Below are 72,089 nucleotides of genomic sequence, written 5' to 3' on the forward strand. Positions count from 1 at the left end.
CCCGGTCCGAAACCAACCCCCTCTATCCAAGATGCCTATCCATGCCTTCCATTCTAAGCCAATATAAGTGTGCCACGTCACTCGTCACCCTCACTCAGAGAGAAAACACAAATATATTTGGACCGTTAATCCAACTCATCAATGGTCCATGTTTAGTCTCCATTTTCCTCCTTTCTTTAATTTTATTAAGATCTCATCTCAGCCGTCGAATTGAAGGGATCAAACAGTTGTCCCTTTTTATAATTAAAATATTTTAATAATTCCCATCTCCCCTAAATATCAGGTTCATTGATCAAACGATCCAATAGCCCAGATTCTGTCTCACGTTTTAAAGCCAGAGATGACTCTAAACCCTAATCACTTTCCACCAAACGAGCGCCCCTATTTCCCTTTCTTATTTCTTTTCTCTCAACCCCATCAATCTTGAAACCTCGCACAAATTTGTGCAAGGTCACAAATCAAGCCCTGAAACATCCTTCATGGCCCTATTAACCGCGAATCTCGTGGGTTTTCATTCCATTTCATTGTTTTGATTTGAATCTCAAATTCAAAACCCTAGACCTAAACCTATGCAACCTGAAGATCCATCAATCCTTCCTATGTTCTATCGAATTGGAACATTCATGGTTGTTATCTTCAGGTTCATCAGCATTATTCATGGTCCAGGGGTCAAACACAGTGACCTCTGGACATTAGTGTTTGACTGCTAGATCGAAGGCTTCAACGGCCATCCCCTCGTGCCCAGGTAAAGATCTTCGTTGTTTTCCCCTCGTTCCCTTCTAATTTCACTTGCTTACTATCGTCATCTACCATATCATCACTCTCCACTATCTGTTTGAACCGATTGAAACCCTAAGTGGCTTGAATGCCACTCTAAATAGGGCATTCGATGTCTCTACCTAACAGACATCAACGTACCTAACTTCATTGGCAAATACATTAAAAGAAATTGAAGTTTTATGTTGAATATTAAGTCCAAGTAGCTTCTCCCTAATTTTGCTTTTCTCTTTTTTCCTTTCTGCTCAAGTTTGATCTATTTGCGTGATTCGTTTTTCGTGGACTCCTAATTGTCTAAACAAACGACTCTTGCTTGGTTTGCTACTCTGCAGAAGGTCAGTGTACACTGATCCCCTCTCCTTATGTAATGACCTGGTTGGTTATTTTGTGTAATTGTACCTCGTTACCTCTTTTTATGCTTCATACATATGTGTTTATGATTTTATGAGTTGAGGGGTCGGTTAGTTTCATTCCGGGAAGCTTTCGGGTTGATTTGGACCCTTGATTCTTGACTTAGAAGTTTAAATTAGAAAATATTGACTAAACTTTATCTTTTGTGAAAACGACCCCGAAACTGCGTTATTATGGCTCTGATAGCTTTCTATCGTGATTTTAGACCTAGGCGTATGCCCGAAATTGATATTGGAAGTCCGTAGGTTGATTTGTGTTGATTTGCCGAAATTTGGCAATTTGAAGTTAAAATGTTTGACCGTAGGTTGACATTTAGCTATTTAGCTCGGAATTAGATTTTGGGACTCGGAATAGGTCTGTTTTAGTATTTACAACTTGCCTGTAAAATTTGGTGTCATTTGGAGTTGATTTGATAGGATACAGACGTTTAGTTTTAATTGTAGAAATTTGTGACCTTTACTTTAAAATTCATGCGTTTTAGTGTTTCGTAGTTTTAGATGTTATTTTTGTGTTTTGATCGTATGAGTGAACTCGTATGATGTTTCTAGACATGTGTGGATGTTAGGTATGAAGCACCGAGGGCTCGGATGAGTTTCGAACATGAACTTAAAAATGATCTGCTGGTGTGTTGGTGCTCTGATGTCGCAATTGCGAGCACCGGCCTCGCAATTGCGAAGGTAACAGTAAGGGGGCAGATGTTGCAAATGCGACTTACCCTTCGCATTTGCGAAAGCAACAGATTTTGTACTAAGTTCGCAGTTGCGAACATTTGTTCGCTTTTGTGAAGTACCCAGCATCGCAATCGCGAAGCCTTTATCGCAAGAGCAATGTTGACTTAGGTTGTCAGGGTTCGTAAATGCGAGTCGTGGTCCACAATTGTGAGGGTTCGCAAATGCGAACCCAGTGTAGCAGATGCGACATCTACTGCTGATTAAAGGGCTGGGAGACGGGATTTTTAACACATTCTCTCATTTTTTAGCCGTAGACTCGGTAGGAGGCAATTTGGAGAGGATATTTTCAACTACAAACCTTGGATTAGTGATTCTAATCCATTTATAATCATATTCCATCAATATATCTTAGATTTTAACATCAAAATCATGTGAATCAAAATGAAAAATTATGAAACTTTGTCAAGTTTTTGAAAAATAAGAAATTTAGTTTTGAGAGTCGATTTGGACTCGGGTTTTGAAACTAATCACATATATAAACTCGTGGGATCATGGGTTGAAGGAATCTACCATTAGACCCGGGTTTTGACCGGGTGGGCCCCAGGTTGACTTTTGTTGACTTTTTAAAAAAGGTGTAAGATCTTAGCTTTATCTATTGTAATTGATTTCCCTAGCATCGTTTGATGATATTAAGTTTATTTTGGTTAGATTTGAGCCGTGTGGAGGCAAATTTTAAGGAAAAAGCTATTTTTGAGTGTTGAATTGGCCTAGTTGAGGTAAGTGTCTTACCTAACTTTGTGTGGAGGAATTTCCCCATAGGATTGGTATTGATGATTCTTTTGTGATATGTGAAAGGCGTGTAAGCAAGGTGACGAGTTGGTACTTGAGTTGTATGTGGTATTTGACCGGTTTAGGCCACTTAGACCTTTTTCATGCTTTAATTGAATTGTAGAATCATGTTCTAAATTCTCTTAGTCAATCTAATCTTACTTGTGTTAGTCGATCCTTACATGCCTTAAATTATTTCCGTTAATACTTATTCTACATTCTAATTAATGAATTGCTCGCATGCTTAGTTGAACTTGTTGCCTCAATTAATGCTTCGTGTTATCTCTCATTATTAATTATCATTACTTGAAGTTATTTTTGTGTTATTTCTCATTGTTGATTATCATTATTTGAAGTTATTTTTCGGTATATCTCTCATTGTTGATTATCATTAATTGGAGTTAATGTTTATGTTATCCCTTCCCTCGTTGATTTCCATTATTTGAAGTCGTTGCTACACGTTATCTCTTCCATTGTGAGTTATTCCTATTTAACATTGTGGTTTTACATTGTTTCTCATTTTTGAGGTATTGGTGTTGAAGTTCTGAAAGTCGTTAACACGTTGAGGCAAAATTCTTATTGTTGAAACATCTTTCTTTCCGAGCATTTTACATTCATTGTTGTTGTTAATATTCTTGTACCCGTTGTGGTGGAGCTGTGGGCTATTGTTGTAGAAACATTAATATTGTGGATTGTTGGCAAATTGTGATACATGTGCACTTGTGGTGTGGGTTGTTATTGTAATGTGATATTGACGTGCAAGCGGTGGTATAAGGCTTGGGGTTGACGTGCATGTGGCGGTATAAGGTGGGACTTATGTGCGTGTTGCTTGTAGGGAAACTATGTGAAGCCACACAGTGTCATAAGGTGGACTAAAGTGCATGTAGCTATTTTGAAAAAACTGCTTTCAAAACCTATTTTAAATGTAAGACTCACGTGAAATTGAGAAATGTGAATACGAGACGGTACCTCATTTGTGATTCTTCATTTATACGAGGCGGTACCTCGATGGTGATTCTTATTGTACACGAGGTGGTACCTGGTTGTGTTATTTTGTTTCTTATCTCATGTTGCAAAGAGCTTTGGCGAGAATGTCCTTGTTGTTTTGTTCTACTTTGTTCTACCACGTGTTGTCCGTATATGATCATTTTCGTTCTCATCAGTTGCTTCTTTATTGTTTTTTCCATGTTTAATTTCCAGTATTTGTTCATGTTATTATCTTGTTTGTATCAGTTATTTCATCGCTTCCATTATTTATAATTATTATAATTTTATACTATTTATTTATATCCTAGTAGGTATCTTTACATAGCCTCGTCACTACTCCATTGAGGTTAGGCTTGATACTTTTTGGGTACCATTGTGGTGTACTCATACTACGCTTCTGCACAATTGTTTTGCGCAGATCCAGATACGTCTTCCCGTGCCGGACGCTAGAGTTGATTGAGTAGCTGTCTTTGGAGACTTCAAGGTATGCCTTCTCTACGTCCGCAGGCCTCGTAGTCGCATTCCCTATTTCTACTTCCTGTTGTATTTTCTTTTAGACAGTGATGTATGAGATATTCTAGTTTTATTCTATAGAGCTTATGAATCCATTCCACCAATTTTGGGAAAGTATTTGTTGAGATTATACTTCAGGAGTTTATATCAGTTATTCACCCTTGTTTAGTATTCTGTTACTTATTTCTATCAAGTTGTTATCAAATGTTAGGCTTAACTAATCGTAGAGACTAGGTTCCATCACGACATCCTACGGAGGGAAATTGGCATCATGACAAGTTGGTATCAGAGCTCTAGGTTGTGACAAGTTGGTATCAGAGCTCTAGGTTCAAAGGTGTTACGAGTCATAAGCAGGTTTAGTAGAGTCTTGCATATTGATACGGAGACGTCTGTACTTATTTTCTAGAGGCTACGGAACTGTAAGGAAAAACATCACTTCTTTGATTCCTTATCGTGCGAATTGGTTGACTTCGAAAATGGAATCTTGACTTTCTATTCTCTCACAGATGGTGAGGACACGCACAGCTTGATCCGATGATCACACACCCACACCCCCTGCTAAAGCCGAGAGAGGCCGGGGCAGAGGGCGAGGAGGGGCACGTGGTGCAGCTAGAGCACCTACTCGAGCTACGAAAGTAGAGCCACTAGTAGCTCCAGTCGGGGGACAGGCACCCGAGGCACCTAATTCCACCCCAGCACTTCAGAAGACTATCGCACAATTCTTGAGCATGTTCGGTACCTTAGCTTAGGCAGGGTTGATTATACTTGAACTATCTACATCTCAAGTAGGGAGAGGAGTTCAGACTCCCATGGCTCGTACCCCATAGCAGCAAGTCCAGGTTGATCGGGTCCCAGAGATTATACCCGTATAGCTTGTTGCTCTGGTTTATCCCATGGTTAGCGAAACAATATTTGAGGAGGAGCATCTTAGGCTCGAGAGGTTCAAGAATTATCACCCTCCTACTTTCAGTTGCTTAACTTCAGAGTATGCACACAGTTTTCTTGAGGAATGCCACTATATTCTTTGCACCATGGGTATTGTGGAAACAAGCGGGGTTACTTTCACTACTTTCCAGCTGTCCGAAGTGGCATATCAGTGGTTTCTTCAAACTTTGTTATTACAGGTATGGTTAGGATTTTCCATCGAGATGCATCAATCTTATTTGATCTGAGATCCACTTATTCATATGTGTCATTTTACTTTGATCCATATTTGGATATATCGCGTGATTCTTTGAGTTCTCCTATTTATGTGTCCACGCCTGTGGGAGACTATGCGATTGTGGACCGTGTGTATCGGTCATGTTTAGTTGTCATTAGTGGTTTGGAGACCAGAGTTGATCTATTAATTCTTAGTATGGTAGACTTTGATGTTATCTTGGCAATGGATTGGTTGTCGCCCTATCATGCTATTCTAGATTGTTACGCCAAGACTGTGGCGCTAGCTATGCCAGGTTTACCATTTTTAGAGTGGAGGAGTGCATTGGATTATCTTCCTAGCATGGTTGTGTCATTTCTAAAAGCTCATCGGATGGTCGATAAGGGGTGTGATGCTTATCTAGCCTCTATGAGAGATGCCAGTGCTGATACTCCTACCGTTAAGTCAGTTCTGGTAGTGAGAGACTTTCCAGATGTATGACTAGCGTATCTTCCGGGCATGTCGCACGATAGGCATATCGACTTTGGATTGACTTATTGTCAGGCACTCAGTCCATTTCTATTCCACCATATCGTATGGACCCAATAGAGTTGAATGAGTTAAAGGAGCAGTTGCAAGAGTTGCTTGATAAAGGTTTCATTCATCCTAGTGTATCGTCGTGGGGTGCTCCGGTCTTGTTCGTGAAGAAAAAGGATGTTGAACAAGGTTAAGTGAAGAACATGTATCCATTGCCATGCATTGATGACTTATTTGATCAACTACAGGGTGCTAGAGTGTTCTCAAAGATTTATTTGCGGCCAGGTTATCATCAGTTGAAGATTCGGGATATGGATATTTTGAAGACTGCCTTCAGGACTTGGTATGGTCACTACGAGTTCCTCGTGATGTCATTTGAGCTAACGAACGCCCCAGCATTATTTATGCACCTGATGAATAGTGTATTCCAACTCTATCTTGATTCATTCATCATTGTGTTTATTAACAACATCTTGGTGTACTCCCGCAGCCGGGAAGATCATGAGCAGCACCTGAGAATCGTGCTTCAGACCTTGAGGGAGAAGAAGTTATATGCAAAATTCTCAAAGTGAGAATTCTGGCTTGATTTGGTGGAGTGTTTGGGTCATGTGGTCTCAAGTGAGGGGATCAAGTTCGATCCAAATACCGTCTTCAGCTACTGAGATCTGGAGTTTTCTTTGGTTTGGCCGGTTATTATCGTCTTTTCGTAGAGGGCTTATCATCTATTGATGCACCTATGTACAGATTGACCCAGAAGGGTGCTCCTTTCAGATGGTCCGAGGAGTGTGAGGTGAGCTTTTAAAAGATCAAGGTTGTTTTGACTACAGCCCCAGTGTTGGTGATGCCTACGGGCTCGGGGTCGTATATTGTGTATTGTGATACGTCATGTATTGGCCTCGGTGTGGTGTTGATGCAAGACGGTAGGATGATTGCCTACGCGTCTCGATAGCTTAAGACCCACGAGAAGAATTATCCAGTCCACGACTTGGAGTTGGCAAACATTCTTCATGCATTAAAGAACTGGTGGCAATATTTGTACGGTGTTCCTTGTGAGTTCTTTACTGACCACCGGAGTCTACAACATCTATTAAAACATAAAGATCTTAACTTGTGGCAGTGGAGGTGGTTAGAGTTGCTTAAGGACTATGATATCACCATTCTATATCATCCCGAGAAGGCCAATGTAGTGGCCGATGCCTTGAGTCGAAAGGCGGAGAGTTAGGGTAGTTTAGCATATCTACCGACAGCCGAAAGGCTAATGCATTGGATGTTCAGGCCTTAGCCAACCAGTTTGTTAGATTGGATGTTTCGGAGCACAATCGAGTTCATGCTTGTGTGGTTTCTCAGTATTCTCTATATGATCGTATTAGAGAACTTCAGTATGACGACCCCTATTTTCTTATCCTTAAGGACACGGTTCAGCATGGCGATGCCAAGGAGGTTACTATTGGAGATGACGGTATGTTACGGATGCAGGGCCGGTTATGTGTGCCTATGTGCCCTATGTGGATTGTCTGCATGAGTTGATTCTTCAGGAGGCCCACAGTTCGCGGTACTCCATTCATCCAGGTGCCGCTAAGATGTATCAAGACTTGAGGCAACATTATTGATGGATGAGGATGAAGAAATACATAGTGGAGTATGTAGCCCAGTGCCTAAATTATCAGTAGGTGAAGTATGAGCATCAGCGGCCGGGTGGTTTGCTTCAGCGACTTGAGATTCCCGAGTGGAAATGGGAGCACTTCACCATGGATTTCGTTATTGGGCTCCCACAGACTTAGAAGAAGTTTGACGTGGTATGGGTGATTGTGGACAGGTTGACCAAGTCGGCTCATTTCATTCCGGTTGTGGCTACCTATTTTTCAGAGCAGCTGGCTCAGGTTTATATCTGTGAGATTGTCCGACTTCATGGCGTGCCGGTATCTATCATCTCTGACAAAAGTACGCAGTTCACATCGCCTTTCTAGAGAGCTGTACAGTGTGAACTAGGCATGCGGTTTGAGTTGAGTACATTATTTCACCCTCAGACGGATGGACAGTTCGGGCGCACCATTCAGATATTAGAGGATATGCTTCACGCCTATGTTATAAATTCCGGGGGTGCTTGGGATCAATTCTTGCCACTTTCAGAGTTTGCCTACAACAACAACTACCAATCAAGCATTCAGATGGATCCTTATGAGGCTCTATATGGGAGACGATGTCGTTCTCTAGTTGGGTGATTTGATCCGTGAGACGCTAAATTATTAGGCATAGATTTGGTGCGAGATGCCTTGAAGAAGGTCAAGATGATCCAGGATCAGCTTCGTATAGCCAAATCTAGACAGAAGAGTTATGTGGATCGGAAGGTTTGTGATGTTGCATACATGGTTGGAGAACGATTCTTGTTGGGTTTCACCCATGAAGGGTGTAATGAGGTTCAAGAAGAAGGGGAAATTTAGCCCTAGGTATATCGGACCTTTTGAGATCCTTGAGAGGATTGGTGAGGTGTCCTACAAGCTTGCGTTTCCACCTAGTTTATTTATGGTTCATCTGGTCTTTCATGTCTATATGCTCCGGAAGTATTATGGTGATCCGTCTCATGTTCTAGACTTCAACAAAGTCTAATTGGACGAGGATTTGACTTATACTGAGGAGCATGTGTCTATCTTGGATAGACATGTTCGGAAGTTGAGATCAAAGAGTATTGCTTCAGTAAAGGTTCAATGGAGGGGTCATCCGATCGAGGAGGCGACCTGGGAGACCGAGCACGGCATGTAGAGTTGTTATCCTCATCTATTCACCACTTTAGGTATGTCCTTATGCACGTTCTAGGACGGACATATATTTTAAGAAAGGGGAGAATGTAATGACCCGATCGGTCATTTTGTGTAATTTCGCCCTGTTACACCATTTTAAGCTTCATACATGTGTGTTTATGATTTTATGACTTGCGGGATCGGTTAGTTTCGTTTCGGAAAGCTTTCGGGTTGATTTGGACCCTTGATTCTAGACTTAGAAGTTTAAATTAAAAAATTGACCAAACTTTGACTTTGGTGAAAATGACCCCGGAATTGCATTTTAATGATTTCGATAGCTTTGTATCATGATTTCGGACTTGGGCGTATTCCCAAAATTAATTTTGTAAGTCTGTAGGTTGATTTGTGTGATTTGCCAAAATTTGGTAATTTAAAGTTGAAAATTTTAACCGTGGGTTGACATTTAGCAATTGAGCTTGGAATTTGATTTTGGGACTCGGAATAGGTTTGTTATGGTATTTAGAACTTACCTGCCAAATTTGGTGTCATTTCAAGTTGATTTGATAGAATTCAGACGTTTAGTTGTAACTTTAGAAATTCTTGAACTTTACTTTAAAATTCATGCGTTTTAGTGTTCGATTCGTAGTTTTAGACATTATTTTTAAACTTGTGTGGATGTTTGGTTTGGAGCCTCGAAGGCTCGGATAAGTTCCGAACATGTATCGGAATGGGTTGAACTTAAAAATGAACTGCTAGTGTGCTGGTGCTCTGAGTTCGCAATTGCGAGCACTAGCCTTGCAATTGCGAAGGTGACAGTAAGGGTGCAGATGTCGCAAATGTGACTTCCCCTTTGCATATGTGATGGCAGCATATTTTGGGCTGAGTTCACAATTGCGAACATTTGTTCGCTTTTGCGAAGTACCCAGATTCGCATTTGTGAAGCCTTTATCGCAAATGCGATATTGACTTAGGTTGTCAGGGTTCGCAAATGCAATACCTGGTCTGCGATTGCGAGGGTTTGCAAATGCGAATCTTGTGTCGCAAATGCGACATCTGCAGCTGGTTAAAGGGTTGGGAGACGAGATTTTTGAACACATTATCTCATTTTTTTTATCCCTAGACTCAGTAGGAGGCGATTTGGATAGGGGATTTTAACCTACAAACCTTGGGTAAGTGATTCTAAGCTATTTCTAATCATATTCCATCAACATATCTTAGATTTTAACATCAAAATCATGTGAATCAAAGTGAAAAAATGTGAAACTTTTTCAAATTTTTGAAAAATAAGAAATTGAGTTTTGAGAGTCGATTTGGACTCGGATTTTGAAACTAATCACATATATGAACTCGTGGGGTCATGGGTAGACGAAATCTACCATTTGACCGGGCGGGCCCCAGGTTGACTTTTGTTGACTTTTTGGAAAAAGTATAAAGATCTTAGTTTTATCTATTGCAATTGATTTCCCTAGCATTGTTTGATGATATTAAGTCGATTTTTGTTAGATTTGAGCCGTGTGGAGGCAAATTTTAAGGGAAAAGCTATTTTTGAGTGTTAAATTGGCCTAGTTGAGGTAAGTGTCTTGCCTAACTTTGTGTGGAGGAATTGCCCCATAGGATTGGTATTGATTGATTCTTTTGTGCTATGTGAAAGGTGTGTAAGCAAGGTGACGAGTTGGTACTCGGGTTGTATGTGGTATTTGACCGGTTTAGGCCACTTAGACCTTTTTCGTGCTTTACTTGAATTGTAGAACCATGTTTTAAATTCTCTTATTCAATCTAATCTTACTTGTGTTAGTCGATCCTTACATGCCTTAAATTATTTCCGTTAATACTTGTTCTACATACTAATTGATGAATTGCTCTCATGCTTAGTTGACCTTGTTTCCTCAATTAATGCTTCGTGTTATCTCTCATTGTTGATTATCATTACTTGAAGTTATTTTTGTGTTATCTCTCATTATTGATTATCATTATTTGAAGTTATTTTTCGTGTTATCTCTTATTGTTGATTATCATTAATTGGAGTTATTGTTTATGTTATCCCTTCCCTCGTTGATTTTTATTATTTGAAGTCATTGCTACACGTTATCTCTTCCCTTGTGAGTTATTCTTATTTAACATTGTGGTTTTACATTGCTTCTCATTTTTGAGTTATTGGTATTAAAGTTCTGAAAGTCGTTAACACGTTGAGGCGAAATTGTTATTGTTGAAACATCTTCCTTTTCGAGCATTTTACATTCATTATTGTTGTTGATATTCTTGTACCCGTTATAGTGGAGATGTGGGCTATTATTGTGGAAACATTAATATTGTGGATTATTGGCAAATTGTGATACATGTGCACTTGTCGTGTGGGTTATTATTGTAATTTGATATTGACGCACATGCGGTGGTATAAGGCTTAGGGTTGACGTGCATGTGGAGGTATAAGGTGGGACTTATGTGCGTGTTGCTTATAGGGGAACTATGTGAAGCCACACAATGTCATAAGGTGGGCTAAAGTGCGTGTAGCTATTTCGGAAAAACTGCTTTCAAAACCTATTTTAAATGTAAGGCTCACGTGAAATTGAGAAATGTGAATACGAGGCGGTACTTCGTTTGTGATTCTTGATTTATACGAGGCGGTACCTCAGTGGTGATTCTTATTGTACACGAATTGTGATACATGTGCACTTATCGTACGTGTTATTATTGTAATGTGATATTGACACGCATGCGGTGGTATAAGGCTTGGGGTTGACGTGCATGTGGCGGTATAAGGTGGGACCTTGGTGATTCTTATTGTACACGAGGTGGTACCTGGTGTGATTCTTGTTGCTTATCTCATGTTGCAAAGAGCTTTGGCGGGAATGTCCTTGTTGTTTTGTTCTACACGTGTTGTCCGTATATGATCATTTTGGTTCTCTTCACTTGCTTCTTTATTGTTATTTCCATGTTTAATTTTCGGTATTTATTTATGCTATTATCTCATTTCGTATGAGTTATTTCTTCACTTCCATTGTTATCCTTATTACAATTTTATACTATTTATTAATATCCTAGTAGGTGTCTTTGTCTGGCCTTATCACTACTCCACCGAGGTTAAGCTTGATACTTATTGGGTACCGTTGTGTTGTACTCATACTACGCTTCTGCATAATTTTTTTGTGCAGATCCAGATACGTCTGCTCGTGCCAGACGCTAGAGTTGATTGAGTAGCTGCCTTTGGAGACTTCAAGGTATACATGCTCTACGTCCGCAGGCCTCAGAATCACCTTCCCAATTTCTACTTCCTGTTGTATTTTCTTTCAGACAGAGATGTATTAGATATTCTAGTTTTATTTTATAGAGTTTATAACTCAGTTCCACCGGTTTTGGGAAAGTATTTGTTGAGATTCTACTTCAGGAGTTTATATCAGTTGTTCACCCTTGTTTTAGTATTTTGTTAATTATTTCTGTCAAGTTGTTATCAAATGTTAGGCTTAGATAGTCATAGAGATTAGGTGCATCATGACATCCTACAGATGGAAATTGGGGTCGTGACACCTTATTTGATTACCTGTGACATTTTGGGTTTATGATGTTCTTTTTATTGATCACTTTTCGTTTATGATATATATTACTAGCTTATAATTGTGATTATTATGTCTTGTTTTCACATGCTATCTTCACTAATTGAGTTGATTATTTCCAGATAAGTTATGATCGTTTTGGTACTCTGACAATCTGTATTATTAATGAACTTCATCTCCCATAATTTAACTAGATAAATGTTTTCTGTAATGATTGATATAAGTCCTACTGAACCTTTTGTCACTAGCTAAAATATTTTGATAATTCTATGTATGCTCTATATCTATCAGTTAAATAACAGATGTACCACTATATTTAGCTAACTTATGAACTATGGTTTTAGACCTCTTCTAATACCCTGTTGAGAGTTCATATTTGTTGTATTGTGCTATGTTGATCCTTACATTTGTAATGTTATACCACATTTTTTTGATTCAATAAGAATGATCCTCACCACAGTTCATGACTTACATTTGACATACTGATCTTAATTGGATAGTTTAAAACCATGACTATCATATGAAGCATGTATTATTGACCACATGGAACCTTACTATATGCTAGTTAAGTGACTCTTATTGACCTCCGTGCTTGCGCTTATGTTCATTACACTTCTGCTTGTCCAGTGATGCTCATGAATCTTTTACATGTTTTTCATTTTTGAGGAAGTGTCATATCTAAACTACCATGTTCTTTATTCGAAACTGCTCTATAGAAGAAGAAAGTTGAATCCTGGTTACCTTAATAACTTAGCAACTTGAATGAATAATGCTAAACATAGGATCTGAAATGAGAAGTTTATTTGTGTAACTTGATTACTCATATGTTTAAGTAAATTCATTAAGGCCTGTTTGTCTTCCTCTCATCCATTAAGAATGAACATCCTTACCCACTGTCTCATATCTGGTTGATGTCCTTATATATAAAGACTTAATTATGAATTTGGAGTTGTTTGAGAATCTGATAAACTAGATATCATTCTACTAGGTTTGAACTAGATTAAAACTGACCTTCCTACTTACATTGATATGTTTACTGGTTATTGTTATTTTTAGGAAGCCTGAATAAGGCTGTTAGTATAGGTGTTCAGAGGAATAAAGTCTCAACCATGTATATTCTTACTTTTGATTGTCCTGAAGATCACTGAAATATCTGACAAAGTGTTATGAACCTAGCTAAGGATCCTAAAATATTGAGTCCTCATAAGAACTACTGAAACTAATGTATAGGTCTTTCCTTATCACATACCAATGCTCAGATCACTCAATTAGGCACTTCTGAACTTGAAGTGGTTTACTGATAGTTGGCCACTAATTCTCCTGAATTTTATATCTGTGTGATAACCTTTCCTAAGTGCCCTGATACATGCTATAATCAACCCTAAGGTCATTAATATTACTGGACCATACAAGGCCACTTGCAGTAGCTGGTCTTTATATTTTGGGTTCTGATCCTAAAAGTTGTGATTGATTGTGGACTATTCATATCCCGGCACTCTAATGATAATGTTCTCTATAGGTTCTATATAAATTCTGTCAGTCTGAACCTTTGTGTCCACTACTGCGTTCATGTTAATTGCTAAGTTGACACCTCATTTGTGTCTAAAGGTATTTGGGTGTGAAACTTAGTTGTGTCTGAGATACCCCTCCCTGACACAAGAACTGCTCGGGGTCCATAAGACCTTTGTAAATTTTGAAGTGCCAGGGGTCCAAAGGAGTATTTTATCAATGAATAAGGTCTTACCCTAAGCCTTTGGTCAATGACTTTCATTAATCCTCATAGGATTAACACCAATGCTAATTAGATCTACTATATTATTATTATTTGTTGTGATTTTATTCTTGTTATACCTCATATTGATTTTCACTAGTTATTTCCATATATCTTTTGTGTGCAGGTTTGAACTGGGCCTGCCGAGTTCTTTAAAACTGCGGCCCAAGTTCCAGTCTTAATTGCTTTCCCGCTCAATGAAGTCTGCTGCTCGTGTGAAATCTGCTGGGCCTGACTATCCATCGACCCAATCTCAAGAGTACAACCCTTTCCTCCTTCTTACATTCTTAAACAATAATTATTGTTATTTAATTATTCTATGCATATGTTTTGACACTAACGATCTATTGAATATTATTTGATGCTTTGATTGCTTAGGAGACGTATGGCAACCAAAAGCCTATAGGTAAAAGAATCAGAATTTGAAATCATGTTCCCTTTAACACTTTTAATACTTTGATCACTTATTTCCCTAACAAATAAAAGATTTTGTCTTGCTAGCACTAACCATCTTCAACAAGTTTTGGATTCGAACAGGTTTTCAAAAAAATGAAATGATTTCTCTTTGAAAATATCGAAATTGCAAAGATAATGATAAAGCTGATTTTCAAGAAACAAAATCAAACATAGCCTGAGATTGCAAACTAAACAAACCTCAATGAAGTTTTCGAAAAATACAAACTCCGATTGAAATCGATTTGCAAAAGAGGTATACCTATCTCACTCCATGGTATATTTTCTAGTAGTCTTTTATTTCACCAAGTCATATATGAGTAACCGTATTTTTCAAAAGATAAAATATTCAAGCTTTCTTTTAAAATATAAAGGTCCTTCACAAGATTTTGTCAACTTTGTAAACATTTCAAAAGGAATTTTTCATAGGTTATAAACCTTAAAAACCTGTAACTCTTCTTTTCAAAATACATGCACAACCCTCTTCTCAAAACAGTAGATTTTTAAACTAGATTTAGATTATTTGATAGACTTTAAGAACCTGACCAAGCGTAGTGTAGACCTTTACTTTCTCGAATCTAGCATAAGTTTAAGGAGCTATCTCAGGTAGATTTTAAGGGATACCTAACACCTTCCCCTTTGAATAACTAGCACTCTTACCCAAAATCTCATCGGTTAGTAAACCATTAGGATAATAATCTAATAAACACATAGGTACCCTAATATACCTTAAATATTAGGTGACGACTCTCTTTTATCAACATCAGAAGAACCACTAGTTGAATCTTGTTTTGACCTGTGCAAAACAGGGTGCAACAAGTAATACTAAGGAAAATGTACAAATTAATTACCAATCTCAATCAATGGACTGTAAAACTAATTGAACCTCTGGTGTTCAACAATCCACCCTTACTGGTAGCTCTGTTTGCCTTTCCTTTTTCACTCTTCTGCTTTCATTCATCGGTATTCCACTTCTCTTAAGGTTGAAGCCAGACATCTTGACGCAACCAATTGGGCTTGTTGCCACCTTTTCGAGCAACAAAATAACTATTTTTAATTCTTTTCTGCACCCTCTTCTCGAAACTAGCATTCACCTTAATTTCATGCTGAGGCTACCATACACCCTTATACTGCAATTAAAACAAAATTTAGACGAACACAATAAGTATTATATAAATTTTATTTGTTTGTACCTTAAATTGATGTCAGATATTCACTCTGATCTAGTATGGTATCTCTCTCTAAGAATTCTACAGCTCATGAAAAAATGGATTCATAGATTCCACAACCATATGTGTGGCCTAAAGGATGACAAAAACCTGCATTACATTTACCATGTAAAATAAAGCTTCATTAAATTGAATACATGTAGAACTTTACTCAAACAATTAAAAATAAAGAATAACTTACCCGTCTTCATGGGGTACGATGATCGGCAGCCTGGTGCACTAAGCTCCCGCTATGCGCGGGATCCGAAAAGAGTCAGACCACAAGGGTCTATTGTAAGCAGTCTTACCCTGCAATTCTGCAAAAGGTTATTTCCATGGCTCTCACATGTGACCTCCTGGTCACATGGCATCAACTCATAGGGTACGATGATCAACTGATGCAAATGATCATACTCTAAAGTCCCACCAGCATACTGTCTCCGTGAAGGAGCAACTGAAGAAGTACAAGTAGATGGGGACACAGCCATTTGAAAGCCTCAAATATCCAGTCTAGATATACTAGGAGTAGATGATGATGGAAATGATAATGGAGTGGACGGTGATGGAGGCACAAAAGGCGAACCATCATGCTGACTGTTATGGCCGCCCAATGATAGAATCAATGGTGAGCCACCATACTGACGAGAAGGGATACGCTGACTCAAAGGTGGCAAAGTATGCGTGGCCATAAAGTTAATGGTAGTCGAGGCTGAACCACCATTGGTCGATATAGAATAATATCTTTTTTGCCCTTAGACCATTCTTCTCTATGAAACTTGTACGCATTGAGGGAGTACTTAGACATTATTCCGACTTTAGGGTCAAGTCCCCAAGCAATATCATGCAAAAATGGATATTTATGCCATTATCTGGATTATGAACCTAGAGCGAACCCAATAACAATTTGAATTTTAAAAGTACGTACAACTAATTTGCATTGAAACAACTTCGCTAACACTAACAAATTGTTTAAACAATTATGCAAACCTAGGATAAATATGCTTATGCCCATGTATACCCACAAACCAACTGTCCGGCAAAATTGAAAGTTTCATTAGTTAAAATAACTGATAGACTAGTGTTTTTTATAAATATCTCGAGTTATGAATGGGTATCTGATGTCAATTGTTTTTTATTATCATATTTTTAAACTGGATCTTCCATATAGATTTTCTTTTCAGTTTTCAATTAGGATTAATTAGTTAATATATGCATAATGTAATCGAGTATATTCCGGGAATGTGATTAGATTGACATTTCCAGATGAACTACACAATACAACAAACCCGACTTATCGCCCTAAAAGTCTATCTTCGACCAGGTAAATGCATTGGTGGGCATAACCCACAAAATTCGCCGATATGGGGATCTTTATAAAATCTAAAACAACACAATCTCTCTGGTAATATTCAATTTGCCATATATTCCCATCATCAAGTTGTAAATCATGATAAACATTCATCGTTGCTGAAAATTATTTCTTGAAATGGAAGAGGTAGATTCGCTAAGGATCAAACAAATTCCCCATGATGTGATGATAGACATCTTGAAGAACTTGCCTGGGAAATCCCTCTTGAGATTCAAATGTGTATCTAAAACATGGTATAATTTGGTAAATAGCTCTAATTTCACCGATATCCATTACAATCATGATTGTCTCTCAAATGACTTTGTTCTTTTGAAGCGTTACATCGGTAATGATGAGATAGATGCAGAAAGCAATTATTATAAAGGTCATAATATTCTGTCCTGCCATTCAATTGATGAATCATTCAAATCTAGAGCACCAAATGTAACATATTTTGATAACTATATAGGTGTTAGCATTGCAGGACCTTGCAATGGCATAGTCTGCATAGGTAGTTACAGGACTATTTTTTTGTACAACCCAACATTAAGAGAATTTTGGGAACTCCCTCCTAGCCAATACTCATCTACTAGACAAGACCTTAACCACACGATGCAAATCGTCGCGGGAATTGGGTTTGACCCCAAAACAAATGATTATAAGGTTATTAGAATCTTCAATTTTGACGAATATCCTCTAATTAAGGATGTTAGTACTATTGAGATCTATAATCTAAGTACAAATTCTTGGAGAGAAATCGATGAAGTACCATCGATGATTCACCCTTCTCGTTGTTTTAAGGTATTATTTAATGGGGTTTTTCATTTGTGCGGAACAATGGCATCACCAATGGTAGAAAATTGGATCGTTTCTTTCAACTTTAGCACAGAGTTGTTTCAAAATATTCCTTATCCCGACGGCCTAGTTGATATGCAAGGAAAGAATCTTGTCATCTTAAATGAATGTCTTGCATTGATTTGTTATCCTACGATGTATTTTTGGTTTGACGAGCAAATGCCCCAAATGGTTGATATTTGGGTGATGAAGGAATATGGTGTTAAAGAATCTTGGACTAAGGAGTTTACCATCGGCCCAATCTTCATACAGACACCTTTGTCAATTTGGAAGAATGAGACAGAGATGCTAATAGAAAGCAAGAATGGAGAACTTGTGTCGTGTAACCTCCTCAGCCAAGAAATTAAAAATCTTGACATATCAGGTGATGCGGAAACATTGGAAGTTGTTGTTTGTAAGGAGAGCTTGATATCGATCAAGAAAGAGAGAGAGGAGTGGTTATGATATGTTACCTAGTGATTCAATGATTATTTGAAGAAAGGAATATTAGGTGTAGTTTAATGCAGGTTGGTTTATTTGATGTCCTTTTAGCAGTAAGAGAATACAGAGATTATTGCCTTGGCTATTTTGGGCTTCAGATCGACATATGTTTATTTGTTAATTTAAAATAGAGAAGGTATGATTTTGTTTGTGTAAAGTAAACACGTTACAATACGCAATATACCCGCCCAGTGTTACATATCCGTGTTACTGTATAACTATTGAATTTATACAGTAAATCTGCTCTTCTAGTTGAAATATTGTGTTATCCTTGCTCGAAGATTGTAACGGTGGTGAGGTTTTTGTTTTCTTTATTTACTACAGTGCATGTGAATTATATTGTAAAATGTATTCTGGACAAAATAGAAGAGGTTTGTGCTATTTTTTTGGCTTTATATCCAGCATCTGTATCACTCATTTGTTGTTTTTAAAAGTGTATACCAATACATGTCGGGCTATTTTGTAATATCCTACATAACTTCAGAATAACCATGAATAAAAAGCCAGCACAACTGGTACGCAAACAGTTATATTGAACATGAGAGTTTAAAAAATATTGCCTCTGCAGTTTTAGAAGTTACTAGCGAGAGTGTAGCAACAACCTGTGCGTCATGAACAAAAGCAAGGAATCGCGAAGCCTACCTAGGGCTTTAGCAACAGAGATTACTGAAATGAATACAGCAAGCAGAACAGTTAAAACGGTACTGAAATGAATACAGCAAGCAGAACAGTTAAAACGGGCAAAGTATAGATGTTTACCCAAAAAACAGATAACAATTGAATTTTTACGCAGTTTTAAGGATACGTGATACAACTTGGCACAAATTGAGAATATATATATATATATTAATATTGAAATTGACTGTGAAAGAAATGTATGCAACCGAAACGAATCGAATAGCTTTGGCCCACGAGTTCGACCGCCCTCAAACCAAGTGAAGATTCAACCGATATAAAAACAGAGTAACAAGATATTGAAAGCTAAAAGAAGACAGTATATTGTTTTGTATTGCGTGAATGTCATGTCCCTCCGATATCGAGAGGAATTAACTCATCATGAAGCCGAGGTACGGGACCTCGCTGAGAAAAGTGACACCTACAAGCTTCTCAGTGAGAAGCTTCAGGCCGATTGAGTAACGGCTCGGGATGAGCATGCCGAGATGGCCGAGCAGGTATTCCGAGTGCTTTACGATAGTGAAGATAAATTAGAGATAGTAACTAACGATCCGATCCTGTAGGTCCGGCAGAGGCTCAAACAGATCGGGGAGCTTCAGAAACAAGTAGATACGATACAAGCCGAGGCTGAAGAATTCAAGAAGAATATGGTCATCTTAGCCTCGAGAAAGGAAACCGTCCAAGGTCAACTGAAGTCGGTCGAGACCCAGCTCCAAGCTGCAAAGGAGAAGGCATCGGCGCAGGTCGAGAAAATCAATGAGCTTCAATCTCAGTTTGACTTGGTTATTTCTGATAAGGCAAACTTGGCTAGCGAACTCGAAGTGGCCAGATTTGAGGTGGCCGTAGACAACACCAAAGTTGATGCTAACGTAGCCCAATTTAAATTCGATGTCTAGGCCATCCAGGCGAAGTCCAAGAGCATGGTGGATCATGCAAAATGGCAAGCTCGAAGGGAAGCCCTAGCAGGAGTTTGTGCTCAAGGCTTCGATATTATGGTCGAAATCGAGAATGCCAAAGTAGAGGAAACCAGGGCCTGGAAGCTGGCCTTTCTTGAGGAAGATTCTGATAGCTTAAGCGAATCTGAAGACGGGGAAGATCCCGGGGATATAGATGTTACCCCCGATGAAGACCGGGCCACTTAGGCCTTTATATTTTTGCATCGTTTTTAGACCGTTTTGGCCTTTGTAAATTTTTGTATTAGGCTGATCTGGCTTTTGTAAAAATTATCATATATATATATATATATAAGGCTTTTCTTCCTCTTTCGGCTCTCAAATATTTCCTTTGCTTTATTACTTGTATTCACAAAGGTCGGAATGCCTTAGCGTGAAACAATGAGGTTGTTTTCGAGGATTCGAACAAATCTTACTGTTATTGCCTTTCTGGGTTAAGGCGTTGTTGGGGTTCGACGTTACCAAATATTTTTCCCTAAAAATATCTTAAGTTTATGACTTTTCCTAGGGAAGCCTTTAGAACCGGTTGTGAAAAGTTTTCTCTTTTTCGAAGGCCTATTTTTGTTACTGGTCTCGGACGTCTCCGAGCCATCTTAAATTTACCATAGCTTTTTAGTTAAGGAACTGCCCATTGGGCTTATTTTCCCGAGTCATCCGGGCTTGCCTGAGATAACGGTCCTCGAGTAGGGTAGCCGTGGCCTTTAGAAACCGGAGAGTTGCCTAATAGGTCTTTTGCCCCTGAGGCTAGATGACTTGGGCTGTTTGAGTTAGACAGCAGTCCCCGAGTGAGGGGGTGGTCGTTCGCATTCTGGTTATGTAATTCCCTTCGGCTTGTTATTTTTCGGAAGTATGAAGTTCTTTAAAGGGATGTAAGAGGAAAAATTTTAAAGCATAAGATGATTGCAAGGAAAGTACTTCTCCTTATTCTCGATCGAAATCATCATACATGTGTACATATTTTATGCCAGGGCTCGAGCAATTTACATGGGCACTGTTCGTTTTGACAGTTTGGCCCTTACAATAAATCATTTCTATCGAGACCCTCCCTTTATGAAATAGTTTCCTCGCTAAAGTTGATACTCGAAGACAATGCATATCCGAGGGTAGCCCCCAATATTCGAGGTTGATTGCAAAAGAACCTCGGATATTGTTGAATTGATCTTCGGTGCCGATTCGTAATCGGGCTTGATTCTAAGTTAGCACGATTTATTGTTGCCTCGTTAAAAACCTTGCCAGAAAACCCATTTGGGACAAAATCGGTCTAAGGGAAAAATAGTGCAACAAGTTCTTTGAGACCTAAAGACTTTGTGCCATTCGCCGAAAAATCCATCGTCGCTTCTTGTTGACCACCTGCAAGTGTTATTCTGAAATAAAAAAGGAATTGGAAAGAGGTCGTACCTTAGTAGTAATACCGTTTTAGGTGAGATATGTTCCAATTGCTTGGTAGTTGTTCTCCATTCATCGTTCTGAGCTTGTAGAACCCTTTTCTGGTAACCTCGAGAATTTGGTACGGTCATTCCTAATTCGGACCCAATTTTCCTTCATTCGGATTTCAGGTGTTGAGGGTGACTTTACTTAGCACTAAGTCCCCGACGTTAAAATATCAAAGATTGGCTCTTCGATTGTATTATCTCTTGATCTGTTGTTTTTGGGTGGCTAATCGGATGAGGGCGACTTCACGCCTTTCATCCAATAGTTCTAGGCTCGTATTCATGGCCTCGTCGTTTGATTCCTTTGTTGCATATCGGAGCTGGATACTCGGCTCTCCGATTTTGACCAGTATTAGAGCTTCAGCGCCATATATTAATGAGAATGGGGTAGCCCGGTACTGGACTTCGAGGTTGTGCGGTATGCCCAAACATCTTTGGGCAAAATTTCCCTCCACTTTCCTTTGGTGTTGGTTAGTCTCTTCTTAAGATTTTGGATGATGGTTTTGTTGGTCGATTCGGCTTGTCCGTTTCCGCAAAGATGATAAGGTGTTGATACGATTCTTTTGATCTTATGTTCTTCGAGGAATTTGTTTACTTTGCTACCGGTGAACTATTTCTCGTTATCACACACAATTTCGGATGGCATCCCGAATCGACATATGATGTGATCCCAAATGAAGTCGATGACTTCCTTCTCCCTAACTTTATTGAAGGCTTTTGCTTCAACCCACTTAGAAAAATAGTCAGTCAAAAATAAAATAAATTGAGCTTTACATGGTGCCCATGGAAGAAGGCCAATGATATCCATTCCCCACTTCATGAATGGCCACAGTGACAAGACCGAATGGAGTAGTTCCCCGAGTTGGTGAATCATCGGTGCGTGTCTTTGGCATTTGTCACATTTTCGAACGAACTCTTTCGCATCTTTTTCCATGTCTATCCAATAATAGCCGGCTCTGATTACCTTTTGAACCAATGATTCGGCACTGGAATGATTTACGCAAGTTCTCTCGTGAACTTCCCTCAGAACATACTCGGTGTATCTTGGTCCCAGACATATCGCTAGTGGACCATCAAACATTCATCTAAACAAGGTTCCATCTTCGGACAAGGTGAATCATGCTGCCTTCGTGCGCAGGGCCCTCGATTTCTTTTAGATCGGAGGGAAGCTTCCCGGTTTTCAAATATTCTATGTATTTATTTCTCCAATCCCAGGTCAAGCTTATGGAATTTATTTCGGCATGGCCTTCTTCGACTACTGACCTCATGATCTGCAGGACGGCCCCCGAATTGAACTCGTTGTCCTCGACAGATGACACTAAGTTTGCGAGGGCATCAGCCTCACTATTCTGATGTCGAGGCACGTGTTTCAAAGTCCACTCGTTAAATCGGTGCAAAGTTACTTATAACTTATCTAGGTATCGTTGCATTCATTCTTCCCTAACTTCGAAGGTTCCGTTTACCTGATTCACCATGAGGAGGGAGTCGCATTTGGCTTCGATCACCTCTTCTCCCAAGCTATTAGCTAGTTCGAGACCTGCAATTATGGCCTTATATTCGGCCTCGTTGTTAGTCAATTTTATAGTTCTAATAGATTGTCTAACCACATTGCCTGTGGGTGGTTTTAGTATGATTTCGAGTCCGGACCCTTTTGCGTTTGAAGCACCGTCCGTAAAGAGGTTCCAGATTCCCGAGGACGTACCCGAGTTTACCAACAGTTCACTTTCAACCTCAGGTACTAGGGCCGGCGTGAGGTCATCCACAAAGTCTACCAAAATTTGAGACTTAATGGCTGTTCAGAGTCGATATTCGATATCATACCCGCTGATTTCTACGGCCCATTTGGCCAACCGCCCCGAAAGCTCGGGTTTATGCACAATATTTCGAATTGGATAAGTTGTTACAACAAATATGGGGTGACATTGAAAGTACGGTTTAAGTTTCCTAGAGGCGCCTATCAAAGCGAGCGCCAACTTTTCTAAGTGGGGATACCTAGTTTCTGCCTCACCTAAGGTCAGGCTAATTTAATAAACTGGAAATGGCATACCTTGTTTTTCCCAGACTAGGACTCCACTTAACTCTATCTCCGATACTGCCAAATATAAGTACAGTTGTTCATCCTCCCTCGGTGTGTGAAGCAGCAGTGGGCTCGATAAGTAACATTTAAGCTCTTCCGAGGCCTGCTGGAATTACGGGGTCCATGTGAAGTTATTTTTCTTCTTCATCAACAAGAAAAATCGATGGCTCTTATTGGAGGACCTCGAGATGAATCGCCCCAGGGCGGCTATGCGCCCGGTTAACCTCTACACAGCCTTTACATTGTCTACTACCATGATGTCCTCGATAGCTTTGATTTTGTCGGGGTTGATTTCGATTCCTCGGTTGGATACCATAAATACGAGAAACTTGCCTGACCCGACCCTGAACGCACAATTTTTCGGGTTCAGCTTCATGTTGTATTTCCTCAATATACTTAAGGTTTCCTGCAAATGCTTCAAATGGTCCTCTGCTCGCAGGGACTTAACTAACATATCATCAATGTACATTTCTATAGATTTCCCTATTTGTTCTTCGAACATCTGGTTTACTAGGCGTTGGTACGTGGCACCAGCATTTTTTAATCCAAATGGCATTACGTTATAGCATTAGGTTTCATATTTAGTGAAGAATGAGGTCTTCTCCTGATAATCCGGGTTCATTTGTATTTGGTTGTACCCGGAATAGGCATCAAGAAAACTGAGAATCTCGTGGCCGGTCATGGCATCGATCATGCGATCAATATTAGGCAAAGGAAAAGAATCCTTGGGGCATGCTTTATTTACATCTTTGTAATCTACACACATTCTAAGTTCGTTTACTTTTTTAGGGACTACCACTGCGTTTGCTAACCATTCGGGGTATTTTACATCCCGAATAAACCCTATTTTAAGAAGCTTGGTTACCTCATCTTTGATAAACGCATGATTGATCTCGGACTGAGTCTTCTTTTCAGCTTCACCGGATGGAACTTCTGGTCCAAGCTTAGTTTATGGGTGGTGATATCTTGTGGGATCCCTGTCATGTCGAGATGTGACCAAGCGAAACAATCCATGTTAGCTATAAGAAATTGAATAAGTTTTTTTCTAAGCTCGGGAGTTAACCCCGTTCCTAGGTATACCTTTCGTTCGGGCAGATGTTCGAATAGTATGACTTGGTCCAGTTCTTCGACCGTTGATTTGGTGGCATCGGAATTATTGGGGATTATGAAGGATCGAGGAACCCCATAATCATCATCTTCGTCAATCCCTTGCTTGTACGATTGGGTTGAGGCTGGCATAGATGATTGCTATTTGTCTTCCTATTTCGCTGTCGAACCTGAGTCCTTTGTTGATGATAGTGTTGATATTGGAATTACTTCATCGACGGCAAACATCTCATTTGCAGCAGGCTGCTCCCCATAAACCGTCTTTATCCCTTCTGGTGTCCGAAATTTTAATACCTGGTGAAGGGTCGAGGGCACAGCCCTTATGTTGTGGATCCATGGTCTCCTGAACAAGGCATTGTACCTCAAGTGTCTTTCGATCACATAAAACTTGGTATTCTGGGTGGTACCGGCTACATTTACAGGCAACGTTATTTCTCCCTTAGTAGTTTCGCAAGCCATGTTGAATCCGTTTAGGACTCGGGCCGTAGGCACGATTTGGTCCTATAGGCCGAGTTGTTTTATGACCCTCGATCGAATGATGTTGGCCGAACTACCTGGATCAATCAACACACGTTTAACTCGAGTTTTATTCATGAGTACAGAAATTACCGGTGCATCATTATGGGGTTGTATGATTACTTCTGCATCCTCGTCATTGAAAGATAAATTTCCTTCTGGCTTATGATCTCGAGTCTGTTTTTCCCTTGTGATTGATACTTTGGTGCGCTTTATCATCAGACCTTGAGGAACATCGACCCCTCTGATGATCATATGAATGACGCATTGGAGCTCGTCATGTTCATTCTATTTATTGGAATCCCTATTTCTGAAATTATTCTTAGCTCTGTCGCTCAGAAATTCTCGAAGATGCCCGTCGTTGAATAACCGGGCTACTTCTCCTCTCAATTGTCGACAATCCTTCGTTCTGTGGCCATGTGTCCCATGATATTTGTATATTTGGTTGGGATCCCTTTGTGTTGGATCAGTTTGTAGAGGTCAAGGCCATTTAGTATCTTTGATGCGTCTCATAATAATGAATGCCTCGTACTAACTTTCATAACACACACTATTTTACACTTGTTCTTGTGAGTATCTTTGATTCTAGGCTAAAACGCAAAAATGTCAAACTCTCAATCAGCACCTCAACATGTTGACAACGAGTCCGGTCACCAAGGTGAAAATAATAACATAGCACCCGGTAATGAGATATCGCCTGCTGATCCAGCTGGATTTCTAATCGCAGATCCGATCGACGCTAATTTGCATGTGGCTATCGATGCAAATTTGCCTACCGACCCCGAAAATAGCAATCGTGGTGGAGCCCGATTGGTAACTCGGAACACACAAAATGTTGAAGGAGAAGGGATCAACCTACGAATGATCTTCGAGATGTTGCAAGCTTAACAAGCGGCAATAGCTCAGTTACAGAAACAAAGTCGCGCACCAAGCAAGGCTGAGCCCGATCCTCCCCGGGAAGTCACCCGCAGGGATGTATCGGTCGTAGATAGGTCAAACAAATTTGAATCGGGGGCTAGATCCGAAGTTATAAAGATGCTTGAAGAGTTGACAAAACGGACAGAATCAAGGGAGAAGAAGATCGAGGATAACGACAAAAAGGTAGAAACTTATAATTCCAGGGTAGACCAAATCCCAGGAGCACCTCCGAAATTGAAGGGCCTGGATTCCATGAAGTTCTTACAAAAACCCTGTCCTCCAAGTGCGACTCCGAAGCCGATCCCCAAAAAATTTTGCATGCATGAGATTCCTAAGTACAACAGAATGACTGACCCAAACGAGCATGTCACCTCTTACACATGTGCAATTAAAGGGAATGATCTAGAGAACGATGAAATCGAATCCGTGTTACTAAAGAAATTCGGGGATACCATATCAAAGGGAGCTATGATATGGTACCACAATTTACCATCTAACTCTATTGATTCTTTTGTTATGCTTACAGATTCTTTCATAAAGACACACGCCAAAGCTATCAAGGTCGAAACCAGGAAATTGGACCTTTTTAAGGTAAGACAAAAGGACAACGAAATGCTCAGAGAATTTGTGTCTCGATTCCAAATGGAACAGATGGACCTACCACCGGTCGCCGACGATTGGGCAGTTCAATATTTCACCCAAGGACTCAATGTTCGAAGCTCGGTGGCTTCGCAACAGTTGAAGCAGAATTTGATAAAATACCCACCTGTCACTTGGGCCGATGTACATAATCGGTACCAATCGAAGATCAGGGTTGAAGATGACCAACTCGGGGCTTCTTCTGGGTCCGTTTATCTTATCATACCCGTCAACTGAATTAAGAGGGATATCGACCGAGAACCAAGCTCGAACAGGGATCGATACCAGCCATATAATGGAGATCGTAGGGGCAACGGACCTGGGTGCAACCATGTACGAGGTGAAAGGAGAAATGACCGAGGCCAGATCTCTCGAGGGCTCATCAGCAAGAATGGTTTCGATAGGCATACCAGACCTAAAGAAGCACAGCGGTTGTCAGAATATAACTTCAATGTCAATGCATCCTCCATCGTATCGGCTATCGGACGCATCAAAGATACTAAATGGCCTCGACCTCTACAAATCGATCTAACACAAAGGGATCCCAACCAAATATGCAAATATTATGTCACACATGGCCACAGAACGGAGGATTGTCGACAATTGAGAGAAGAAGTAGCCCGATTATTCAACGACAGGCATCTTCGAGAATTTCTAAGTGATAGAGCTAAGAATCATTTCAGAAACAGGGATTCCAATAAACAAAATGAACAAGACGAGCCCCAACACGTCATTCATATGATCATCAGAGGGGTCGATGTTCCTCAAGGTCTGATAATAAAGCGCACCAAAGTATCAATCACAAGGAGAAAAATGGACTCGAGATCATAAACCAGAAGGAAATTTATCTTTCAATGACGAGGATGCAGAAGTAATCATACAGCCCCATAATGATGCACCGGTAATTTTTGTACTCATAAATAAAACTCGAGTTAAACGTGTGTTGATTGATCCAGGTAGTTCGGCCAACATCATTCGATCGAGGGTCATAAAACAACTCGGCCTACAGGACCAAATCGTGCCTACGGCCCGAGTCCTAAACGGATTCAACATGGCTTGCAAAACTACTAAGGGACAAATAACGTTGCCTGTAAACGTAGCCGGTACCACCCAAAAGACCAAGTTTTATGTGATCGAAAGACACTTGAGGTACAATGCCCTGTTCGGGAGACCATGGATCCACAACATGAGGGTTGTACCCTCGACCCTTCACCAGGTATTAAAATATCCGACACCCCAAACGATAAAGACGGTTTATGGGGAGCAGCCTGCCGCAAAGGAGATGTTTGCCATGGATGAAGTAATTTCGATATCAACAATCTCATCAACAAAGGACTCAGGTTCTAAAGCGAAACAGGAATCCAAATAGCAATCATTGATGCCAGCCTCGACCTAATCGGACAAACAAGTGATTGACGATGACGACGATTATGGGGTTCCTCGATCCTTTATAGCTCCCGATGATTCCGATGCTACTAAATCGACGGTCGAAGAGCTGGAGCAAGTCATACTAATTGAATATCTGCCCGAACAAAAGGTATACCTGGGCACGGGGTTAACCCCCGAGCTCAGGAAAAAACTTATTCAATTTCTTATAGCTAACATGGATTGTTTCGCTTGGTCCCATCTCGACAAAACAGGGATCCCACTGGAAATCACCACCCATAAACTAAGCTTGGACCCAAAGTTCCATCTGGTAAAGAAGAAAAGAAGACACCTGTCCGAGATCAAGCATGCCTTTGTCAAAGATGAGGTAACCAAACTTCTTAAAATAGGGTCCATCCGGGAAGTAAAATACCCCGAATGGTTAGCAAACGTAGTGGTAGTCCCTAAAAAAGGAAACAAACTTAGAATGTGTGTAGATTATAAGGATCTAAATAAAGCATGCCCCAGGGATTCTTTTCCTTTGCCTAATATAATGGCATGATCGATGCCATGGCCAGCCAAGAGATCCTCAGTTTTCTCGATGCCTATTCCGGGTACAACCAAATACAGATGAACCCGGATGATCAGGAGAAGACCTCGTTCATCACTAAATATGGAACCTACTGTTATAACGTAATGCTGTTTGGATTAAAAAATGCTGGTGCCACGTAACAACGCCTAGTAAATCGGATGTTCGAAGAACAAATAGGAAAATTTATGGATGTTTACATTGATGATATGTTAGTTAAGTCCCTGCGAGCAGAGGACCATTTTAAGCATTTGCAGGAAACCTTCAATATATTGAGGAAATACAACATGAAGTTGAACCCGGAAAAATACGCGTTTGGGGTCGGGTCAGGAAACTTTCTTGGATTCATGGTATCCAACCTAGGAATCGAGATCAACCCCGACAAGATCAAAGCTATCGAGGACATCACGGTAGTAGACAACGTAAAGGTCGTGTACAGGTTAACCAGGTGCATAGCCGCCCTGGGGCATTTCATCTCGAGGTCCTCCGATAAGAGCCATTGATTCTTCTCGTTGCTAAAGAAGAAAAATAACTTCACATGGACCCCGGAATGCCAGCAGGCCTTGGAAGAGCTTAAACGTTACTTATCGAGCCCGCCGCTGCTCCACTCGCCGAGGTAGACGAATAGTTGTACTTATATTTGGCAGTATCGGAGATAGCGGTAAGTGGAGTCCTGGTCCGGGAAGAACGAGGTATGCAATTTCCAATTTATTACGTCAGTCGGATCATAGGTGAGGCCGAAACTAGGTATCCCCGCCTAGAAAAGTTGGCTCTCGCTTTGATAAGCGCCTCTAGGAAACTAAAATCGTACTTCCAATATCACCATATATGTGTTATAAAGACTTATCCGCTTCGAAATATTATGCATAAACCCGAGCTTTCACGGCGGTTGGCCAAATGGGCCATAGAAATCAGCAGGTATGATATCGAATATCGACCCTGAATAGCCATTAAGTCTCAAATTTTGGTAGACTTTGTGGCTGACTTCACGCCGGCCCTAGTACCCGAGGTTGAAAGAGAGTTGTTGGTAAACTCGGGTACATCCTCGGGAATCTGGACCCTCTTTATCGACGGTGCTTCAAACGCAAAAACGTCCGAACTCGGCATTGTACTAAAACCACCAACATGCAATGTAGTTAGACAATCTATTAGAACTGTGAAATTGACTAACAACGAGGTCGAATATGAGGCCATAATTGCAGGTCTCGAACTAGCCAAAGGCTTGGGAGCGGAGGTGATCGAAGCCAAATGGATGATTAACAAAAAATTCGAAGTTAGGGAAGAATGAATGCAAACATACCTAGATAAGTTACAAATAACTTTGCACCGCTTTAAGGAGTGGACTTTGCAACATGTGCCTCGAGATCAGAATAGTGAGGCCGATGCCCTCGCAAACTTAGGGTCATCGGTCAAGGACAACGAGCTCAATTCGGATGTCATCGTGCAACTCATGAGGTCAGTAGTCGAAGAAGGCCACGCCGAGATAAACTCCACAAGATTCACCTGGGATTGGAGAAATAAATACATAGAGTATTTGAAAACCAGAAAGCTTCCCTCAGATCAAAAAGAATCGAAGGCCCTGCGCATGAAGATAGCACGATTCACCTTATTCGAATACGGAACCTTGTTCAGAAGAATATTCGATGGTTCACTAGCGATATGTATGGGACCAGGATACACCGAGTATGTCCTGAGGGAAGTTCACGAGGGCACTTGCCAAAATCATTCTGGTGCTGAATCATTGGTTCAAAAGGTAATTAGAGCCGGATATTATTGGATAGACATGGAAAAAGATGTGAAAGAGTTCGTTCAAAAATGTGACAAATTCCAAAGACATGTACCGATGATTCACCAACCTGGGGAACTACTCCATTCGGTCTAGTCACCGTGGCCATTCATGAAGTGGGGAATGGATATCATTGGCCCTCTTCCATGGGCACCAGGTAAAGCTCAATTTATTTTATTTATGACTGACTATTTTTCTAAGTGGGTTGAAGCACAAGCCTTCGATAAAGTTAGGGAGAAGGAAGTCATCAACTTCATTTGGGATCACATCATATATCGATTCGGGATGCCATCCGAAATTGTGTGTGATAACGAGAAACAGTTCACCGGCAGCAAAGTAAACAAATTCCTCGTAGAACATCAAGTACCGGGGCTACCCCATTCTCGTTAGTTTATGGGGCCGAAACCCTAATACCGGTTGAACCTAGAGAGTTGAGTATCCGGTTCCGATATACAACAAAGGAATCAAATGACGAGGCCATGAATACGAACCTTGAACTATTGGATGAAAGGCGTGAAGCCACCCTCATCTGATTAGCCACCCAAAAGCAATGGATCGAGAGATATTACAATCGAAGAGCCAATCTTTGATATTTCAACGTTGGGAACTTATTGCTAAGGAAAGTCACCCTCAACACCCGAAATCCAAATGAAGGGAAATTGGGTCTAAATTGGGAAGGACCATACCAAATTCTCGAGGTTACCGGAAAAGGGTCATACAAGCTCAGAACGATGAATGGAGAACAACTACCGAGAAATGGAGCATATCTCACCTAAAACGGTATTACTTCTAAGGTACGACCCCTTTCCATTACCTTTTTATTTCAGACTAACACTTGCAGGTGGTCAACAAGAAACGAAGATGGATTTTTCGGCGAACGGAACGAAGTCTTTAGGTCTGAAAGCACGTGTTGCACTATTTTTTTCTTAGACCAATTTTGTCCCAAATGGGTTTTTCGGCTAGGTTTTTAACGAGGCAACGATGAATCGTGCTAACTTAGAATCAAGCCCGATTACGAATCAGAACCGAAGATTAGCTCAAAAATATCTGAGGTTCCTTTGCAATCAACCTCGAATATTGGGGGGCTACCCTCGGATATGCATTGTCTTCGAATATCAACTCTAGCGAGGAAACTACTTCATAAAGGGAGGGTCTCGATAGAAAGGATTTATTGTAAGGGACAAATGGTCAAAACGAACCTTGCCCATATAGATTTCTTGAGCCCCGGCATAAAACATGTATGCATGTATGATTGTTTCGATCGAGAATAAAGAGAAGTACTTTCCTTGCAATCATCTTGTGTTTTAAATTTTTTTTTCCTCTTTACATCCCCTTAAAGAGCTTCGTACTTTCAAAAATAACAAGCCTAAGGGCAATACATAACCAGAATGCAAACGACCACCCCGTCACTCGGGGACTGCCGTCCAATTCAAACAGCCCAAGTCATCGGGCTTCGGGGGCAAAAGACCTATTAGACAACTCCTCGGTTTCTAAAGGCCACGGCTACCCCACTCGGGGACGGTTATCTCGAGCAAGCCTGGATGACTCAGAAAAATAAGCCCAATGGGCAGTTCCTGAACTAAAAGGCTACGGCCATTTTAACACGGCTCGGAGACGTCCGAAACTCGTAACAAAAAATAGGCCTTCAAAAAAGAGATAATTTTTCACAACCGGTTCTAAAGGTTGCCCTCGGCAAAGTCATAAACTTAAGATATTTTCGGGGAAATAATCTTTGGTAACATCGAACCCCAACAACGCCTTAACCCAGAAAGGCAATAAAAGTAAGATTTATTCAAACCCTCGAACAGAACCTCATTGTTTCACGCTAAGGTATTTCGACCTTCGTGAATACAAGTAATAAAGTAAAGGAAAACTTTGAGAGCCGAAAGAGGAAGAGAAGCCTTATATATATATATATATATATTATTTTTTACAAAGGCCAGATTGGACTAACACAAAAATTTACAACGGCCAAAACGGCCTAAAAAAAGATGCAAAACAAAGCAAAAATATAAAGTCCTAAATTCTCTCTCTAGAAAAATACTCTCTCCTATCTTTTATGCTTTAAGCGACTGCTTATGGGGGACTAGCGTAGCCATGGATGCCACGATCTCTCCCCAGCCTTTGGCTGTGGGAGAGCCATGTTTAAACCCTAAAGAAAACCCTCCTAATAAATCTACATATGCTGGACGTCTCAACCAAGCGAAACTACATGGTATTTTGAATCAAACTCAACTAAAATCAATCGACTATGTTCATGGAGAACCAACGATTTGCTTTGCCATGGACGAGCTGCAAAAGTTTGCGAGAGAAGAAAGATTGCATCTGGCAATTGTGGTAAAATTATCCGCTAGTGCACCAGCCTTACAGGACTTCGATCTATTCTGCCTAAACTTCTTGGAGTTAAGGGCCATGTTTTAACTGGATGGTTAGCGCCAAGGCAATTATTGATCAGGTTTGATCAATTTGAGGATTTTGTGATGTCGTTATCGCGAGCAGTAGACTATTTTAAGAACAAAGGAGATGAACATCAATATAGGGTGTTCCCATGGTCTAATGGATTCAATCCAAAGGAAAAAATTACCAAGGCTATGGTGTGGATATCTTTACCAAATCTTGTGCTAGATTTGTTCGCGAAGAGAGCTCTGTTATCTATAGCTTCAACAGTAGGCACTCCAATTGCTATTGATAAAGCTACCCAAACTCGTTCAAGACCTAGCACTGTTAGGGTTAAGGTAACTCTTAACCTCTTAGATAACCTGTCATAGAGAATAAGATTGCGGCATGTCAAAAATAAAACTGGAAAAGTGACCGAGTTTTTCCAGCAAGTCGTTTATGATAATTTACCAGAGTACTGTAATGTTTGCAAGCATCAATGGCATGAGGAAGAGGTGTGTCGTTTGCTATTGAAGAAGGTTAAAAAAAAACCCAGCTGGATGATCGTGATGTTGAAACTGCTGGAGAAACATTTCAAGGAGATTTGAGACAAATTTTGGATACCAAAAGATTGAGGAATGATGCTGAAGGAAAAGGTTTGGAGTCAACAAATAATAGTGGTGAAAATTCACATGCTACCCATCAAGGATAAGATAATATGATGGTGCAACATACAGCTGCTGTTAATGGGATTAATACAGTTCCAGTTAAAGCAGTTGAAAGCAGGGTTGCTGAGGAGCTGCAAAGCGATGTGCAGACTGTTAAAGACCCCAAGGCTAATCGTGTGTTACATGGGAATCCTATGGAGGAAATTGCAGGAAAGGTTGATAAAGATCAAGCTGTTGTGAATGCCGCTGATCGAGTTGATGCTACAGAAACAAAGGGAGTTCATCAAGGATCAGATACTGTTAAGTCGCATCATATATCAGTTGTTGATGGTGTTGTAATAGTTCCAGTTGCAGCAATTCTTAGTAGGGTTGCTACAGATCTGAAGGTTGCTACAAGTGTTGTGTTTGATCGAGGTTCAGATGGTCTTTGTAAGGGTGCAGGTGCTGGGTAAAACTCTATTGAAGCTGGGCATCAAACATCTAAAGGACAGGGACTGCAAAAGTTAATAGAAGGGAAGGAGATATGAGCTGGGCAGGTACTTTACTTTACAGGAAAATCTGGTGCAGTTGAGTCAGGTGATAAGGAGGAGGGAATTGAAGCAGGGGTGCAACGTGAAACTGAGGAGCAGTCTCTCAAATCTCCAGTGCATAAAAATAAAGCTGGACAGGAATGTGATCAACTGGCTGCAAATTCCAGTAGTAATGATGATCAAGCAAAACATAGAGGTTGGTCGTATGTCAATCGATCACCTAGAAAAAGAAAGTCTCCAGGTGTTAAACAATCACAATTTGAGGATCGAGCAGCTACTACTAAGGACATACTTAGCAGCAATCAGCAAATAATAGCTGGAGTTGAGCAGGAAAAGACTACAGGTTTTGAGGCAGTAGCTAAAGAAGTTACCCAACTCAATGTTGATCAGCCCACTGCTGGTGCACAAATAGCAAATAGCCAAGGACATGCTGATGTGCAATCTACTACAAAGGGTCAAGAGAAAGGAGCTGGGGTATATGACTCTAAAAATCAGGAGCAGGTACAGGTAACTAAGAAGGCAACAATAACACTTGAAACAGGTGCGCATAATAATGCACCAGGTAACTTTGATGCTGATGTGCAAACAACTTCTTTGGAATCAACTGTCATAATCGTAGATGACCAAGCACAAGGTGAAAAATTAACTAAGGGTCATGGACATACAAAGAAAATGGTTGGGGTTGATTAGAATGAAGCAGTGACATCTACTGGGAGGCAAGGTGCATCTCCAAGAGTGAAGAATAAGCAGAAGCATATGACAACTGCTCGGCAGAATACAAGTGTTGCTGCTACTAGTCCAAACATGTTCGATGCACTTGTGGAAGAGGAAGATGTATTCATAAACTCACCAACCATTAATGATGCCAAGATGCAGCAACAAATACTTACATGTGTTAGAAGCGCCAAAGAGGCTAAAACCAGTGCGAATTTTAGGAGGACAGTGAGTGCTCGACTAAATTCTTCAAACACCAATATGGTTGGGGAATTAACGAGTGTTTCCAGCACTCCTAATATACAATTCTCCAGTCCTCATGTAGAAAAAATAATCAAAGATGCTCGGGATGTAATGGTGTTGAATGCCAATATGGTTAAGCAACCATTGGTCACTTTGAACATCTCCGTGTTTGAAGTACCTTCTCAGTCAGCGGAATCAATTGGTGAATATGGAGGTTAGACTGGGAAGTTGATTCTGTCCACAGCCAATAATAAAGAATTGGTGCAATATCAAAATTTGAGAGAGATGGTTAGTGAACGACGGGGTTGTCATGGAGAGCATGATAGTGTGTTACCAAAATCCAAAACTTAGACTGACCAAGTAGAGGAAGAGGAAGCAGAGGACTGGGGGAGTGAAGAAGATGGTGAATCTACTGGTTTTGTAGATTTACGGTCAGTAGGCTCACCACCAATGCCAAAAAATGGCAGCACTTCGCTTTTAGGCCTCAAAGTAACACCTACAAAGTCTGGACAGCAGAAAGTAGATACAAGCAATCAAGTTATTTCTCTGGAAGATAAGTTACTCCTGGAAGTATTGGTAAGCTCTAAACCTCTAAATTCTTTAACTCCGTGTCAAGATTTTAGTAATGGGCGGAAAATGAGGGGTAAGAATAAAAATGCTCACTTTAAAGCTTCAACAATAAAGCCTAATGCAATGGTTGTGAAGAGGCATGAACCATTGGGTATGGTTGCACAAAGACTTGCTAATCAACAATTAGAGGCCAACTTATGTGTTGACATTTATGAAGAAGGCGAGAAAGAAGATTTACTTAATTATTCTCTAGTATATGCGGCTAGAAGTGGAGATTTATCTCCAACGTATAGTGAAAAAATTAATAAGTACACACAAGGAAGAATAGCTGTGATGATAAAGTGAATGAAGGAGTAATACTTAAAATACTCCCAATGAGAGTTGCAAAGCAAAAAGGGGCTGCCCATACCACGTCTACAAGGACCACTCGATCGAAGAATTTTGAAGAATTATTAAACATAGTTGAAGAGGAATTAAAGGAGCTACAAATAGAAGAACTCACAAGTTTGAAGAATGTGGGGAAATACTATAATTTCAACATTGTTATATTTTATCATTTTCTAAGTATCATTTCATGTAATATCATCACAAAGTATGTTATAAACTCTGTGATGATCATAGAATACCTAGTGCATTCTAGTTCCTTTTTTTACATGCATGCTAGTAGATGGGGTTGTTCATGCCTTAGTAAGAATTGTAAGGTAAGGTTTAGAGCAGTATGTGCTTGATTATGTCCTACGCCTTCGGAAAATATCCATACGGCTATGAGATCATTCTCCCTCATGAGACTATGCAGGCAGCCTAATGAGGTTGCAATTAAGAGGCAATGGAGGCGCAGATGGATGATTATATAGCCAAGGCATAGAAGCAACAATACTGTAGCTATTGCCCCCTTACTTGTATTATTCCTTTGTGGTTTTTTTCTTTTACTATTAATATAATAACTACTAGGCAACATGCATAGTAGTATAATTTGCCAAAAAATAATATAAAGTCTGAAGTGGCCTGGTTTTCATCGGGGGTAACATCTCCATCCTCGGGATCTTCCCCATCTTCGGACTTGCTTAAGCCGTCGGAGTCTTCCTCAGGAAAGGCCAGCTTCCGGGCCTTGGTTTCCTCTGCTTTGGCATTCTCGATTTCGGCCATAACATCGAAGCCCTGCGTATGAACTCCCTCGCGGGCTTCCCTTCGAGCTTGCCATTTTGCATGATCCACCATGCTCTTAGCCTTTGCCTGGATGGCCTTGACATCGACCTTAAATAGGGCTACTTTGGCATCAGTTTTGGTGTTGGCCACGGCCACCTCAGATCTGGTCACTTCGAGTTCGCTAGCCAAGTTTTCCTTATCAGAAAAAACCAAGTCCAATCGAGATTGAAGCTCCTTGATTTTCTCGACCTGCACCGAGGGTTTCTCTTTTGCAGCTTGGAGCTGGGTCTCAGCCGACTCCAGTTTTGCTTGGATGGTTTCCCTTTTCGAAGCTAAGATGTCAATATTCTTCTTGAACTCTTCAGCCTTGGCTTGTATTGTATCTACTTGTTTGTAAAGCTCCCTGGTCTATTCGAGCCTATGACAAACCTGCAGGATCGGATCGTTATTTACTATCTCCGATTCATCTTCACTATCGTGAAGCACTCAGAATATCTGCTCGGCCATCTCAGCATGCTCGTCCCGAGCCGTTACTAAATCTGCATGAAGCTTCTCACTGAGAAGCTTGTAGGTGTCACTTTTCTTAGTGAGGTCCCGGACCTCGGCTTCATGATGAGTCAATTCCTCCCGATTTCGGAGGAAAGCCTCGTGAAGCAGCACTTAAGCCTACAAGCATAAGAGAAGATGTTATGGTTATTTACAACTTTAAAAGTTAGAATATATGAGAAAGAAAAGGCATGCCAATTTACCCGATTTAATGCTTGTCAGGCTTCATTGAATAGACCAGTGGCACCCGACGACGATTCCTTCCTTGATACCGGCAGGTCACCGAGCCCGGTGATGTCTTCCAAAGCAGCGTACTCAACCCCATCCAATAAGTTGTGGATATCGGTCACCCCTGAGGACTCAACATACCAGCCTCACGGATCATGGCATCCGAAATCTGAGGAGACCTGCTGAGGTCAACCGCTCCAAGTTCATCTATTGAGGTACTTTTCCCGCTCTCTCTCTCGACCCCCCTACCTTGGGGTGGAATGGGATTGACCCTTTCTGGCTTAGAAGCTTCAACTAGAGTTCTCTCACCGACCTCCTCATGTTAGGATGCTTCAACTTCAGCGTTCGCCGGTTCGAGAACTTCTTGTTCAGTGACGCCAGCCTACCAATTTGGAATTATCTTCCTCTTCTTCTTCGGACTCGTCCCTTAATCGGCGTATTAAATCTGAATACATAGCACTGGTGTCCCCCCTGGGCTTGCGAGACCTCCTCGCCGGTCTTTTCTTTTCCGAGCCTAGGGAATGCAAAGCCCTTTCTTCTTCTTCTCTTTAGCCTGCTTCGGAGCAGGAGGGTGGGGAACGACTTCTTCGTCACCAGATGGGGGCCTCGTCGCAACATCCTTTTCGAGGCCTACAAAGGAAAAAATGAGTAAGTTCAAGAAGAAGCCCGAACGATAACCGTTCTAAGAAAAAAACTTACCATGATTGCGGGCCTCTCATCGACCCTTCGACAACTCCATCCAAGCACGTTTTGAGTACGGCCTCTGTAACACAAGGCCTTCGACCCATTTTTTAAGTTCCGAAATTGGGTCCGGCATCTGGGCCACAGCTGCGACGCCAAAAAATATCAATGAAGAAAGAAATAAGAAGAAAATCAACGAGATTAAAACTTCAAAGCGAAGTACTACTTACGTTTCATGTTTCATTTCTCGAGAAATGGCATGTCTTCAGCAGGGATCAGGTCCGAAGTCCTTACTCGAATATATTGGCCCATCCAACCTCAGTCCCAACCTTCATCTATGCTTGAGAATGGAGCCTTACTGGCTCGGCAAGCAAGCTTGATCAGCCCCCCTCGATAGAGTCGGGGACTGTAGAGGTGCATAAGGTGGTCGAGGGTAAATGTACATCCCTCAATTTGCTTACAATAAATGGAGGAGAATCACTATTCCGCAAAAGGAGGGGTGGATCTGGCCGAGGGTCACATCATACCTCTTGCAAAAGGCAATGATAATGGGGTCTAAGGGACCCAACATAAATGGGTAAGTGTAAAAACTTAAAAACCCCTCCACGTGAGTAGTGATCGATTCCTCGGGCGAAGGAACCACCACATGCTTAGTCACCCAGTTGTAATCCTGTTTAACCCTAGCGAGGAGTTTTTCGGTGATTGTGCATATGTACCTCGAGACCGGCTCACATTGGCCTGTTACCAAGGAGGCCTTTTCGACCCTAAAATTAGTAACAGTCGGGCACCCTGCCGGAACGAATTCCTCAGGGTGGGGTTCCGCCGCAGCCTCACCGCAGGCGTGCTGTGATGAAGAAGTAGTCTCCTTTTGCGGTACGGTCATAGAAGTTTTCGCCATTGAAGAACAAGAGAAAAGAGAATTAAGATAGTATATAGATTGATGAGAATTCAAGAAATTTGGGTGTAAAACTTATAAAACAAAGGGATTTTTGAAGAAAAAGCAAGAGTAGGAAGAGCTTTGAACGTAAAAGTTTGAATGAGAAAAAAAGCTAGGGTACTTATTGCTTGCTGGTGATGGTTCAGAACCGGTAATGACCGACCAGCGACTAGCAGACATTTAATACCTTGATAACTGGACCGACGGGACATTTCGAGTCGTTGCTTACGTCATGATCGGGTGTACCAGTGACGTTCGTCATTTACGTCATTACCTGTCGAGACTGGCCAAGATTGAGATCGAGCAAGATCGAGACCGACCAAGATAGAGATCGAACGAGACCAAGGGAAGCTTACCGAGTCAAATAACGGAAAGCCGAAATATCCGCAATCGGGTGAGGTTATCGGCGAAAATCCCGGCACATATCAAGAGGAGGCCGATTAATTTGCCTATCATGGGATTTCTTACTGTATTTAGAATTGTATCAAGAGTAGGACTCCCCTACTATATAAAGGGGGTCTGATCATTTGTAAGATACATCACATTTATGCAATACAAAGCAATATACTGCCTTCTTCTAGCTTTCAATAACTAGCTACTCTGCTCTTATATCAGTTGAATCTTCACTTGGTTTGAGGGTGATCGAACTTGAGGGCCAAGGCTATTCGATTCGTTTGGTTTGCATTTATTTCTTTCATAGTCAATTTTAAGATTAATATATATATTTTCTCAATTTGTGCCAAGTTATATCACGTATCCTTAAAACCACGTATAAATTCAATTATTTTCCGTTTTTAGGGTAAACACATCCCAAAAAAACAATGGTGAGAGTAGTAGAAGAAAATACTCTCTATCAAACCTGTACAAGTGTTAGAAACACCAGAACTAGACAAATACATAGATATTATATAAATTAAGTATGCACAAGTCGAGTATTAATAAAAATACACAAAACATGTATAAAGAATCAATAGCATGATAAACGTTCAACCCGTGCTCATAATGTGCCATCTGCAATCACTCAAACCTACATGCATACTATCAAAGCTCTCAAGACTACTGACTCATGAGGGAAGGATCCATTTCTACCTGCAATATTAGGGATGTAAGTCCACACACCCTAAACTGATGTCTCAAATCCAAACATGAAGGCAAAATGGCTTCCGGGCCACTTAAACTTGCACCCGTTTTTTAACCCGGTAAAGAAACTTATGTGTTTCCCATTTGAACACTTCAACTAATTCATTTGCATAATTTTAAACCTCTTTGACCATTGACCATGATTACGTGGCAATAATTTAACTGACATGGCAAAAATGTGTGCTAGTCACGCTTGTGAAGTACGTGTATACAATGAATGAGAGAAAAAAATGCTAAAATTACAAATAATAAATAAAATGAAGTAAAAGCAAAAAATAAAATTAAAAAAAATAAGGAACCCCCCCTTTCTCCGCCGTCATCTCCCCCTCATTCCTTCATCTTCTCCAAAATTTTCCTCTATCCCTTTACTCCTCCCCCCCCACATTCCTTCATATTCACCAAATGTTTCCTCTATCCCTTTCCTTCTATTCAAACACCACATTCAAAATCACCATCATCACTTTTTTCATCACTGCTAACACAAACACCATTTTCAACCATTAGCATCTAGAGCACATTTTTTCTATAACAAACAGATCGCTAGGAGATACATGCAGAATAAGGACACCGGCAAATGCGAAATTGAGGAAAGAAGTATGGGGGTTGGTCGAGCGCCAAACTGTTTACCCGTAAAAATAGTACAGTTAAATTTATTACGTAGTTTATAGACAAACGAATTGATTTGATCCAAAAATGATAAAGAAATAAGATTTAAAATGTGATTTAGCACTTGAAATTGAAGAAGATGACAAGCCTAGATCCGAGCGCGTTGTCTCTGAGGACAAAAGTGAATACAATGATAAAAAGCAAGTAAAGTTGTTTAATTGAGAGCAAAAATAAAATACAGTGTATGTTTGCCAATAATTTCGTATCTTACAATTGCTATTGAACCTACTATTTATAAATTTATCTAGGGAATCAAGATCCTAGAATCGAGCTCCTCTTAAATGATAATAAAAGTGACATTGATGAATATGTAACGGCATGCCATGAATATAAATATTCTCTGTAACAGTTGATCATTTAATGTTAGAGAATATTCTCCCATTGAATGCTATTCGATGGCAAATACTCGATCCACTCCCGCTGACTACACTCCCTTCGGGATCTACCCGATGTCGTTTGTAATTACTGTATCCGGTACTGGTTATTACTTGACTTGCCTTTTGTCTATCTTCGGTTCCACGTGTCATGCTACCATTCAACCATTTATTATAAATCAATTTTACCCCATATACTTGGTTTAATAAGTTATTTGTGGCCTAATTTCCTATATTAATTAATTGCTTAATCACTAACTCAATTTTAGGTTAAACATATGACAATGTTTAGATGATTTTACGACATAATATCACCATCATTTGTGGCTCATCGGCCGTGGGCTAACTTTGGTTAGGCTAAACGAATCTCGTTCTTAAATGGTTCCAAAAACTTTAGCCTAGCTCTATCAAATCACGGGCTAGGCTGGGCCGCCTCACCGAGCCAATCTCATATTAACGGATTTACCAATATAGGTTGTCGACATTGAAAATAGGTTATTGATTAATTTCAATAATTGATACCTATCTACTTACCAAAAATAAGAGATTGACAATCAGTTCAAAATTTAGCAATTTAAACTTGATATAAAATTATCAAGCAAGGTGGGAAACCAACTTCAACTTCAATCGTGGTGTTATGATATGTAAATTCAACTTCGAATATCTCAACTTCAAATTAATCAATAAACACGAAGCGAACCATCAAAGAATAATAATCTAACTATAGCATAGAAGGTATGGTAAAAGAAGCAACTTGGTACAATATATCAATCTCCTCTTTCATGCTTTAACCCATGACGACGCATATATACTCGTCACATCGCATATATGCTGTCCCCACACATAATTCACAAAGCAAATAGGCCAACAAGTCATAACTCCCTCAAGTCAAAGTTAAACACGACACTTACCTCACTCCGCACCCAAATCAATCAATCAACCACGGTCTTGCCTTACGAACTAGCCTCCAAACCAATCGAATCTAGCCAATTATCGATCAAATAATTTTGATCATTTTTTAAAAAGTAAACAAAAATCAACCCCCGGGCCCGCTTGGTCGAAATTTAAGATTCCGACCAAAATCCGATTACCATTCACCCCCGAGCCCGATTTTGTGATTCGTTTTGAAATTCGACCTCAATATGCGGTCTAAATCTTAATTTTATAAAATCCCTAAATTCTACCCAAAATTCCTAATTTCTACCATGCAATTCAAGGATTTGATGTTAAACACTCATTAAATGTAACGAGGAGTTGGTAGAAAATGTATTAGAGTTGCATACCAATGAATTTGGGAAGAAAATATTCTTCGAAAATTGCCTCTAGAGTGTTAGGGGTTGAGAAATTGTGTAAAACTAGCTAAGTCCCATTTTTTCCCTCTTTTACCCAGCTGCAGGTGTCGCATTTGCGAACAGTTGTTCGCAAATGCGATGTCCGCAAATGCGAGACATTGATGGCAAATGTGATCAGTGCATCAGACCACCAAAACGTCGCAAATGCGGCATATTCCTCTCAAATGCGATCTACCCACCAATCACCAATGCGAGACGAGCTTCGCATTTGCGAAGCTGTAAAAAACAACCAGATTTCGCAAAAACGGCTAAATATTTGCAAATGCAAACCTCACCAAGTTTGCAAATGAAAAATTTTCTTCACAAATGCGTTGACCAGTCCTTTGTCCCCATTTTGCAAATGTGATCTAGTGATCGCAAAAGCGGGCTCGCATTTGCGAGCCAGACCTCGCAAATGCGAGATCTGCAGACCTGATGAGCCAGTAGTTTTGCAACAGCTGGGGGTGTATATAGGTCGGGTTGGTTCAGATTTTTCAATTATCAAACCAAGCCAATTGTGTCGGATTTTTAAATTTATAAACCAAACCAACAAAGTCGGGTTTTTCAATCTCGGTTTTTCTTGGATTTTTGGGTTTTTTTTCAGTAAAGTCTTCATAGCATAAAATATGTAACTTATGCTCCAAATATTTCTTAAGTCCTAGTAAAATACAACTATATAATGTGTTTTCCAATAAACTAACACGATAATATGAGATAAGTCATAGCATTATACTAAAAATATCAATAATAAAGATAACATAATAAAATTACATAAAATAAATATTGCTAATTAATAAGCCATAATGATAATTAATATAATCTAAAAATACTATATATAGGTCATGCTAAAATAAGTATACCTAATAAGTACTAATATTAATTAAATAACTAACCACTAAAGAAAAAGATAAACTAAGTTATGCATTTACATTATAAACCAATGTAAAATTAAAATAATTATCCAACACTTTCGTCATTCCTAGTATTGAATTGAATTTCTTTTGTTAGCATTAGTATTGTTTTGAACTTTGTTTGAGTTACTACATTTATTGGATATAAAATTTATTTACCATTCAAGAATGTTAAGTTTAAACTTGAAATAATACGTTAAATGATAAAACTGTGAAAAAATTTAAGAAAAATTTATAAATTACATTACAATAAATATTTTTAAAAAGTATATTTATTTTTAAATATTTTTAAAAATTATATAAATGTACTATCATGTTGGTTTAGTTTCGGGTTGACTTCTTTTAGTTAAAACCAAACCAAACCAATTATGGTCGGGTTTTTATTTTTCAATACCAAACCAAATCAAACCAAACCACTCAGATTTTTTTTTCCGGTTTGACTCGGATTATCGGTTTGGTGCGGTTTATCGGTTTTCTTTGTACACCCCTTGCAACAGCAATCCTAAAACCAACCAAACTCATCTGATACACACCCGAAACTCACCCGAGCCCTCAGACTCCAAACCGAACAGGAACACAACTGTAATAACATTATACAAACTTGCTCGCTACCTCAAATCATCAAATAATATCAAATAACAACCATCAATCATCAAGACTCAAGAATTTTAAACTTAAACTCAATTGTCACAATTTCACATACGAACCTACCAGAATATCATATGAACCTACTAGAATCGTCAAAATACCAATCCAGGGCCGTTGACCTAAAATATTGACTGTGGTCAACTCTAACCTCATGTTTAATTAAAAATTTTATTTTCTTCAAAGTTTTACATAAAAGCTTTCTGAAAAGAGACACGGACCACGCACGCAAATCAACAAACATCAAATGTAGGAGGTCTCAGAACATAAAATTTAATGCTAGTACTCAAAATGACCTATCGAGTCGTCACACCTCAAATACACATAAGTAACGAATGAAATAGAGGAAACGAGGCTAAGTACTCAAAACGACCGGCCGGGTCATTACACATTATCTCATTCACTACTATGAAGAATGTATACGGGATAAATGTTCATTAAAAAGGTAAAAAAAAAAAATTTACTTTTTCTCGAATTATCAATGTATAAAGTTTAATTTCTTGTTATTGTTTGCCAAATCACCAACTTGTAGCAAATTCTTTCAATTTCTATTTTTGCTAGTTGGAAAGAAGAAAATTTAGGGTTTTTTGAGTTGTATTATATCTGATTTTGAACTCTTTGTAGCTAGAATAGGTTTGTCTACGGATTTGGTAAAAATAGCACGGGCTAGCCAGTTTTCGGACAGGTCATTCAAAAATAACCAGCTTTTGCAAAGTTATTGAAAAATAGCCACTATTTTGCTGCAACACGGAAAGTTCCAGCATAATATACTGGATATCGGTGCACATGTGTATGAACTTCCAGCATATTATGCTTGACTGGTATATTATACTGGAACCCCAATATATTAAGCTGGAAGTCCAGTATACTTATGCTGGAACCCTGGTATATTATGCTGGAAGTCCAGTATACTTATGATAGAAGTCCAGTATACTTATGCTGGAACTCCAGTATAATATGTTGGAGTTCCAGTGTGATATGTTGGAGTTCCAATATACTTATGCTGGAACTCCATTATATTATATTAGAGTTCCAGTATACTTATGCTGGAGTTCCAGTATACTTATGCTGGAATTCCAGTATATTATGCTGGAGTATTTTCCGGATTTTGAATAGTGTTTTCGTTTAAATTTATCTTTACATAAAAAGTAGCTAAATTTCGATTACTTTTGAAACTGTGGCTATTTTTGAATGACCACTTGTAAATCTTGCTATTTTTGAATTTCTTCTCGAATTTGGGAAAGAATTATGAAAAATCATGCAATTTTTCTGCTTGAAGATTTGGAGAATCAGAAAAACAAAAATAACACTCTTTTTCGTATCTGGGCTATTCCTTTTGTACGACAGATTTACAAAATTGTATCTGCGTCATTCGGTTCCAATGTATATTAGTGGGCCGTATTATGATGAAATTTCTCTTAAATCATAGAGGCTACGCTATTTGTCTGTCATCGTCTTTTTGACAATATGCAATCATTGGCTGTATCTACGATAACGTTTAGACGATTACGCGACATACTATTTGTGGCTCTCTTTTTTATTAAAGCAAAACCATTAATATCACTAGAATATTGTTTACCCGAAAAACGGATAGAGTTAAATTTCTACGTAGTTTTAAAGGTATGTGGTAGAACTTGACACAAATCGTAAGAATGAATAGAGATATCGAGTGTTGACTGTAGAAAAAAAAATAAGCAAAGTTGGAAAGAAGATGATTTGTGGATTGAGCAAGATGAATCAATCTATGAAGCTAAAAAGGATAACTCTTCAATATGGGAGTGTTTGATATCTCAGTTACAATGTATGTGAACTTGCCCTTACAGAAATAATAATCATCCCCATTATAGTGGAGGGATCCTAATTTAGATATAATTAAAAATACATAGTGGGAGACCCATTATAAATCAGCTTTTCCATAATTCCTGCCATGATTCTCTCCTCTAGTGCGGTTGCAACGGCTCTTGTCTATGAGCTCGTTATTTCTCGAGCTTGATATCGAGTCGAGCTCTCGATCTTGACTCGAGCTCGATTCTGACTCGTAGCCTTGTATTGATTCGGGGTCAGTGTTGGTCGATCTCTACCTCATAAGCTCGATAACTCCACTTCGCATCATAGTTCGATTTGGAATCGAGCTCGATAATGATAACGAGCTCGACATTGATCGGTCCCTAGGGCTCGAAGCTTGATGACCTGACTTTGGACCTCAACCTAATATTATGAAGACGCTCTTCGATCCAAATTATTACCATTTCGACCAGTTTGTATGAAGAACTAAACCGGTTTTGACCGTATACAGATAGTCCCCTCGTTTCTCGGGAAGGATGTAGCGAGAAATGACATGATTTTTCCACGGTATGATTAGATATATACTGACATTTGCATCGAGTCCGATCATGACGTGTGTGATAGCTGTCCCTTCGGTTCATTTTTCCGAGGCATTTAATGCGTGTCAGATGATGATCGGCCATTATCAAAATTGAACCGCCACTGCTCAACCTATAAATAACCCTTTTTCATTTTTAATCACTTTTACATCTCCAAACTCTAAATTTTCTAACTTCTTTCTCGCACCTTCTGAATTCATCTGTAAGTCTACAAAATTTTCCTTCTGCGTTTTCTACTGCAAAATCTTTCTTTAAGATACCATATCTTTGATATTTCCTTCTTTAAATCCAAAAATGGTGAAAACATCAAAAACTGTTCCCCAAAAAGAAAAAGCTTCTTCTTCCCAGTCTGCCGCCGACAAGACACCGATGGATCCACGGCCTGAGGAGTGCATTCCCGTGGCATGTGTTCTTACCTCCGAATTTAAGGTCAACAAAGGCTCGTCGGTTCCCGACTGATGTGAGCCAGTATCGAGGTATATGTTTTCTATAACCGGGGTGTATCTCGAACAGATAAGAAAATATTGTAACTGGGAGAACAAAGAAGTGGTAGTCCCCTCTCCCGAAGAGGATATTACTACTCACGTAAAAGGGTTTTTAAGTGTGTACACTTACCCTTTCACGTTAGGCCCCCTTGACCCTGTTATTATTGATTTTTGCCGCAAATATCCAATAACATTAGGCCAAATCTATCCTTCTTTTTGGCGGATCATTATTTTGATTCGTTTCTTTGTTAACAAGATCAAGGGGATGTCTTTCACCCTCGACCACCTCATTAGATTGTACTGCCCCCGCCTCTTTCGAGGCGAGTTAATAAAACTACAGCACCGGGCCACCAAGGTTCTGTTCTCGAGCATAGATGAGGACAAGGATCGAGGCTGGATGGGAAGGTTCGTTCGAGTGAAGACGTCGGACCTTATACCGGCTTAGAAGATGCCATTTCCCAAAGAATGGAACATGAAGCGTAAGTGTAACTCTACTGTAATCTCATATTGTTTTGCCCATTCATTTCCTTTCTGACTGATTTTCCCATTTTGTGGTGCAGCGGTTCCTTGGATTCCCGGTGCGATTCCTGACCTCAAGGACTGGGTACGGGCTCTGGCTTCGACTTTTACGTACGCCGAGCGCTCATGGCGTGATTTGTCAAAGGGCCGATGGGAGGCCAAAAATCATGGTAATCTCCTTTCCCGCCTCATTGATATAGTTAGAACTGTTTTCCATACACTCATATCAATTTTCTTGTGTGTAGGTTTGGGCAAGGATGCGGTTTTGAGACCCCTGTCCCGTGAGGAGGAAACATTGGCCCCGATTTCTAAACCGGCAAAGGACAATAAGAGAAAAAGGGCCTCTACTTCTGAAAACCCAAAATCGAAGGCTCGTAAGTCGAGGAAGAATACCATCCCTTTAACCTTAGAATCGGTTCGACGTCTAAGGGATGAAGATGATGAAGAAGAAGAAGAAGACGATGGGTCTGTACTGGTGGCCCGAGTGAAGAAAACCACTGATGCCCCACAGGCATCTGGATCGATGGTAGTTTACAAGGCTCCGCCTCGAACTGAGGGTATATCGGAGAAAGATTCGGGCAAAGTCCCTGAGCCGTTGGAGATCGAGGATATCTCCCATCGAAGTCAACAGATGGTGGATATGTTTGAAGGGGTCATCCCTGAATCTCTTCAAACCGAAGAGAACGCCCCAAGTGACTCACTTGGGGCAGTAGTAATTGAAGACTCGCTCACTTTCCCTAGTTTTTCCGAAGGGGCGATTCGGGAAGACCAAGCATTGGGGGCCCTCGAGGTAGATGGATCTCATGAGGGAGAGGACCCTTTTCGTGATTTGTTTACCGGTGTCAAGGACGTTGTCGGCACTAGTGATACATCAGATCTTTTCCTCGGAGTGCAGCACGCTTTGAATCGGGTAAGCCTTAACTTACTTTGTTGGTATTACCTTTATGATTATTTTTCTTTTCTAACTTCATTTCTTTTTTCTTTGCAGGCCGCAGCAGTTCATCGAGAAGCATGTTCTCGGTCTCGAGCCGAGCTGTGTCGATAGGAGACCAACCTTCAACCGGTCATGGATGAGAGGAACGCCCTTAAACTCCTCTTAGGGAAAGGGGGAGAGGAAATCAAAGACCTCCGAGATGAGTTGGCCAAGTCTCACCAAGATCAGACCGATCTGTACGAGCAGATAATGATACTATTAAAAGCATATGGGATCGATATCGGAACGATGGCTAATATTTTGGTCTCACGGCTGCAGTAGAAACTTGAGATGATTGAGAAACTCCGTGAGGAGGTAGATGTGATAAAGGTAGAATCCTTGAAGTGGAAAGAAGGTATTGACGGCTTTGCTGTAGAGAAAGAGGCTGCTCGAGCCCAATTATCATCAGCCGAAAACCAACTTCAAAGCATGAAGGAGAAAAGCTCGGTTCAGGCGAGAAGAATAGAGGAGCTCGAGGCTCAGTTGGCCTCCGAATTTATCAAGGACAAATATGATGCCGAAAAGGCAAAGGCTGATGCGGATGCATTCGTGGCCGTCTATCGGGCCGATGCTGAAGCTGCTCAGGTACAAGCAAGAGAGGCAGCCGAGACCGCTAACACTCGAGTACATTTGGTTGCTGAACTTGCTAAGTGCCGATCTCGGAGGGAGACCCTCGAGGAGATCCATGCTCGAGGTTTCGATCTCACCGAAGAGATAAAAAGGGCTAAAGAGCTCGAAGCCGATGCCGAATCCTTGGCTTCCGATGATGATGATGGTGACGCTGATGATGATGGTGATGATGGGAGCAAGAGTGGGTCCGAGAGTGGGGAGGAGCTCGATGGAGAAGAGACTGCCCCCGTAGATAACCAAGAAACTTATCCCTTAGTTTTCCTTTTGGTTTTCTGTGTAGGGTCCTGTTCGGACATTGTAAATATTCTTGTATATATATAAAGATCTTTTCTTTTCCCGACTTTCCTCTATTTTATTCTCTGCCTCGTGAAGATTTTGTTTCATTCATGCCTTTTGAAGATTTTCATAAGGCTTTAGGCAATTTGATCGTATTTGGACCTTGTAGTCTTTATAACCGAGTGAGTGCTTGCTCGAACTCGAAATAAGGTAGACCGTAGGCTTAGTAGTCAAGTGAGTGCTTGCTCGAACTCGATGTGATGTAGCCCGTATGCTTAATGGTTGAGTCAGTGATTTCTCGAACTCAAAATAAGAGTAGCATGTAGGCTTAGTAGTCGAGTGAGTGATTCGAACTCGAAGTAATGTTGTCCGTAGGCTTAATGGTTGAGTGAGTGATTTTTCGAACTCAAAATAAGAGTAGCCTGTAGGCTTAGTAGTCGAGTGAGTGATTCGAACTCGAAGTAATGTAGCCCGTAGGCTTAATGGTTGAGTGAGTGATTTCTTGAACTCAAAATAATAGTAGCCCGTAGGCGTAGTAGTCGAGTGAGTGCTTGCTCAAACTCGAAGTAACTTAGCCTGTAGGCTTAATGATTGAGTGAGTGATTTATCGAACTCAAGTAAGAGTAGCCCGTAGGCTTAGTAGTCGAGTGTTGATTCGAACTCGATGTAATGTAGCCCGTAGGCTTAATGGTCGAGTGAGTAATTGCTCAAACTCAAAATAAGAGTAGCCCATAGGCTTAGTAGTTGAGTGAGTGATTCGAACTCAAAGTAATGTAGCCCGTAGGCTTAATGGTTGAGTGAGTGATCTCTCAAACTTAAAATAATAGTAGCCCGTAGGCTTAGAAGTCAAGTGAGTGCTTGCTCGAACTCGAAATAACATAGCCCGTAGGCTTAATGGTTGAGTAAGTGATTTCTCGAAATCAAAATAAGAGTAGCACGTAGGCTTAGAAGTCGAGTGAGTGCTTGCTCGAACTCGAAGTAACATAGCCCGTAGGCTTAATGGTTGAGTGAGTGATTTCTCAAACTCAAAATAAGAGTAGCCCGTAGGCTTAGTAGTCGAGTGAGTGACTCGAACTCGAAGTAACGTAGCCCGTAGGCTTAATGGTTGAGTGAGTGAATGCTCGAACTCAAAATAAGAGTAGCCGGTAGGCTTAGTAGTCGAGTGAGTGATTCGAACTCGAAGTAACGTATCCCGTAAGCTTAATGATTGAGTGAGTGAATTCTCGAACTCAAAATAAGAGTAGCTCGTAGGCTTAGTAGTCAAGTGAGTGCTGCTCGAACTCGTTGACTTTTCGGTTGGAAGTCCCCGATTTATGGGGTAATGGTCGGCCCTTAAGCTTGTTTGCATAATAAATTTCGAAATAGAGGAATTTTTCTTGGATATAAGATATCGGTAAAGATGAAATTTTTATATTAAGTCATTATACATATGTTCATGTTTTGTGTCAGGGCTCGGCCCAACTATATGATCATGGTTCGTTTTGACCATTTGGCTCTTACAATATTTCCTATCGGAACCCTATTGTTATGAAGTAACTTTCCTACATCGAACATCATATATTTGAGGGTAATGCCCCCCAGTATTCAAGGTCGATTGTAAAGAGGCCTCGGATACTGTTAAATTTTTCTAAGTTAGCACGATCGATGGTTGCCTCGTTAAAAACCTTGCCAAAAAACCCATTTGGGATAAAACCGGTCTAAGGGAAAAAGAGTACAACGCGTGCTTTCAGACCTAAGGCTTCGTGTTGAATGATCCATCCTTGTTCTTGATTGAACTCCTACAAGGGTTAGTTTCGAAATATAAATGAAAATGGGAGGGTCGTACCTTAGTAGTAGTATCGTTTTAGGTGTGACAGGCTCCAATTTCTTGGTAGTTGTTTGCCGTTTATAATACCGAGTTTGTAGGATTCTTTACCGACGTTTTCAAGTACTTGATACGGTCCTTCCCAGTTCGGACCCAGTTTTTCTTTGTTTGGATTTCGGGTGCTGAGGGTGACTTTCCTTATCACTAAGTCCCCGATTTTAAAATGGCATAGATTGGTTCTTCGGTTGTAGTATCTTTCGATCCGCTGCTTTTGGGCTCCCAATTGGACGAGGGAAGCTTCTCGTTTTTCATCCAATAATTCGAGGCTAGTATTCATAGCCTCATGATTTGATTCTTCTGTTGTATATCGAAACCTGGCACTGGGTTCCCCGACTTTGACTGGAATCAAGGCTTCGGAGCCATATACTAAGGAGAACGGGGTTGCTCCCGTACTGGATTTTTATGTTGTTCGATATGCCCAAAGAACTTCGGGTAGGATTTCTCTCCATTTTCCCTTAGTGTCGTTCAACCTTTTCTTTAGGTTTTGAATGATAGTGTTGTTCATCGATTTGGCATGTCCGTTCCTACTAGGGTGATACGGTGTCGATAATATCCTTTTTATTTTATGGTCTTCAAGGAATTTCGTCACTTTGCTACCGATAAATTATTTCCCATCGTCACACACTATTTCAGCGGGTATCCCAAATCGACATACGATATGATCCTAGATGAAGTCTATAACCTCTTTCTCCCTTACTTTCTCGAACGCCTGTGCTTCAATCCATTTAGAGGAATAGTCAGTCATAAATAAAATGAACTTAGCTTTACCTGGGGCCGATGGCAGAGGGCCGACGATATCCATTCCCCATTTCATTAATGGCCATAGGTATAGGACCGAGTGAAGTTGCTCTCCGGGCCGATAGATCATCGGTGCAAACCTTTGACATTTGTCACATTTTCGAACAAACTCCTTTGCATCTTTGTCCATATCGATCCAATAATATCCTGCTCTGATTATTTTTCGGACTAATGAATCGGCACCAGAATGATTTCCACAAGTACCCTCGTGAATCTCACGTAGGATGTAGTTGGTGTCTCCTGGACTTAAACATACTGCCAATGGTCTATCGAATGTCCTTCGGTATAATGTTCCATCTGCAGTCAATGTGAACCGAGCAGCTTTGGTTCGCAGGGCCCTCGAATATTTAGGGTCCGATGGGAGTTTTCCGTTCTCCAAGTATTAAATATACTTATTACTCCAATCCCAAGTTAAGCTTGTAGAATTTATCTCTGCATGGCCTTCTTCGATCACGGACCTCGAGAGTTGAACGACAGTCCCCAAGCTGATCTCATCTTCCTCGACTGATGATCCCAAATTTGCAAGTGCATCAGCCTCATTGTTTTGTTCTTGAGGTATATGCTGTAAAGTCAATTCTTTGAAACGGTGCAAAGTTACTTGTAGTTTGTCCAAATACCTTTGCATTCTATCATCTCAAACTTTGAAGGTTTTGTTTATTTGATTTACCACCAGTAAACAGTCACACTTGGCTTCAATGACTACTGCTCCCAAGCATTTAGCTAACTCGAGACCTGCAATCATGGCCTCATACTCAACCTCGTTGTTAGTCAACCTCGTAGTTTTGATAGATTTCCTAATAGTGCTACCCGTAGGCGGCTTTAAAATGATGCCTAGCCCGGACCCCTTCACGTTCGAAGCCCCGTCTGTGAAAAGGGTCCATACCCCCGATGATGTACCTGATTTCAACAAGAGTTCCTTTTCGACTTCGGGTACGAGGATTGGCATGAAATAGGCCACGAAGTCCGCTAAAATTTGAGACTTGATGTCCATCTAGGGTTGATATTCGACATCGTACCCACTGAGTTCGACGGCCCATTTGGCCAATCAGCCTAATAGTTCGGGCTTGTGTAAAATATTACGATGTGGGTAAGTGGTTAATACGCATATGGGGTAACATTGAAAGTATGGTCTTAACTTTCTATAGGCGCTTATCGGTGCAAGTGCCAATTTCTCTAAGTGTGGGTATCTAGTTTCTGCTTCTCCTAAGGTTTGACTTACATAATAAACGGAAAATTGCGTACCTTGCTCTTCACGAACTAGGACACCACGTACCGCAATTTCTGATACTGCCAAGTACAAGCAAAGGTTCTTGTCTGCCTTTGGAGTGTGCAGCAGCAGTGGGCTCGATAGGTATCATTTCAATTCCTCTAATGCATGTTGGCATTCCGGGTTCCACGCGAAATCGTTTTTCTTTTTGAGCAGAGAGAAAAATCTGTGACTTCGATCCGACGACCTTGAAATGAATCGGCCTAAGGCAGCAATCCATCCCGTTAGCCTCTGCACGGCTTTTACACTGTCCACAACGGTGATGTTTTTGATGACCTTGATTTTATCGGGGTTGATCTCGATCCCTCGATTCGATACCATGAAGCCAAGAAACGTGCCCGAACTGACCTCGAAAGCACATTTCTCGGGGTTGAGCTTCATGTTGTTTTTCTTTAAAATCTCGAATGTTTCCTGCAAATGAGCTACATGGTCCTCTGCGCGCAGGGACTTAACTAACATGCCATCAATATAAACTTCCATTGATTTACCTATTTGTTCCTCGAACATTTTATTTACTAGGCGTTGGTAAGTAGATCCTGCATTTTTTAGCCCGAAGGGCATTACATTATAACAATAGGTTCCATACTTGGTGATAAACGAAGTCTTTTCTCGGTCCTCCGGGTTCATTTGGATTTGATTGTACCCGGAATAGGCATCGAGAAAAGTAAGGATCTCGTGGCCGGCCGTGGCATCGATCATGCGATCGATGTTAGGCAGTGGAAAAGAATCTTCGGGGCATGGCTTGTTTAAATCCTTGTAATCTACACACATTCTAAGTTTGTTCCCTTTCTTATGGACTACAACTACATTAGCTAACCATTCGGGGTATTTCACCTCCCGAATAGACCCTATTTTAAGAAGTTTAGTTACCTCGCCCTTTATGAATGCGTGCTTTAACTCAGACCGGGGTCTTCTCTTTTGCTTCACCGGTTTGAACCTACAGTCTAGGCTTAGCTAATGCGACGTTATATCCAGTGGGATCCCTGCTATATCTAAATGGGACCAAGCAAAAAAATCTATGTTATCGATAATGAAATTGAATAAGCCTTTTCCTGAGTTCGGGGGTTAATCTCGTTCCCAGGTATACCTTTCGTTCGGGAAAATGCTCGATTAGTATGATTTGCTCCAGCTCTTCAATCATTGATTGGGTAGCGTCAGAATCATTGGGGACCACGAAGGATCGAGGGATCCTTTGATCATCATCCTCGTTAGTCTTCTGATTTTCTAGTTGGGTCGAAGCTGACATTTGTGATTGCTATTTGGCATCCCGTTCCCCTTTTGAGCCCGACCCCTTTATTGACGAAAGTGAGGATATCGGAATTGCTTCTTCAACGGCAAACATTTCTCTCGCGGCCGGTTGTCTTTGTACATTATTTTGACTCCCTCCGATGTTAGGAATTTAAGAACCTGGTGGAGGGTCGAAGGTACAACTCTCATATTGTAGATCCATGGCCTTCCAAATAGGGCATTGTACCTCATGTCGCCTTCGATTACGTGGAACTTCGTTTCCTTAATGGTCCCGGCCCCATTTATCGGCAGAATTATCTCGCCTTTGGTGGTTTCACATGCCATATTGAATCTGTTTAGAACCAGGGTCGCAGGTACGACTTGATCCGGTAGACCGAGCTGTTCTACAACCTTCGATCTAATAATGTTAGCCGAACTACCCGGACCAATTAACACACGCTTAACTTTAGTTTTATTCATAAGTACGGATATTACCAGTGCATCGTTGTGAGGTTGCATGACTCCTTCTGCATCTTCATCATTAAAGGACAAGGTTCCTATGGGTGCGTAATCCCAAGTTCGAGATCAATTTTCTCTAATAACTAATGTCTTAGTGCGTTTAAGCACCGGCCCCTGAGGGGTATCGACGCCACCGATGATCATGTGGATGATGTGCTGTGGTTCTTCCTGTTCATTTTGTTTACCAAAATCCCTGTTTTGAAATAGTTTTTGGCCCTGTCGCTTAAAAATTCTCGAAGGTGCCCCTTATTGAATAACCGGACTACCTCCTTTCTTAGTTGCCTGCAATCTTCCATTTTGTGGCCATGAGTGCCATGATATTCGCACATTTGATTGGGGTTCCTCTGGGGAGGATCGGTCTACATGGGTCGAGGCCATTTAGTATATTTGATGCGTCCGATAGCCGACACGATGGCGGATGCATCGATGCTAAAATTATACTCCGATAACCGTGGTACTTCCTTAGGTCTGGTAGGCCCGTCAAACCCATTTCTGTTCACCATCCCCCAAGACCCTTGACCTCGATCACTCCTTTTATTGCCTTGTCCAGGTTTACATCTCGATTGATTGATCTTGTGGTTTCCACTATATGGTCGGTATCGGTCCCTTATCGGATTGACATCACTTCTAGCAGCGGGTTCAAAACCCAATTGATCGTCTTCAACTTTCGACCGGTACCGATTGTGCACGTCGGCCCAAGTAATAGCTGGGTACTCGATCAGGTTATGCTTCAACCGTCGTGAAGCCGTCGAACTTCATTCGTTCAACCCTTGAGTGAAAGCCTGAACAGCCCAACAGTCTGTGACTGGTTGCAGATCCATTCGTTCCATTGGAAAACGAGATACGAACTCCCTTAGCATCTCGTTATACTTTTGTCTTACCTTGAACAGTTCCGACTTCCTGGTCTCGACTTTTATGGCCCCGGCGTTTGCTTTTACGAAGGAATCTGCAAGCATAGCAAATGAATCGATATAATTAGATGGTAAATTATGATACCATATCATTGCTCCCTTTGACAGGGTTTTACCGAATTTCTTCAATAATACGGATTCGATTTCATCGTCCTCTAGGTAGTTCCCTTTAATGACACATGTATAAGAGGTGACATGTTCGTTGGGGTCGGTAGTTCCGTTATATTTAGGAATCTCGGGCATGCAAAATTTCTTTGGGATCGGTTTAGGAGCCGCGCTTGGGGGGAAAGGATTTTGTACGAATTTTTTGGAATCTAAGCTCTTCAATATCGGTGGTGACCCCGGGATCTGATCAATCCTGGAGTTATATGTCTCCACCTTTTTATCGTTTGCCTCGATCCTCCTTTCTCCTGATTCTATTCGTTTGGTCAGTTCTTCGAACATCTTAGCAATTTCGGGATTAGTCCCCGATTGTTGCTCATTTGACTTTATTAAAGCCGGTTCCGTTCTGTGGGTGACTTCTCAGGGCGGACTGGGCTCCGGCCTGCTCGGTACCTGAGTTTGACTCTGCAACTGAGCTATCGCTACCTGTTGAGCTTGCAACATTTCGAAAATCATATGCAAGCTGATTCTGTTTTCCTCAACATTATGGGTTTTTCGAGCTGCAGATCGAGTGCCACCATGAATGTTATTTTCAGGTTCAAAATGTAGGTTCGCCTCAATGGCCACATGCAAATTAACGTCTAATGGCACTTCGACTCGATCTCCAACTGCGTCGACGAGCGGCATTCCGACCCTGGGCATCAAGTTGTTGTTCTCACCTTGAAGGCCAGCTTCGTTGTCGATAGGTAATACCATTTAATTTAGAGAGCTCGTCGTTGCTAATCCGAAATCAAAGGCACTTCCGAAAATAAGCATAAAATGGTGTGTTTTTGCAGATTCGTATCAAATAATGGATAGAGTTAAATTTTTACGTAGTTCTAAGGGTATATGGTATAACTTGTCACAAATCGTAAGAATGAATAGAGATATCGAGTGTTGACTGTAGAAAATGAAAAATAAGCAAAATTGGAAAGAAGATGATTTATGGATTAAGCAAGATGAATCAATCTATGAAGCTAAAAAGGGATAATTCTTCAATATGGGAGTGTATGATATCTCAGTTACAATGTATGTGAACTTGCCCTTACAGAAATAATAACCATCCCCTTTATAGTAGAGGGATCCTACTTTAGATATAATTAAAAATACATAGTGGGAGACCCATGATAAATCAGTTTTTCCATAATTCCTGCCATGATTCTCTCCTCTAGTGCGGTTGCAACGGCTCTTGTCTATGAGCTCGTTATTTCTCGAGCTTGATATCGAGTCGAGCTCTCGATCTTGACTCGAGCTCGATTCTGACTCGTAGCCTTGTATTGATTCGGGGTCAGTGTTGGTCGATCTCTGCCTCATAAGCTGGATAACTCCACTTCGCATCATAGTTCGATTTGGAATCGAGCTCGATAATGATAACGAGCTCGACATTGATCGGTCCCTAGGGCTCGAAGCTTGATGACCTGACTTCGGACCTCAACCTGATATTATGAAGACGCTCTTCGATCCAAAGCATTATTATTTCGACCAGTTCGTACGAAGGACTAACCGGTTTTGACCGTATACAAATATCCCAAAAACCGATGTTACAAGTGCATGAACATCTACTAAGGTTGTGGTGTTAACTTTGTTTACATACTTTCCAATTGAAATATTTTATACAATAACGTGATCCTACAAAATATGGTATCGATATTGAAAATAATATATCTGTTAATCGATACCTATCTACTTACAAAAAATAAGAGATTGATAATATGCTGTAAATTTAGCAATTTAAACTGGATACAGAATTATCGATGCGAGTGAAAATAAATAATATGAAAAATTCTAATAATACGACATGGCAAGCCTTTGTCATAACTAGCATAATTTAGTGAACAAGCCACCTTTTACAACAATATAATTAAAATCTTCGGGAAAAAAAGTTGTCAAAATTTAGGTGCTAATTCATCAAATTTGAAACAATAAATCGTCTCTATAATTTTAACCCTCTTGGGATTGAAGTTAAGGATTCCTTGTAAACTTTAACACTCAAACTTCCAGGAAAACCATTTAATTTGAGTTCCTTTACTTCATCGGAATTAAGATTATAGGAAATCAAAAGTCCGCTTTTGCTTTCAAACAGCAATAAATTATTCTTCCAAACATCTAACGGAGATTCAATAGGAGGAGGCCTAATTGTGTCTTTCAAAATCCAAGACTCGCTTACACCGTACTCCTTCATCACCCAAATGTGCGTTAGTTCTTGTATTTGATCAATAGATATTGGGTTCGGGTAACAAATCAATGTTAGAGACTCACTTAAGATTACAAGACCACAATATTGCTCGTTGTCAAAAATAAAAGTATGGGGCATTTTCATATTACGAAAAGTCTCAGTGCACACGTCAAAACAAAGAATCACCATAGACAAATCTATAGTTGCAAACCAATGAACCGCTTCCTTGTAAAATGTCTCAGCACAAGGCACCCAATAAATCAATGGCAACTGTTCATAATCCAGTTCTCTCCAAGAATCAATGCTCAAATCATACATATCAACTTTACTCTCTTTAGGACCAGGATAATCATTAGGAGGATCCCAAAACACTTCAGAAAGCCTAACAACCTTATAGTCATTCGCAATCGAGTCAAACCCAAGCCCAAACTCTTCAACAGAACGATGGAAACCTTTGGGACAACCAAAAGGGCTAGGTGGGAGCAATCTGAAATTTCTAGTAGCCGGATTAATTAAGATGATGGTAATGGAATCTGTCAAAGCAATCAAACCATTACAAGGACCGATGAGTGGGAAAAAAGTACAACTACAATTGGAGGTCATATATGACACGTCTATATCTGGAAAAAGAGGGTTAAGAGCATCATTATGACCAGAAAGAAAAGACAATACATTTTTAAATTCTTCTGGTTCTTCTTTGATGGAGTACTTGAACAGAATGAATTCGTCTTCTATGGTTGTTATGCGGTTGAGATGAAGATTTATAAAAGTGGCGGATTGTATGAAATTGTACCAAGCTTTAGATATGCCTTTGAATCGCATGAGAGATTTCACCGGACATCTTAATAGTATATAGAACACTAAGTCTTCGGGCAATTTCATTATACTTCCATTAACCATCCTTTATTCTCGAGGATGCACTATGGATTGCACCCTTCTGAATGGTGATTTCTAACTAATAAGAGCTTTAGCACCTCGAAAGAGGATTTTCCGTCTCATTTTTACTGGACCGAAGAGTTTATACAGGATTTCGGTTCTCTAACGAACAACTTTGAACATCAGATTTTGTGGTTCATGAGTGTTCTCCAGCGCAAAAATATACGACTCAGAAGGAGCTACCAAAGGCCCGTTAACTACATCAGGTTCATTTGTCTACCTTATACTTCTCTCTTCTAGTTTAAGTGAACTTATTTACTTTTTACTCTGTATTAAAAAAATGACAACTCTCTAAATAAGGAAAGAACTTAATTTAAACTGTGGCAATTTGAGCCCTAACCCATTTGACCCACCCAACCCACCTAAGGTTGGCCGATCGTTGACCTGCCTATTTGTTGATCTCAGTCCATCTTGACCCAGTATATCTCAGTCCATCTAAAGTTGGACAGATTTTAGCCCAAATTGATGCATGAATTACTTTGCTAAAATATCTTAAATTTTTTATTTTGGTTTGATATGTTATTTATGACTATAACAAAAGAAAAATTATATTATTTGATAATTAAACAATTCATAAGAAAACAACACACATTACTTAAAGCTTGATAAGAGTTGAGCGGGTTTGGCTATGACCCAAATTTTAACTTTTCTTGACCCAACTCATCTCAACTCAAGTAACTTTTGGGCGGGTCATTATTGACTCAGCCCATTCTAACTTGTCCAAAATCAGCCTAACTAGCCCTTTTGATACCCATAATCTAAATTTTTAATTCGTCCTCAACGAGAATCTTTTATAACCACATAAATATTATGACATATTTAATACCACAAGTTTCAAAAGAATTATAGCCACATAAATATTATGGCTTGTTTGGGCTCAAAAATTTTAAAAGTCTTCGTTTCTTTCTTAAACTCGGTGATCAATCAAATAAACTCGCATAAATTAAAACAGATGAAGTATATTACAATAAAACTCCTCTAATATAATTACGCCATAAAATGTTATTTTTCTTGTTTTTTAACTGAATCAGCAATATATCAAAATGGATTCTTGTCAATTTACTTTTTACTTAAAATACGACTTCATCACAAAATACTTTTATAAAATTTCAATGGATACATTGCATGGATTTATATTTAAAATATTTGACTTTAATTGAATTTAATACTGGGGAAAGGGTTAAATTTGTCCCTTTTTTATTATGAGAAATATCAATCTTACCCTCTATTATACTTTCAGTAACAATATATCCCTGATATTATTCAAGTAGTTCAAATATACACCTCTTTCGTTAGAGCTATCGAGGTGGAAACCATCTCATGTGGCATTGACGTTCTAGTAAAGTGGGACATCACGTGACATGTTACCTAACGTAAAAATTGCATGGGGCGCCCTATTTGGTCGCCCCCTTTTAACTTATACCCGTTTTATTTTTCCGTTTGCATCCGTACCCATTTTTTGGTTAAAAGTGTTTTAAAAAAATGATTTTGCCCTTCAGGACTATTGACAAAACTGTAGACTCAAGACAACACTTCAGCATGTTTTGGCATGAAATTTTAGCAAATGAACTAAATAAATTAAGCATGTTTAGTCTGAAATTTTAGCAAATGAATTAAATAACTTAAGCATGATAAGTCTGAAGTTTTAGCAAATGAACTAAATAACTTAAGCATATTTAGTCTGAAATTTTAGCACATGAACTAAATAACTTCAGCATGCATTAGCAAAAACTCATTAGAAAATTACATATTGCAAGACAAAAACTTAAGCATATTTAGTCTGAAGTTTTCGCAAATGAACTAAATAATTTCAGCATGTTTAAACTAAAGTTTTAGCAAATGAACTAAATAACTTCAGCATGTGTTAGTCTGAAATTTTAACAAACGAACTAAATAACTTAAGCATGTTTAGTCTGAAATTTTAGCAAATGAACTAAAGAACTTAAGCATGTTTAGTCTGAAATTTTAGCAAATGAACTAAATAACTTCAGCATGCATTAGCAAAAACTCATTAGAAAATTACATATTGCAAGATAAAAACTTAAGCATGTTTAGTCTGAAATTTTCGCAAATGAACTAAATAACTTCAGCATGTTTAAACTGATATTTTAGCAAATGAACTAAATAACTTCAGCATGTTTAGTCTAAAATTTTAGCAAATAAACTAAATAACTTCAGCATATTTAGACTGAAGTTTTGGATAAAACTCATAACAAAACTGTTGACTGCAGGATAAATAACTTCAACATGCATTAGCATGAAGTTTTAGCTTCAATGTAAAACAACTTCAGCTGCTACTGTAATTGGCTGGAGTTTTACACCATCTCACGTGCTAATGAATAACTCCTGGTATTGTAAAACAACGTCATCTCCAAACGTTAGCATGCTGCTACGTTTATCAGGGCTTGTTTTACAGTATGCTAATGCGAATGAGGTCATCTCCAAAGTAGCATGCTAATGCTAATAATATCAGGGGTATAATTATCATATTATTACGAATTTTTTGTCAACTGGCTACCAAATCAATAATTTTTAAAAATGGGGTACATATTAAAAGGTGGCACAAATATAGGGTACGACTGCAAATCTACTTTGCTACAAGTTGGTGATTTGGAAAAAAATCAACAAGAAATTAGACTTTATACATTGATTATTCGATAAAAAGTAATAAAAAAAATTAAAATTTTAATTTTACACTAATAAAAAACTCTCAAAAAGCGTCCAAAGCATACTGACCGACATTGGTCGGAAAGAAATACCGACCGAAATTGGTCGGAAATAAAGTAAAATGATCGAAAAAATCAAATAAAAAATTATAAATAAGAATACCAACCGCAATCGGTCGGTTAATGTGATCCCACAAAAAGAAAGTTTGCTTTATCTGACACTACCAAGTCAAGTTTGCATACTATCTATAAAAGAATTATTAATTAAAATAATTATAGAATACCGACCAATGTCGGTCGGAACTTTTAATTTATTTTTTCCCGCCCTACGTCAATTGTTTTTTATAATAAAAAATTATTTATCATATAATTATAAAAATACCGACCGATATCGGTCGGAAATACTAATTTATTTTTTCTCGCCCTGCGTCAATTATTTTTTTTATAATAAAAAATTATTTATCATATAATTATAAAAATACCGACCGATATCGGTCGGAAATACTAATTTATTTTTTCTCTCCCTGCGTCAATTATTTTTTTATAATAATAAATTACTTTTAATATAATTATAAAAATACCGTCCGAATTCGGTCGGTGTTAGTTGTCCAAATGATAATACATTATTGTTACACACACATACTGTAACGACCCGACTTATCGTTTTAAGAATTAATGCCTCGTTCAGTGGCTTAAGATCTCGAACAGTTTCGCAATATGTATTATGACACGCGAGCAGAATGTTAAGGACCTAAAATTGGTCATTTTGCCATTTTTGTTTTTGGATTTTTGGAGCTCTGATTTGGGCGATTCTTGAGGGATTTTTCACAAGCTTGGTTGGGGTAAGTGTTCTATATCCTAAAGTGTTTATATTTCATGAATCCCTGATTATATTCATCATTTAATTCGGATTTAAATGGAAGAAATCAAGATTTTTATAAAATCTTCCAACAACAAAAATTTAAGATTTGGAGGTCGAGTTATTCTTGGAATTAGATAAAATTGATATGGTTGAACTCGTATTGGAATGGGTGTTCGAATTTCATGAAAATTATGTCGGGTTTTGAGGGGCGAGCCCCGCGTTGACTTTTGTTGATTTTTTGGAATAAATATTTAAGTCTTAGGCATTATTGTGTAGTAAATTGGGAAATTATAGAAAATTATTAAATTATTTGTTTGCCATGCCTAAATCCTTATTGTTGAATTTGATTTTATATGATAATTTGATGTGATTGTTACTTGAAATATTTATGAAATTTCGTGAGTATTGTTGGTTTAATATTTCTTGGAAATTAATTTCAATATGAATTTTCCTCTGCAAATAATTAATTAAATGAGCTTAAGAAGAGGTGTTTATATAATTATTGAAAAGTTGAATTTAATGAAGACTTTGCTTTATGTTGAGTAATTTCTATCTCTATTGATTGTTTTTGGGTGTTATATACATTGTGTGGAGCCTTGGGCTATTTGTTGTGAAATTAATTGATTTTGTTATATCTTTGGAATGTGGTTGTGGTCATTGGGCAAATTGTGATATGAATTGATTTTATTATGCTGCTGTGATAATTTCTTGTGTAAATTATTGTGTTGTGTGAGTTGTTATTTTGGGGAGATAAGGGTGGCATTTCACCGTTGATATTATGTGGTTGTAAGGGTGGCATTTCACTGTTATGTTTGTTAGAATATTGTCTGGGCGGAGCGATAAGGGTAGCTATAAGAGCGATAAGGGTGGCAATAGGAGCGATAAGAGTGATTATTGGTATTGTTTGGGCGGAGCGATAAGGGTGGCTATAGGAGTGATAAGTGTAACAATATGAGCGATAAGAGTGGCTATTGTCAGGGAAGATATGTGATGATGTGGGGTTGTGGTGTTGATAATTTTCATGTAATGTTGTGAGTTTCTTGTGTTTACTTTTATACCTTGTGCAATTTGTCTTATTGTTGGTAAATTGATAACAATCTGATTTATGTTGAAATTGAAAGCCTGTGGCTATTGCCAGGCGAATTATAAAATAAAATGTGGGCACGAGGTGCCATGAGTAAATAATGAAGATATTTGGCACGTGAATTGTCCGTGCAGTTGTGATATGAAATGTGGGCACGCGGTGCTGTGATGAAATGATAATGATAATTGGCATGTGAATTGTCCGTGCAGTTGTGATATGAAATGAGGGTACGAGGTGATGGAAAAATATGATGATTTAATTATGGGCACGAGGTACCGTGAAAATATGAAAATGGGCTGAGACCCGTGTTTACGAAAAATATGAAAATGGGCTGAGACCCGTATTTTTATGATTATGAAATGAGATGTCACATGGTGAATTTTTAATTGAAAGAATTATATTCAAAATATTTATTTGGAAGGATTTGTACTTAGAAAGTATTATATGAAAGAATTGTATTTGAAAGATATTTATTTGAGGAAATTATATTTGAAAAGATTTATTGAAAGAATTATATTTGAAAAATAATTATTTGAGAAAACTACATTTAAAAGAGAGTTATTTGGAAGAATTATATGTGAAGGATATTTATTTGAAAAACTTGAATTAATTGGGCGTACAAGTATTTATTAATTGTTGAGTGATATTTATGGTATTCTTGTTGCTTGCTGTGCATACCACTGGTTGTTTTATCTTGCCCTTATTCCTATATGTTTCCTACTATTTTGTATATTATATTGCACAGGTTATTAGATTAGTACGTGTCTTGACTGTACCTCATCTCTACTCCATTGAGGTTAGTCTTGATACTTACTAGGTACCGACCGTGGTGTACTCATACTACACTTCTGCACATTTTTGTGCAGAGCCAGGAATTGGAGATATCGGACTTGAGTAGAGTTAAAGTGGGGTACCGACCGTGGTGTACTCATACTACACTTCTGCATATTTTTATGCAGAGCCAGGAATTGGAGATATCGGACTTGAGTAGAGTTAAAGTGGGATCGTAGGGATTCAAGGTAGAGCTGCTTGGCCGTTGCAGTCCCTTGGAGTCTTTTCATTTCATTGTACTGTTAATTTGTAATCAAATAGTATTGTATATTCGGTCCTCATGATCATTCCATGTATTCAGTTAGAGTTCGTGACTCAGTACTACCAGTCTTGGGATGTTGTATATTGTAATTATTTCCGTTGTTAGTTTCAAAAACAAAAATGGCTTCAAAAGGTAATTAAAATCGGCTTACCTAGTCTTAGAGACTAGGTGCCATCACGACGCCTGTGGTGGGATTTTGGGTCGTGACAAGTTGGTATCAGAGCTCTAGGTTCATAGGTTCTACGAGTCACGAACGAGTCTAGTAGAGTCTTGCGGATTGGTACAGAGACGTCTGTACTTATCTTCGAGAGGCTACAGAACTGTTAGGAAATTTCCATTTCTTTCTTTCCTATTATGCGAAATTTGTTGAATTTGGAATTTGAACCTTTGTATCTCCATTATCTCACAGATGGTGAGGACACGTGCTACTGGGTTAGCTGAGCATACATTCGCACATACTGCTAGGACTGCAAGAGGCCGGGGCCGAGGTAGAGGCTGAGGTAGAGGACGAGGAAGGGCACGTGCTACGACTAGAGCACCTGTCAGAACAACAGTTGAGGAGCCACTAGTAGCTCCAGTTGGGGGACAGGTACGAGAAGCACCTGTTGTTACCCCCGGACTTCAGGAGACTTTAGCAAAGTTCCTGAGTATGTTTGGAAGATTGGGGGAGTATCTCAAACTCCTATCACAACTCCAAAGCAGCAGATTCATGGTGGTCAGGTTCCGGGTGCAATACCGGTATAACCTGTTATTCCGGTTCGGCCTGAGGTCAGGACCGAGGCATCAGAAGAAGAACAAAAGAGACTCGAAAGGTTTAAGAGGTATAGTCCACCTACTTTCAGTGGCACAGCTACAGAGGATGCCCAAGGATTTTTAGAAAATTGTCACCATATTCTCTCCATCATGGGTATTGTGGAAGTGAGCGGAGTTGCCTTTACTATATTTCAACTGTCAGGCGCAACGTATCGGTGGTGGAAAATCTATGAAGAAGGTAGACCAGCCGATGCAGCACCGCCAACTTGGGCTGAATTTTCAAAAATGTTCTTGAAAGAGTTTGTTCCCTAGACTCTCCGAGATGCGTGGCGCGTAGAGTTTGAACGGTTACGTCAGGGCACTATGACAGTATCAGAATATGCTATCAGGTTCAGTGAGTTAGCCCGTCATGTAACGATCTTGGTTCTTACAATCAGAGAGTGGGTCCGGAGATTTATTAAGGGGCTCGATTATGATATTAAAATATGCATGGCTCGAGAATTGCAAACTGATGCTCCATTTCAACAAGTAGTGGAGATTGCAAGGAAGATAAAGGGTGTTTTAGGCGAGGAAAGGGAGTCTAAGGAGGCCAAAAGGTCTCGAAGATCTGGAAGGTTCAGTGGATTTTACTCTTCAGCTAGAACCCATTATAGCGGAGACTCGAGCAGTCGGTCAGCTTAGTCCACACATCAGATTACTCAGGGTGCTCCGGTTTATAGTGCATCATAGACATACCACGGGTTGAACCGCATGCATCAGAGACATATGTAAGATGCTAAATTATATACTATTTTTTTTTAGGTTAAAATTTGTTTGTTTATATAATATTTATCGTTTTTATTTCAGGAAAGGTATCAAAGAGGATTGACGAATGGCAATAAACTCAGCCGAATTCCCAACCGTTGCCCAAAGATATGACTTTAATATAGACACATGTAGCCGGTGGAGTAATTAGAGTTATAGAAGTTTGTAGTAATATTTATTTTAATATTAGAATTTTGTAGTAATATTAATTTTATATAATATTTATCATTTTTCCTGTATTTTTCATGAAAATAGATAAAGGTAGAGTCTACGGACTTGGAGTACAGCCATCCTCCAATCGTCCAGTCGTATTATTTAGTGGTGCTTCTGCTTCACTCGAAAAAATTGAGACTATGCGTACACAAATTAATGAATTATCGCAATAATGGAACACTGTTCAAAAACAACAAGTATGATGCGAACATTCATGGAAAAGCTTAGCAATCAACGTACAATGGAGGAATCTAACAATGAGGAGAATGAAACTGATCAGGAGTAGTATTTGGAATGTGTAATATAATATTTATACTTGATTGGTTTCGACTTTGTTTTTAGACTTGGTTGCATGTGAATGTTATTTACTTAATGTGTTTTAGACTTGTGTAATGACCGGATCGGTCGTTTTGTATATTGTAGTCCCATTCTCCTATTTATTTCCTCCTCTATGTTCATTTATGGTTTTATTGTAGTCCCATTCTCCTATTTATTTCCTCCTCTATGTTCATTTATGGTTATGTGACTTTCCGGGATTGTTGGTTTGGTTTCAGAGATATTTCAGAGCGAGTTGGGACACTTAGTCCCAAGGCTGAAGGCTTAAGTTGAAAGGTCTAACTGGAGTTTGACTTTTGCGTAGACGACTGTGAAATAGGGTTTAGATGGTTCCACTAGCTTTGTATGGTGATATTGGACATAAGCATATGTCCGGATGTTAATTTGGAGGTCCGTCGGCTGGTTTGCGGTGTTTTGGCGAAAGTTGAAAAGTTGAAGATTTGGAAGGTTGAGAGGTTTGATCGAGAGTTGCCTTTGTTGATATCGGGTTCGAATTTTGGTTCAGGGAGTTTGGATGGGTCCATTGTGTTATATGGGACTAATGTGTAAAATTTGAGATCATTCAGAGTTGATTATTATGGTTCAACATTAGTTTTAGAAGTTGGAAGTTCATTGGTTTCATTAGGCTTGAAATGGGGTGTGATTCATAATTTCGATATTGTTTGATGTAATTTGAGGCTTTGAGTAAGTTCATAATGTGATTTAGGACTGGTTGGTGTATTAAGATGGGGTCCCGGGGCCCTCGGGAGAGATTCGGATGGTTGGCGGATCATTTTGGGACTTGAAGGATTTTTGAAGCTTGGGAGTTCTGGTGCAATCGCACCTGTGAGGGATTTGTCACAGGTGCGACACCGAAAAAGCGGCCACATGATCGCATATGCGGGCTTCACTGATGCTGGTGAAGGTCACAAGTGCGAAGGATCTACCATATCTGCGAGCTTGCGGATGTAGACGCGGGTATGCAAAAGCGGAAGAAGCATGGCAGGGCTAGAACCGCAGATACAGAACTATTCTGCAAGTGCGGATGCGTAGAAGCTGTTGCTCGGAACTTAAGTAAAGTTCACAGATGCACAGTTTGGACAGCAAAAGTAGTCCCGTAGAACCAGAAATTTGGAGCGCAGGTGCGAGTTCACTGGTAGGTTCTTATATTCGAAGGGTTTGAGTGTTTTCTCATTTTGGAAGATTCTGAACTTGGATAAGGGTGATTTTTGAGATGGTTTTTGATACAATTGAATAGGTAAGTGAAGTTTAATCACTTTTGATATTATATAATGATTGCCCATTGATTGTTATACCTAGTTTATGTGAATTTGAAATGAAAATTGGGGATTTTAGACTATGTTGGAGAGTGAGATTTGGTGATCTAGGGTCGATTTGTGGATGGAAGTGGATGAAATTACAACGGTTAGACTCGTAATTTAATGGGTGTTCGGAATTTGTGAATTTTGTTGGGTTCCGGGGTGTAGGCCCAGAGTTGTTATGGATTGACTTTGCATATTTGATTCAAGACTTTAGCTTTATCATTTGGGATTGTTTCCTATGACTATTATTGATTGTATTAAGTTGCTTTGGATAGATTCGAGTCGCTCGGAGGCCGATTAGCAAGGCAAGGACTTGTTGGAGTATTGAGTTGCGCATTTTGTGGTAAGTAACATTTCTAAACTTGTAATTAAGGGTAAGTATTCCTTGGAACCATGTTATTTGTAATGTGCTGGGGTGATGCACATACTAGGTGACGGGCGTGTGGGCGTGCACCGGGGTAATCATGATCCGAGCCAACTTTTGGACTATGTTGCTATCATACCTTGTTTTATTTGTGTTTTCCCTACTTGATAGATTTACTGAGCTATGATTCATGTTAGAAATCATATTTAGGGTATGTGGTTGTTTGATTGAGACTTGACGAGGCTATTTCTATTGTTTTGGGTTATCTGACTTAACTGTAATTATGCACTTAGTCATAATTGTTCATTTGCATATCATATATCAATCTCTGTTCATCATTCTACCAGATTTGAATTTTGGTTTTGGGACTTGAAATAGGTCCATTTTGTCATTTGTGACTTGTGTGTAAAGTTTGGTGTCATTCCAAGTTAGTTTGGTAGGAATCAGATACTTGGTTTTGATTTTAGTGATTCTTGAGTTTCATTGTTAATTCTATACGTTTTGGGGTTCGATTTATAGTTCCGGATGTTATTATGGTGTTTTGAGCTTGCGAGCTAATTCGTATGATATTTCTAGACTTGTGTGGATGTTTGGTGTGGAGCCCCGAGGGATCGAGTGCGTTTCAGACGCGTTGCGGAGTGTTTTGAGTGAGGTTCAGTATTGTTGGTGCTGGGCTGATGCTACAGGTCTCGCAAATGTGAGATCCTGTTTCGCATTTTCGAGGTGGGCTGGGGGGCTGGAATGTTCGCTTTTGCAAACTTTGGATCGCATTTGCGATCGGGCACCTGGGCAGGGGCGACCACATTTCCGATCAAGTGATCGCTTTTGCTGAAGGGGCATACTTCACAAATGCGAAGTCAGGGTCGCATTTGCGACATCCCCTGTGATTAGCAGACATTGCATTTGCAATGCAGTTGTCGCGTTTGCAAACCCCAGGTCGCTTTTGCGACATCTGTAGCTTAACAAGAGGGTGGGATTTCGGGACATAGGTTCATTTTATCACATTTTGAGCACTAGAGTTGATGGAGGTGATTTTTGGAATGAATTTTTGGGTAAGTAGTTTTGATTCAATTTCAATATTGTAACTTGATTTCTTATGGATTTTAACATTAAAATCATGGGATTTTAAAGGAACTTTGGGGATTTTTTTACTATGTTTTGAAAAATAAAAATTTGAGATTTGAGTGTCGAATTGGACTCAGCTATGAAAACCAAATACAAATTTGGACTCGTGGGGTTATGGGCAGTCAAGATATACCCTTAGACTTGGGTTTTGATTGGGCGAGACCGGGGTTGACTTCTGTTGACTTTTATGGGAAATGTGTAAAGATCTTAACGTTATTAATAGAAATTGGTTTCTCTTGCATTGTTTGATATTATTACATTTTTTTTAATTATATTTGAGCTGAGCAGAGGTGAATTTTAGAGAAAAAGTTATTTTATGTGTTGATTTGCCCTAATTGAGGTAAGTATCTTTTCTATCCTTGTGTGGGAGAATTACACCTTAGAATTTGACTTAATTACTTATATGTGCTATGTGTAAACGACGTGTACACGAGGTGATGCGTGTGTACATGGATGTATGTGTGCCTTATGACCATATTTGACTCGAGATTGCTTTTATTGCCTTGTTTTGATTGAGAGCTTCTTGTACTACGTGTTTCTCACTTTGGATAATTACTTGAGTCTACGTTCCATGATAGAGATCATGTTTTAGGATCGTATTTCTTAAATTGACAAAATTGGGCATTTGTAAGATTGTTACTGATTTGAGCTAGCTTTCATGCTTATATGTTGAACACCCATCCGTATTTCCTTATTGAGTTGTCCTTGTGCACAGCAATGGAAGATTGTGAATTTATGTCTTGGTGACAATTATTGGCATTGATTATGGCACATGTGGACTTGTTGGGATGATTGTTCGGGTGTTTGTACGAGATTTCTGCCGTGCTATTATTATTGTTGATATTGTACATGTGGTGAGACAAGGCGGGTTATATTGGGTTTGCACATGCGGCGAGACAAGGTGGGATGATTGATAAAGGTGTGTGGCAAAATAAGGTGGGCATTTACTTTATTGTTGCGCACTCGGTGAGATAAGGGTGGCTCCGCGGGGATGATATGTGATGGCCTGGGGCGTTTAGTGATGATGTTTGTGTGGTGTGAAAAGGGTATTTCTTGTTTGTGCTTATGACTTTTTTTGCGTGTGTCATGCATTTATACATGATTAGTTGTGTGGTTTCTTACCAGCCATTCTATGCCTTTGTTGTTACTTGATGATTTGGTTGTCAAGATGGATTTATCTACGTGGATTTGTTATCTCATATTTTGTTGATTTGTTAGACGCGTAACGAATTGAAATAAAATGAAACTTATTATTATGCATTACCTTATTTGATTTTTGATAAACTCATCTTGAAATGTTATCGTTAACTAACACAGGTATGGTATATGTTGTGGCACGAGGTCTTTGCTGTGCGGGTACGGTATATGTTGTGGCACGAGATCTTTGCCTTGCAGATATGGTATATGTTGTGGAATGAGATCTTTGCTGTGCGAGGTGATTGGCAATGTGGGCACAAGGTTCAATATGTGAACGAACCTATTTGATGATTTGTTGTTGAAATTGAGCCTTATCTGTATTAAATTGCTATTACTCATTTTGATAAGATCACAACTATTATTTTATGTTATTCTCCATGTCGCCAGTCTTTGATATTTCTCATAGGTTATTTGACTAGTGAATGTCTTGACTTTAACCTCGTCACTACTCTACTGAGGGTAGCCTTTATACATATTCGGTACCGACTGTGGTGTACTCATATTATACTTCTGCATATTTTTGTGCAGATTCATGTACTTTGGATCGTGTTGGTCGCTAGAGTTTTGAGCTGAGTTGTGGAGACTTCAAGGTATACCTGCTACTCCGCTCGTAGGCCTCGGTGTCACCTTCTATTGTTCTTTGTGCTTTTTATTGTATTTCCAAACAATGTTGTATTTTGAGATTTTTAGTGTACTCTTTGTAGAGCTTATATCTCAGTATTACTGGGTTTTGGGATTGTGCTTGTTGTATTATAATATTGGCTATGTTTTGAGCCATTTTCTCTGTTTTATTTAATATTAAGTTGTTATAAATTATCAGATTTTGTTGTGTGATAGGCTTACAGAGTCTTAGAGACTAGGTGCCATCAATATCCTTAAGGTGAGATTTTGGGCCGTGACAAGACCCCAACCTACCGCGCTCCCTCACCCTTACTCATTTTGTCTCCCATAATGTTTGCTTAAACTATATATTTTCCAAAAATATATTTTCTGCTACTTAACCAATTCCAGAAAACAAATAAAAAAATCACCTAATTTTCAAGAAATATTTTTCTTCATACCAAACACACCCTTCCTTAGTCATATTAATTTTAAGTAGAATATTGACAACCCTTTAAACTTGCATGTATATTTCATCTAGACACTTGAATTGATAGT

At 39.6% G+C, this 72,089-nt stretch overlaps 2 protein-coding genes across 2 annotated transcripts; one reads left to right on the forward strand and one right to left on the reverse strand.

Annotated features, from left to right (window-relative positions):
• The first annotated feature begins 16,875 nt into the window (after nucleotides 1-16,875).
• On the forward strand, nucleotides 16,876-18,629 carry LOC107796315 (F-box protein CPR1-like). The gene has a single exon (XM_016619067.2). The coding sequence runs from the start codon at nucleotides 17,070-17,072 to the stop codon at nucleotides 18,228-18,230; it is 1,161 nt and encodes a 386-aa protein (XP_016474553.1). The 5' UTR covers nucleotides 16,876-17,069; the 3' UTR covers nucleotides 18,231-18,629.
• Nucleotides 18,630-57,867: 39,238 nt separating this feature from the next.
• LOC107815758 (F-box protein CPR1-like) lies at nucleotides 57,868-59,206 on the reverse strand. Its single transcript, XM_016641391.2, has one exon. It carries the CDS (start codon nucleotides 59,095-59,097, stop codon nucleotides 57,955-57,957), a length of 1,143 nt encoding a protein of 380 aa, XP_016496877.1. The 5' UTR covers nucleotides 59,098-59,206; the 3' UTR covers nucleotides 57,868-57,954.
• Between the last annotated feature and the right edge of the window lie 12,883 nt (nucleotides 59,207-72,089).

Source organism: Nicotiana tabacum, chromosome 19 (assembly GCF_000715075.1).
Source record: "Nicotiana tabacum cultivar K326 chromosome 19, ASM71507v2, whole genome shotgun sequence".
Classification (NCBI taxonomy): Eukaryota; Viridiplantae; Streptophyta; class Magnoliopsida; order Solanales; family Solanaceae; genus Nicotiana; species Nicotiana tabacum.

Coding starts and splice junctions, on each gene's coding strand:
- LOC107796315 (XM_016619067.2), top strand. CDS start 17,070: ATGGAAGAGGTAGATTCGCTAAGGATCAAACAAATTCCCCATGATGTG.
- LOC107815758 (XM_016641391.2), bottom strand. CDS start 59,097: ATGGTTAATGGAAGTATAATGAAATTGCCCGAAGACTTAGTGTTCTAT.